The sequence below is a fragment of the Cetorhinus maximus genome, chromosome 5 (assembly GCF_964194155.1).
Source record: "Cetorhinus maximus chromosome 5, sCetMax3.hap1.1, whole genome shotgun sequence".
Classification (NCBI taxonomy): domain Eukaryota; kingdom Metazoa; phylum Chordata; class Chondrichthyes; order Lamniformes; family Cetorhinidae; genus Cetorhinus; species Cetorhinus maximus.
In genome coordinates this window covers 109,772,646-109,844,734 of record NC_135883.1, presented here as the reverse complement: position 1 = coordinate 109,844,734, position 72,089 = coordinate 109,772,646, and the positions used below count along the sequence as shown (strand labels likewise).

The following is a 72,089-nucleotide window of genomic DNA, read 5'->3' as shown; positions in this document are numbered from 1 at the left end:
AGGGAATGGTGAGCATGAGAGGGGGCAGAGGGAGCTGGAAGGGTGGGAGGCTGAGCGTGCAATGGTAGTGGTAAAAGAGATGGTGAAGGTGGTTGGTGGGGACTCGGAGGCAGACACAGACCCTGGGGGTGGGAAGGAGGAGGTTTGGGAGGTCAACGTGGATGAGGGTGGGATTATCAGGAAGGTAGGGAACGTGCATCTTCACCTGGACATACTGAAAAGAAAAGGATTCTAGTTGGTAGGTGACAGTGGGATGTTGAAAGGTGATGCCAAGAGGATCAAGAGTGATGGGGGGAAAGGGCATGGGTGACTGGGGGAGGGAAAAGGACAGGGGAGCTGAGAAAAAAACTTAATGACTACCATGCCTGTCAAAATCAAAAGTGAATAGAGCCTCGTGTTGGATGGGCAAAGGTGCTGCATGTGAGTGCAATCGGTGGGTGAGCAAAGATGCAGATCAGCTCAGATGGACAACTGAAAGAGAACCACATCAGGCCGCATTGAAAAAGCTTGGGACATTGAGATGTGTGATGGAGGAAAGCTCCATGTGCGTGGGAGAGTGTTTACAAGAGGCTCTGAAAGGCCCTGTCACACACACACACTTCTCCCTCCAGAATCACTCATGGTCTGGCTGCGTGCAGCTAAACTGCTAGTGGGTTCAATACAGGGGGAGGACTCACGAAGCCCGTAAATGAAGCTGAAAGACATTACACATTAGTCAGTGAAAGTGAATATATTTTCAGATTATAAAGTAACAATATATATTCACTCGTGCAAACCACTTGTGATCAGAAATTCTTAACTTTTCTAGGCCTACCACTTCTTCAAGATGCTACCCTGACATCCGCAGCAGGGGTGGAACAGCCTGTGCAATGGTTGACCCTGTTGCCTCTGATGACTTTGGTGTGCGTCCTCTGAAGAGCTGAGGCATTGAGGGCCCTGGGTTGCTTTGGCTGTCCTCCTGTGGACCAGCTGCTCCCTCTGCGGTGACAGAGGACGAGGTTGTGGGGCTCACAGGCAAAGGGGACTCAGAGAAAGAGGACAGCCTCTCAGATTCCTGAGTGGATGACCCAGGGGTATCCAGCTGCCGCTCCTCCCTTCGGGTGCCCAAGGGCACCCAGCCTAACTCCTTGAGGGGAAGGAGCACATGGAGGGACGCAAAGGTGTCCTGTTTCCCTCTCCCGTTGCCACTGCAGGAACTCACCTATGGCTACCGTGATGGAGTGCAGATCTGCATACATCTCCACGTTCTGCTGGACCAGGGTCTCCATGGCGTCTGCCATCCTTCCCATGGAGACCTCCATACGCACACATATGGGCACCACTTCATCAGAGAGCAGGCAGGCACACTGCTCCAACTCTCGTGCCACTCTGTTGAGGGCTTCCAACAGCTCTGCATTATATTCACCCGCCCTCTGATGACTCTCCATGATGAGTTGGAAGGCCGAATCCAGAGGCTTGTCATTTGACACAGACCTCACAGATGCCGGGGAGCTCGGTTGAACCTGCCCCATCCTGTTGCGAACACGTGTCCGTGCGGTGACCACCAGATTGTGAACCCAAGCCTCCCTCCAGATCTAGGTCCCACTGAGCTGCGTGTCTCTGCGCTGGTGGAGGGTGTGGGTAAGCGCTGTGACCGGTCTTCCAGGCTGCTTATTTCCAGCTCTTCAATGGAGGAGGTGTCCTCTTGGCTGGAGGTGAGGAGCTGGATTACACTGAGGAACTGGCTGGCTGAGGGTGTCGGTCATTGGCAGAGCTCCCTCTGAACCAAAGTAGAGATGATTAGTTCATGGCAGCACAGTCAAAAGCAGGAGAGAGATAGAGCACTCACAGTTGCGTTGAGAGAGGGATGATGTGGTGCAGGATCCTCACGTGGGTTTTCGCTGCCAACCTCACCAGTACCGCAGGCACGGTCCACGTCCTCATCAGTCAGTGCGATGCCAAGCTCCTCAAAGTGAGTGAGGAGTCTGATGTATGCCACTTCACCCCAAGTCTGGGCCCTCTCCCTGCTGCTGTGTGCCAGTTTCTCCTGCATGGAAACAGATGGAGAGAGTGTGCAGGACACTTGGCACGGCACGGAATGTTTGTGCGGTGACCGGAGCCATGGACGGGATGAGAACGCCAAATCCAGAGCACATGATTCTGATGGAGATTTGAGAGTTAATGGTGTTGTCCCTTGAGGTGTGAAATCCCTGTAGATGTGTGATGTGTTTGTGAATGTGAGTTGCGAGTGATGAGGTGGTTGACTTACCCTGTCGGAACAGATGAGAGCATTCATCCTCTTCCTGCATTAGATGGCTGACCACCTTTGTGCTCCGGTGGTGCTGACCGCTGCTGCCACTGCCTCCCAGGCCAGATTGGTGACTCTGGTGGACCTTCTGCATCAGAACAGAGGACATCGCAGCCATCTTCCACTGCATCCAGCAGGCGCCCCAGAGAGGCGTCACTAAATTTGAGGGCTGCCGTCTTCTTTGCTTTCGCAGCCACCTGTCGCCTGGAGCAGTCCTGGTCTGTAGACATGAAGTAGGCTCTGCTCTGGTCCACTTTAAATATGCCGCCTGGAGCGATGAAGTGCTGAGGTCATATTGTGGCGGGCAAATCCAAGCTCGCCTGCTGACAAGCCGGTGTGTTCCCCATGAATGCAGAATTAATGAAGCAGGACACATCAGGAATGGGACAATACAGCACGAAAAGACACCAATGCAGCCAGCAGGTAAAACATCCTTTTTCCCGCCTGCTACTGCACTTTGTGAATAGCTGGGATGATTTCGCTCTCTGTATTTCTAATTTTCCTCCCAAAGTGGATAACCTTACATTTCTTCACATTGTATTTCATCTGTCAAATTTTTGCCCACTGACTTTGCTTCTCCAACTCCCCTCGAAGCATCTTTGTATCCTCCTCACAACTCACACTTCCACCTAGTTTTGTGTCATCTGCAAATTTGGAAGTATTACATTAAAATCCACATCTAAATCATTGATATAGATTGTGATTAGCTGGGGCCCAAGCATTGACCCTTGCGGTATCCCACCAGTCACAGCCTGCCAACCTGAAAATGACCTGTTTATTCCTACTGTCTGGATGAAATCATCCCAGATTTGCACAAAGTGCAGTAGCAGACAGGAAAAAAGATGCTTTACCCGCCGGCCGCAATGGTGGGTTTTCAAGCAGTAACGTCCCATTCCTGCCACATTAATTATGAAGCCACAGAAAACACGCTGTCTCACTGGCGGACGGCCTCCAATTTGCCTGCTTGGCCGTTACCTTGCTGCTTCATCACGCAGTATGCAATATTTAAACTGCAGCGTGCACACACTTCTCAATGCTTGCAGCCCAGGACTGCTCTGGTGAAGACATGAGCCCAAAAGCCAAAAAGAGTGAAGCCACCCGATTCAGTTACACATCCCTAGGACACCTTCTGGATGCCGTGAAGTCCTGCCACGATGTCCTCTACCCCTACTCTGGCCGCAGGAGGCCCATGAGTCTCACCACTCCAGCTTTGGAGGTAGAGGAGGTCAGTGCCAATGCTGCACACAAGAGGTCAGCCATCCAGTGCAAAAAATGAATGAATGACCTCATCCATGCAGCCAGGGTAAAGCAACCATCTTACCACCCTAAACTCACACTCTCAAGCCCATCACACATTCACTGGCATCTCACTCACTGCCAGCTCAAGGGACGTCACAACTCACTCTCTCACACACACCCTCACATCTCCATCTGACCTCATCTCCTCTGGAGACTGCTTCCTCCATCCTCTGGCTATCCTGAGGCCACTTACACTGATCAACATGTGTCCCTACACACACCCTGGGATACCCCACTTCCCTAGTACAGGCCTAGCCCTGCAGCTGTTGAAAAGCCACCCACACATTATGGCTGGTCTGGGAGGGAGTAACCTGACCTTGAGCCCCCGTAAAAGCGATGTGGTCCTACCTGCTAAGCCTGGTGCTGATGACCGCGAGTGCTGTCCAAAGCATGGTAGGCAAACAAACCTCGAAGTCCCAAGCAAAGTGCAGCTCACCTGGTGCACGTACAGTCGCTTATGTACAGTTATGAAACAAGTTGGCGTGTAATCACGCAATGTGCCTGGGATCCAGCATGGGGAGGGTGATTCCGGCAAGCAAGGCTAATAATGAAATGCTAAAGTATTGAAATTATGTTCGTGATGTGCGACGGCAGGAAACAAGACTCACCATTGAAGGGTGGAGTGGACGATTGCAAATTGGTTTCATGATGGCGTGAAACCGATTTTTGGCCTTTTCGGCATATTGTTACCACCACCCCACCACCTCCCCCACCCCCCCCACCCTACCCACCATGATGCCTGATGCCGATGGGGCCAGAAAATTCCGGCCTGTTTTCTGTCCGTTAACCAGTTCTCAATCCATGCCAGTATATTCCCCCCAATCCCATATGCCCTAATTGTGTTTACTAACATCTTGTGGGACCTATCAAAAGCTTTCTGAAAATCTAAATATACCACGTCCATGGTTCCCTCTTATCTATTCTGCTAGTTACATCCTCAAAGAACTCCAACAGGTTTGCTGAAGATGATTTCCCCTTCATAAATCCACGTTGACTCTGCCCAATCCTGTCATTAGTGCCCTGTTATCACATCCTTTATTTTAGATTATTTTCCCTACTGCTGATGTCAGGCTATGGGATCTGGAGCTCTCTGTTTTCTCTCTCCCTCCTTTCTCAAATGGTGGGGTTTCACTTGTCAACTTCCAATCTGCAGGAACCATTCCAGAGTTTATGGAATTTTGATAGATGATCACCAATGCACCTACTATCTCTACAGCTGCCTCTTTCATCAGGTAGATCATCGGGTCAGGGGATTCATCTACTTTAAGTTTCATTAATTTCTCTAGTTTTTATTTACTAATATTAATATCTTGCAATTCTTCATTTATACTAGTCCTTGATTCTCCATTATTTCTGGGAGGTTTTTAGTATTTTCCTCTGTGAAGACAGAACCGAAGTATTTGTTTAGTTTCTCCACTATTTCCTTATTCCCCATCATAAATTCTCCTGACTCCACTTGTAATGGACCCACATTTGTTTTTGCTAATTTTTTCCTTTTTACTTACCTATAGAAGCTTTTACAATCCATTTTTATGTTTCTCACTAGTTTACTCTCACATTCTATTTTCCCTTTCTCAATCGTTTTCTTCGGTGCTCCTTTGCAGAATTCTAAAATGTTCCCAATTCTCAGGCTTAGTATTTTTTTGGCAGCTTTACATGCCTCTTCCTTTGATCTAATGCAATCCCTGATTTCTTTCATTAGCCATGGTTGGGTTTGTGTGCATTTAAGGAATGTATTTTTGTTGTAAACTATGTATTAATTCTTTAAATGTTAGCCATTGCCTGTCTATGTCATACCTTTTAACATAGTTTCCAAACCTACCATTGCCAATTTGGCCTGCAGAACCTCATAGTTTCCTTTGTTTGGATTTAAGACCCTAGTCTCTAATTGAACTACATGACTTTCAAATTTAATGTAAGATTCTATCATATTATGGTCACTCTTTCCTAAAGGCTCCTTTACAACAAGATTATTAATTAGCCCTTTATTATTGCACAATACTAGATCTAAAATAGCCTGTTCCCTACTGTCAGTTTCTAGCAGGGATTATTAGATTGTGATCAGAAGCAAGAACCTTGGCTGATATTCCCTTTCCCTTTTGGAAGTTTAATTCTTTATCTAACAGAGACTTCAAGTTCCTTTTGTCAGAGTAGCATGGGGTCACTCATCATCAAGGTGGATTCCCCTATTTGCCTTTTGCACCCCTACAGGCATGGGCCACCCGCCTCAATTATTACAACATCACAAAGATCTGAGATGGGGGTTAATCATTACTCCAATTATAGATGGAAATCACACCCAAACGCACTTTGAATAGAAGAAGGAGTTGCAGGGTCTGGACATATCCAACGTGGATAGGCACAGATAATGTAGACAAGGACTGAGGCACAGGGAATGGGTAACTGAACAACTCTAAAAAAAACTAGAGATTAACTCAAATAGGAGACCACCAGGAAATGTTATAATTAGGAGGATAGACAACCTGTTTTGCAATTATGATCAGGAGTCCTAATGGTGAGCAGCACCCCAGGAGTCAAGATAAGGAATATAAGGAGCAGAGAGAAAAACTTTGGTAAAGAAAGGATATGCAGTAACTGTAATTGTGGTTCACATAGGATCCAATGATATTGGAAAGAGTGAAATGGAGATCTTGCAGAGTTTGAGCAGTTAGGTTCTTGACTGAAATGCAATACCTTGGATTTGATCCTGGTGCCACAGCTAGACAAATTGAGAAACATTAAAGATAATGGTTCATTCCTGGAAAAATTGTGTTGATGAGATAGTTTAGATATAGAAATGAGTTCTGGGGGTATAGAGATGCTTTACAGATGGAGCACCCAACTTCCCCTCCTGGTCCCTATGTTAGCTGATATTGTAAATGGGTCCCCCTCTTCAGTTGTTGTTCCTATCCCCTTAAAACTGCTGTCCTCACCCCCTCAAAAAAAAATCAACCCTTGACCCCACCATCCTTGCAAACAGCTGTCCAGTCTCCAACCACCCTTCCTAAAGTCCGCTGAATGTGTTGTCACCTCCCAAATTTGTGTTCCCATCCTCCTCAGAACTCAATGTTTGAATCCCTCCTGTTAGGAAATGAAGATAGTTTAAGTAAGTTATATTGGTATTTATGGGTATTAGAAATGAGTTTTAGCTTTAATGTTTAAGTTTGATTTGTATTTCTGTCTCTGTGTGCTAAGAAAAGGTCAAATTGAGTTTTAGTTTCACTTTAAAAGGTGCCTGCATTTCTAATGAGAGTTTTACAACTGTTGTGGCTAAGTTAAATAAACAAGAATAAAGAAACTGAGCTGTTGCCTAGCAAAAGGGTGCAGAGAGGCAGATTTTTTTTCATTCATTCATGGGATGTGTGCTTCGCTGGCTGGGGCCAGCATTTATTGCCCATCCCTAGTTGCCCTTGAGAAGGTGGTGGTACTTGAACCACTGCAGTCCATGTGGTGTAGGTACACCCACGGTGCTGTTAGGAAGGGAGTTCCAGGATTTTGACCCAGTGACAGTGAAGGAATAGCGATATATTTCCAAGTCAGGATGATGAGTTACTTGGAGGGGAACTTCCAGGTGGTGGTATTCCCATCTATCTGCTGCCCTTGTCCTTCTAGGTGGTAGTGGTGATGGGTTTGGAAGGTGTTGTTGAAGGAGCCTTGGTGAATACCTACAGTGCATCTTGTAGATGGTACATACTGCTGCTTCTGTGCATCGGTGGTGGACGGAGTGAATGTTTGTGGATGTGGTGACAATCAAGTAGGCTGTTTTGTCCTGGACAATATCCAGCTTCTTCAGTGTTGTGGGAACTGCACTCATCCAGGAAATTGGGGAGTATTCCATCACACTCCTGACTTGTGCCTTGTAGATGGTGGACAGCCTTTGGGGAGTCGGGAGGTAAGTTACTTGTCGCACGATTCCTAACCTCTGACCTGCTCTCGTAGCCATAGTATTTATATGGCTAGTCCAGTTCAATTTCTGATCAATGGTAACCCCCAGGATGTTGATAGTGGAGGATTCAGTGATGGTAATGCTATTGAACATCAAGGGACGATGGTTAGATTCTCTCCCACCCACAGACAGACAAAAAAAACTGGGAATAGCTGTTTGATTTGGAAGCTATTTGAGTTCAGTTGATTTTGAAAGTAGCTGCCAGGAGAGACTGGAAAAGGGGACAGATAGCCAGTCCCAAGCTAAAAAAAAGACCCCAAAATCCAGGGGAGCGGAACAGGAGAAAGTCCCAAGTGGACCTTCCAGTCAAAGGAACTACAAGAACCTGGAACAGGTCCTGTTGAGTGAAGTTGAGAGTGAGGTGCAGAGAGAAAGACTCCAAGCTTCAGATTTAAATAAACAAAAGCTGTAGAAAGTGGATTTAAGGCGGGAACAGCTTGCAAGAGGCCTGAAGGTCCAAAGAGATGGCTGAAGGTCTGTAACTCTTTGCTATGGGCATGTGAAGCAGTGGTGTACTGTTGACGTCTGAGTCAGTGAGAGAGAGCGCGTGGAAGACAGCTTGAATGCATGTGGTGACCCAGGGGAGAGGAACATTGGAAAGAGTTTGAAACCATGGAGGTGAACCCTTGTGGAAGGTGTCTGAGAGAAAGTGTTGGTTTGGGAGAAGATTCCAAAGCAAGTTCTTGGAGAGTGGAGATTGGAAACTCTCATGTGAAAGATGGAGTTCGGTGGGACCGGTTGGCTCATGGTGTAACAAGCACCTGTGGAGGGGGGTCGAGGAGAGATCCATAGCATCTGGTTGAGGTGGCATCTGTCACTTGATTTCAGAGTGTGGTGTGCCTGACCATAAGTGCCTATTGGTTTACATGGACTGTATACTTACTGTGGACATTAGAGCATAAGATAGGTTTTGTAACTTGCATTACCCTTACAAATCTTTATATACCTGTAAAGGTATAGTTGTGGGTGAAGGAGTATTATAATATAGTTCATCTATTCTTAATAAATAAATGTTTTATTCTTTTGTTACAAGTTCATTAACTGACTTTGGTGACTCTGCTCAGTGGCCACTCTCCATGAATCTAAACAAACAAATTAAAAGTTAGGATCTATCAAGCTGGCTTCCACCCTGGGATAAGGCTTGTCCATTAATAACCTCAGCTAGGGATCATAAAACTCCAGTTAGGTTTCTGCCCCTGCCACATTACCTAAACAGTTCATAGCAAAGTCACAGATGACACCCTATGTGACTGTGAGAAAAGTAAACTTTCCCTCCTCATTCTTCTTGACCTGTCTGCAACCTTTGTTACAATTGACCACACCATCCTCCTCCAACACCTCTCCACTCTCATCCAACTGGGTGGGAGTACTCTCACCATTCTTACCTAACTAATTGTAGTCAGAGAATCACTTGCAATGGTTTCTCTTCCTGTTCCTGCACTGTTACCTCTGGGGTCCCCAAGGATCCCTCAGCAACATCATCTGAAGACATAGCAATAGTTTTCACATGTACGCTGACGACACCCAGCTCTACCTCACCGCTACCTTGCTGAACTCCTCCACAGTTGCTAAATTATCAGGCTGCTTATTTGACATTGGTACTAGATGAGCAGAAATTTTCTTCAATTAAATATTGGGAAGTCCAAAGCCATTGCTTTCAGTTCCCGCTACAAACTCTATTCCCTAGCTACCAACTCCATCCCAATCCCTGGCAACAGTCTGAGATTAAACCAATCTGTTTGCAACTTTGGCATCACATTTGATCCTGAGCTGGGCTTCCAGCATCATATTGATGCCATCACTAACACTGCCTATTTCCACCTTCGTAACATTACCTGAATTCGCCCCTGTCTCAGCTCAACTGCTGCTAAAACCCTCATTCATGCCTTTGTTACCTCTAAACTCAACTCTTCCAATGTAATCCTGGCTGCTTGCCCTTATTTTACATTCTGTCCTCTTGAGGTCATCCAAAACTCTGCTGCCCATGTCTTAACTTGCAGCAAGTCCCATTCCCCTGTCAACCCTGTGCGTGCTGTCCTATATTGGCTACTTGTCAAGCAATGTCTTGACTTTAACATTCTCTTCTTCGTTTTAAAATCCCACCATGATTTCACCCCTCTCTATCCCTGTAATCTCCAGCCCCAAAACTCTCTGAGTTGTCTGCATTCCTCTAATTCTGGCCTTCTGTGCATCCCCAATTTTAATTGCTGCACCAGTGGTGGCCATGATTTCAGTTGCCTAGGCCCCAAGCTCTGGAATACTCTCCCTACACCTCTCCATCACTCATACTTTGCTTTCCTCCTTTAGGGCATAGGAACATAGGAGCAGCAGGAGGCTATTCCCCATCAAGCCTGCTCCGCCATTCAATACGATCATAGCTGATCATCCACTTCAATGCCTTTTTCCCACACTATCCCCATATCCCTTTATGTCATTGGCATTTAGAAATCTGTCAATCTCTGCTTTAAACATACTCAATGACTGAGGTTCCACAGCCCTCTGGGGTAGAGAATTCCAAAGATTCACAACCCTCTGATTAAAAGAAATTCTCCTCACCTCGGCCCTAATTGGCTTCCCCCTTATTTTGAAATTGTGTCCCCTGTTTCTAGACTCCCCAACCAGGGGAAACATCTTACCTGCATCTACTTTGTTTATCCCTTTAAGTATTTTGTAGGTTCCAATGAGATCACCTCTCATACTTTGAAACTCTAGAGAAAACAGGCCCAGTTTCCCCTATCTCTCTTCATAGGACAGTCCTTCCATCCTGGGAACAAATCTGGTGAACCTTTGTTGCACTCCCTCTATGGCAATAATATCCTTCCTAAGGTAAGGGGGCCAAAACTGCACAAAATACTTCAGGTGCGGTCTAACCAAAGTTCTATATAATTGAGGCAAGAACTTGCTACTTCTATACTCAAAGGCATTTCTTAAAACCTACCACCTTGGCCAAGCTTTTAGACATCTAATCTAATGGACCTGAATTTTCTTGGAGTGGCAATCAGCGTCGGATTGCCACTCTGTGCCCAATTATTTACTTTAATTTTTTTCTCAGCCTGTCTCGCCCGACTTTCTGGCTCAGGCCAGGCGAGATCCAGGCAGTGCTTGGGGCCCAGCGTCATAGTGCAGCAGGGTCAAAGGGAAGGAGGCCAAGCCCCCTATTGTATGGCGCTAACTGCTGTTCTCCAAACCCACCTTCCCAAAAGCTTCCCCTGGAATAACAAAACCTATATGATACCAAAAGTCTACATGTTCCATCCTTTTACAGACGAATGTGGATGTTTTTTTTCTGTAAGATATTTCATCCCATTTTATGTTTTCCCCATATTGCAAATTGTTGCTCATCATGAAGGAGACCTGCTCCCAGAATGCAACTGAATTTTCTGTTAATGCAGCCCAGTGTTGCATTCCCTCCAATTGTCCCTCTCTTATTTATAAGAGGAGTACTTTTTTAAGTTACTTCTGGCTCCCCATGATGACTGAGAGTGGGAACTCACACATGGAAGATTGTAGCTGGGAGCCCATGTCCAACACTCAACAGTTCAATATTTTGATGTTCCAGTAAACTGTCACTCTTCATGACTAATGTTGCTATATCTTTGCCAAATTTGTAAGTAATTTGTTTTTAAATGAAAAGTTCATATGAAGGTTCCATGGCAAAGCCTTTCAGCTGCACATTACTCACCAGTCTTAGAAAGGTATTCATAACAAAACATTGTGATACATATAAGCCAACACCACAAAACAGATTAACTGGTTATTCATTTGGTTTGCTCTGTACGATATCTTGTGTGCAAATTGGTTGCGATGTTTGCTACAAAACAACAGTAACTATGGGCAGAATTTTCAGGCTGACGTGCGGGTGGTGGAGCCCGCACGTCAGCGCGTGGCATCGCAATATTTAGGTCGGCAGGCACATTATGCAGCAGGACGCGCGCCCGCCATTAATTAAAGGCCTCGTTAAGGCCCTTAACTTGCCAATTGACGAGGATTTTGAGGGGCCCGTGCAAACTTCAGCTCGGCGCACGGGCCCAACGGGCAGGCGGGTAGGTGATTTTTTATCAAAACTCATGCACGGGCAGGATATGTGGACTCAGAGGGGTTGTTCATGTTTTTCATGAAGTATTTAATGCAGAAAGTCTTTTAAACTTGCCTGTGTGATTGTTAGCAGTTCAGACTGATTTCCAAGAGCTTTTTGTGTACTTTGAAGCTTCAGCTCACCAGTCTGCAGACAGTAATCTTTATTAGGCCTTCCGGAGGCCTCCATTCAGCCTGGGTATGGGTTCTGACATCTCCACTGGAGGCAGCTCCTCTGAGGAGGAAGGGAGGGATAGAATAAGGAGGAGGCCAGGAGTGGACAATCAGTCTCCAAGGGAGCCACCTTTCGGAGGCCAGGCGCAGGCACAAGGGGCGCAGGGCCAAGAGGTTGTCCAAGGTGGAAGGGGCCGCAGAAGACGCCACTATCCTGCTGCCAGGGTATACAGGTGGCGAAGCAGCTACCTCAATATGACTGAGGTGCAGTGCCGAAGGAGGCTCCGTCTGTCATGGGAGACAGTCAACTATATCTGCCAGATGATTGGCCCTGAGTTCTCCTCTAACTGTGTGGGTGGATATCCCATACCAGCGGCTCTGAAGCTCACAGTTGCCCTCCACTTCCATGCCTCTGGCTCCTTCCAGGGCTCGGTGGGTGATCTTTGCGGTGTCTCCCAATCAGCTGTCCACACTTGTGTCAAGCAGGTTACAGACGCTCTGCTCAGATGGGCATTGACCTTCATCCACTTCCGCTGCGACCAGGCAAGTTAAATACAGCGAGCCAGAGGCTTCGCAGCCATTGCTGGCTTCCTCCGCGTCCAGGGTGCAATAGATTGTACACATGTGGCCATCAAGGGACCAGCAGGTGAGCCCGGTGCTTTCGTCAACAGGAAGGGCTTCCACTCCATGAACGTGCAGATAGTGTGTGATCACAGGATGCTGATTCTGCAAGTCTGTGCAAGGTACCCAGGCAGCTCCCATGATGCCTACATCCTCAGACACTCCCAGGTGCCGGCACTCTTCAGTGCTCCGGCTCAGCTGGATGGTTGGCTGCTGGGTGACAAGGGCTATCCCCTCCGAAGGTGGCTCATGACGCCTCTCCGCCATCCAAGAACAGAAGCTGAGCAGCGGTACAATAGGAGCCACGGCACCACAAGGGCTGTGGTGGAGAGAGCCATCGGTCTTCTCAAGATACGCTTCCATTGCCTGGACCTCTCAGGGGGCGCACTCCATAACCCCCCAGATCGCGTCCCTGTGATAGTGGTAGCATGCTGCGCTCTGCACAATCTTGCGCTGGAAAGGGGGGATGCAGTTGACAATGAAGAGCTTGTCGCAGTAGATGAGGCTGCACATGATGAATCCAGCAGTGGCTCAGAGGATGAGGAAGCACAGGGCGATGATGAGGGGCAGCACGCCGACCCGCTACTACACCAAGGAGATAGGGACACCCGGGACAATTTAATCCAGCGAACCTTCAGCTAGCTCCACACACATGGATCAGCAGGACCAGCATTGACTGGCGCTTCCACACGTGGCGCTTAGATGCTACATCTTCCACCTCATCAGCTGCATCTAAGGGCTTAGTGCAGAAACATCAATGTCCACTCAAACACTCATGAGACGTCTATGAAACATACAAATGCAGCACAAAGGTAACACCCTCAGCCATGGTCAGAAAAGTGGACTTTATTCCCACCAAAAACATGAAAAAATGTCGCTCTGACGCTGAGAATCAAAAATTCCCTAATCTAAGGCCAACACAAAATCACCAGTGACATACCCGTGGAGTGCCTAACGTGCCTCATGCTTTCGTTTACGGGTGCCACGTCTAAGTGCCGCCCCATCGCTCGGAGTAGTTGTGAGGCAGCCTGCTGACTCTGCTGTCCTGTTGGCCTTGATGACCTTGGTGGGTGTCCTCTGGCCCGTGGAGCCTGTGATGGCCCCGCCTGGGAGGGAGTGGCCAGTTCCAGAACTGGCACCTCCCCAGTTGTTGCAGCCTCAACTGATGCAACGGTTACTGGCAGAGGGGCAGAGGAGCTGCTGCCCTCATCCGGAGCGCCCTGAGTGGAGCTCGCAGCGACAACAGGCAGCTGCTGCACCGACGTGAGGTCACATTGGACCTCCCTGTTCACCGCAGATGCATGGGCACCAAGCGCCGACACTTGGTACCTAGAACATCTCCCACATTAGGAATGACCACCCATGGCTATTAGAGCTGTGAGGGCTTGCAGGACAGAGCATAACCCAATCAGAAGACTCTCCATCCAATTGAACACCTTCTCCATGAGAGTCGCCAATCTCTCAGTGGAGGAAGCCTGAAGCTCTGTCCTGAGGTTCATGCCTTCACTGACACTCTGCCTGGATTCCTCCACCACAGAGACCAACTGAAGCATACCCTCATGCAACCCTGCCAGATGCTCCCGTGATTCCTGCCGCTTGTCCCGCAGCTGCTACATTGGTGACATCTCCAGAGGCACGTCATCAGTGCCGGACTCAACATGTGCCTGGTCCCCTGCAGCCCTCTGGCTGCTGGCGCCATCGGCACTCTCTGTCCCTGCCACCTCCTCCAGCGATTGTGAAGTGCCCTCTCCACTGTGACCCGGGACACTAGCCGACGTTACATTCCCCACCGAAGTGTTTGTGGCTGCGCTGGCTGAAATGATGTGCTGCAAGTTGCATGTCTTGGTCCTCAGGTGTGGAGGGGGGGCTCCGGTCTTGTTGGCCGCAGCCATGTGGTGGTGATGCTGAAATTAACAACAAGGACACTGCATCAGTTAGCATTCAGTCAGTAACACCTTTCATCCCTTTCCCCCCCCCCCAGCCTCATTAGTCGCTCACCCTTCAAGACCCTAAGGAGACGAACATTGGTGGGGTGGAAAAGAGTCAAGAGGAGGCCCAAGAATTAGACAGACATACAGACAGGCTGGTCAGATGGCCTAAGGAATGCCACATGGAATGTTATGTGGCATTGGAGTGGGGAGAGTGCAGAGGTTCCTGACCTGGATGCATGCTGGCCTGGAGAGTTGGAGTTATGAGGAAACATTGCAAACACTTACAATGTTTGCTGTGGAGCACAGGAGATTGACAGGTCACATTATTGACCTTCATATTGTTATGAGGGGCATATAACAGGTGGGCAGAAGGCAACATTTCCCCTTGGCGCAGGGATGAGTAACGTGGTGGCATTTATTTAATTTGATTGCCATGAGGTTGACAGGTGAGGTGCTGAGGACCGTTTGGACAGAGTAATGTGGGATGCACTGGCTGAAAGGGTAGTGGATGCAAAAGATGCAAAACATCTTTGGCTGTGCAGCAGCGATGCCATGGCATGTTAGGCCATGGGGCTCGTGGTCACAAATGGGATAAGGCGACTTTGGAAGGTGCTGAAGACGCACATCCTCAAGGGACCGAGGGACCTTTGCGTATGACCCACACGTCTTACTGTATCAGTCTGTGAATGAGCAGTGTTGCAGCATTAACGATTGAAGCAACCATCAGTAGTTTGGATGGTGGGGAGACAGAGTGGATGGGACTTTGGACCTCAAATACCTGGCCGCTGCACCCCAGCCTCGCTGACACTTCCCGCCCTGGCCGCCTGCCTCCTCCCCAGCTCCATGGCCTGCTCCTCGTAGGTGGTGAGGCGCTGGAAAATGGCGTGGCCACCACTAGTCCGCTGGCACTTCCTGAGATTGTGTTCAGTTTTTGCCTGCAGAACAGAGAAGAGGATTTATTGGGGCTGATTGCTCATGTACTCTGCACGCGTATGCCACACGCCAACCACAGTGGCCCATCTGAGGCCTCCAGTGGCTCCTGTCCACACTACTGGTGATCAGTCCCCAGAAGATAGTGCGGCTGCTCATTTGGCGTCCATCACTTTGAATAACACACGGGTCTTAGCGCCCATGGCAAGGAGGCGCAACTAGGTGCAGCGCCAAGGCCAGCAGATTGGTCTTGGCGACGACACCTTGAGGCTCCCCTTCCACCATCTCATCACCATCAATAAGACATGTGTTGGGGTTCTGAGTATGTGTCTAGCTGCCTCTCCTGCAGGTCGCCCCCAGACTACTCAAATGCGACAAACACCAACATATGCTGCGGGGAGAACCCATCTCAACCACTAAGGCTGGTGTAAGCATGGTCACTATCTGTTTGCCCACCCAGTGTGTGCCAAATGCCCAATGCAGTAACGACAGTAAGACGTGGGGGGCGGTGGGGGGGTGAGGCGGGAGAGCTCAAAGGCTAAGGGCAACAAATCATTGAATCGTTTGCGGCACTGGGTGCCTGTGCGCCGCACATCGTCATGGACGCTTACTGCCTCCCCCACCTCCTGCCACGCCTGCCTGGTGACATGGGGGGCCCTCTTCCTCCCATCCTCTGGATACAAAATATCCTGACGGCTGGACACCTGTTTGAGGAGGACAGCAAGGCAGGCATCTGAGAAGCGAGGGGCACAGTGGCCCCCCGCTGGCCTATCCTGCAGCCTGCCCCCCTCCTCCTGCTCCTGCTCCTGTCCTCTGAGAGCAGCCTGTCTCTCTCTGTGAGTGGCCATGGTGCATTGCCTCAACGAGGCTGCCTGGCCACTCTTTATACAGACTGCCGGTTCCCCATTGAAACCGGCGGTCTGAACACGCCCGCCTCCGCAACGATTTTCCTGCTCTACAATGGAGTTGCTAACCCACTGGGCGGGCCTTAATTGGCCCGCCCGCACAAAATGGCGGCGTGGCCTGTTTCGGTGGAGCCATTCGGCTGCCCGCCCGCCGCTGAGTCAGTCGGGCCCACCCATCTGCCCGTCAAGGACAAAATTCTGCCCAAGTTTTTCTGTGCCGTATAGCATAAGTCAGTGTTTTCCAAACTTTTCCGGCCACGGAACCCTTTTGACCTCCAAGAAGTATTGACAGAACCCTTAAGAAACATTCTTATTATGTTGAAGAGTTAAATCACAAAAAAATTGATTGTTTTGCACAATAGTTAAAAAACATACAAAAACAATTTTATAGAAGTCTTTTCTATTTCTTATATGTATACATTTATTATAATTAAAAGCTTCCCTTATTCAACAAAGTACTTAAGTCTTACAATAAAATAAAAGCAAATTACTGGGGGAAATCTGAAATAAACCAGAAAATGCTGGAAAATATCAGCAGGTCTGGCAGCATCTGTGATGAGAGAAACAGAGATAAAGCGAAGTAGAAATGTGATGGATTTTATACTGTTTAAGAGGGGGTGGAGCAGGTGGAGCAAAATAGAAAGTCAGGGATAGGTGGGAGCTCAGGAGAGATTTGACAAAGATGTAATGGACACAAGACAAAGGGAGTATTTATGGTATTGCTAAAGACTAAAGAAGGTGCTGTTAGTGGTATAAAAGTCAGGTAGCAGAATGTGTTAGTCGCAGAATTCACTGGAATTCACCAAGGCTCCTCAGACAGGTTAAATTCGACATTTATCTCAAGGGGAAACACGTAATTGGTTACAACTGCTAGATCTCAGGAAAAGAGATGAGAATGACCTATGGTCTGTGCTGGCCTTGAAATTATCTGTTTCTTCACCGCCTAGTTATTGGAATATTATAATTGGAACATGCTTTTAAAGGAAAGGCCACATATTGCTGCATTATTTCATTAGGATAGGAATACAGTCACTAACTGTTGACCAATTGTTCACTGATTGTGTAGAATATTACACGACCACAGTTGAAATAATTTGACCAAAACAGAAATAAAACTTCCACTGGGAATTTCCTCTGGGGTTCACCTGGTTGGCCACCATAACTTTTGTGGAAACCCAGAAAAGATATGCAAATGGCAATTTCATCAAAGTTATGGCGGTCAGTTAGGAACAGCCCCAAGAAAATTTCTTGCTTACAAGTTTTTCACAAAGAACGTTTAAACCTTTCCAGTTGTCTTGCCCGTACATTCAAACTAACTGCCCTTCGGTCCTTGCTAATCCTTTCCCTCTATATAAATTCTCCCACGTGTAATCGTGCCCAATCCCTTGGATTTGCCATCTCCCATGACCCTCCACTCCTTTGGTCCTGAGTATTTAAGTTCCAATCACTTCCATGGATCCTTCAACACCTACATTGGGCTGAATTTTACGTGCCCCAGGCACGCATGTTTCTCATGGGGGTGGGCATGAAAAATGGGGTGGCACCCAACCCCCCAATACAGGAGCGGGTGGGCGCCAAAATTGGCAGCCTGACTGCCATATTTAAATCAACAATTAAGGGTCAATTAGGCTTGTTATCAAGCCAATTTGATCCTGATAATAATCTGCCCACTCCATAATATGTTTGGCGTGGGCAGCTGGGTGGGAGCGGGAAGCCTGGTCTTTTTCATGAAATGTTTAAAGTGCGGGAAGAGAAGGTGGTGGGGGGGTCGGTCTTCAGGGGCTGCTCTTTGCCGATCACGGGGCCCCTTCCTTTCTACCTGCTCCTTCACTTAAACCACCCCCCCACCCTCCTCCTCCCCTCACCCCCTCCCTAATGCACGCACACCCTCCAGGCCCAAGATACCAGACTTACCTGCTCCGGGGCTCCAAGGTCTTGGGCTCTTCTTGTCAGCACCAGTCCTGGCAGCTGCCACTGATGCCTTCCTGGTGTGGCTGGCAGCTCCAGAGGGTGGGACCCTTTTTGAGGCAGAAGTCCCACTCCAACCTCATTAGTCCGCTCCATAGCACTTTCTAACTGCGGACAGGTCAGCCTGGAGGGTTAGTTCCGTGCCAACATGGTTTTCGGTTGGGGGGTTATGCCATCTGCCCACCCCGTATTATTCTGCCCACCATCTCCCTCTCTTTTGCCTCTGCTTCCTTCTGCATTTGCTTACATTCTCTTGCCTGTTCTCTTACAATTGCTGTCTCAAATTCTGTACCAGCTAGTCTTTAGCCCTCTGTTTGTCACAATATCTCTGCAGCTGTTGATTTGCAATGCTACTCACCCATCTACACCTATGACATTTTTGTAGCCAGCAAACATTCACTCTCCCATACCAGTCATTTTCTCATCTTTGCTCCCTCAACCTTCTGAAATAGAAACTTGAGCATATCTGGTGCACAGCTGCCTTGCCCATCTATCACTAGATGTACCTGGGTACACACAAATCCCAATTGAGGCTTACCGGCCATGCCACAAATATGAGGCGCTTATGGATTTCTTTGTCCCTAAGATGGAGAAAACCCTGTCTCTGTTCCTCCATAAGTCCATCCATCCTAGGCCTGAACCATTATCACTGAGCTCCCTAAGCTTATCTCATTATTGAAACCTACTCCTTCCTGCCTCAATTCCATTGGGCCTTTGAGGTGGTGACAGATATAGTGGATGAGGGGTCATGCAGTGGATGTGGTGCACATGGACTTTCAGAAAGCCTTTAACAATGCACCCACACAGACTGAGAGGAGATTAAGGAGATATGTAATTAGGAGTATGGTAGAAAATTAGATGAAAAACTGATTGGAAGAGAGAAATAGAGAGTAATAAAAGCAAAATACTGCGGATGCTGAAGACGTACAAAAGTGCTAGAAAAACTCAGCAGGTCTGGCAGCATCTGTGGAGAGAGAAACAGAGTTAATATTTTGAGTCCAATATAACTCCTCTTTGGAACTCCAAAGTTATGTGTAGTTTTTCAGAGGATTGGAAGTGGATCAATTCTGGCGTCACCTCTGTTTGCTTATTGCCACAGAAGGCTGTGGAGGCCAGGTCATTGAGTGTATTTAAAATGGAGATAGATAGGTTCTTGATTGGTAAGGGGATCAAAGGTTATGGGGAGAAGGCGGGAGAATGGGGTCGAGAAACTTATCAGCCATGGTTGAATGGCGGAGCAGACTCGATGGGCCGAATGGCCTAATTTCTGCTCCTAGGTCTTATGGTCTTATGCTGTGCATATCATTGATTTGGATATAGACCTAGAGGGAATGTTATCGCAGATGAGACCAGGAACTTTAGTCAATTCCTTAAAAGACTAGGGGTGGAATTTTCCGTGCCCACTGGCGCAGACATATTAGCTGGCGTGAGTGGACAATATGGCGAGAAGGCCAAAAATAATTTTCACAACGTCATGAAACCAGTTTGCAATCATCCGGTCCACCCATCAATGGTGGGATGTGTTTCTTGCCGTCGAACGTAGGGAATCTCATTGTAATATATCTGCATATCATTACAAGCCCAGCCCACCGGAATCATCCCCCCCATGCTGGATCATCCGCCCACATTGGCGTGATTGCACGCCAACGTGTTTCACAACTGTACAAAGCAACATGCATCTGGTGAGCTGCACTTCACTCGGGACTTTGAGGTTTGTTTGCCCACCTTGCTTCGGGCAGCACTCATCAGCGCCAGGCTTCGCAGACAACACCACATCACTTTTAGGGAGGCTCTGAGGCCGGTCTCTACCTACCAGACCAGCCATAAGGTGGGGATGGCTTTTCAATGGCCGCAGGGCTAGGGCTTGCTTGGGAAATGGGGAGAAGGGCCTCAGGCAAGGGAAGAGGCTGCAGGGCGAGATCTATACTGGGGAAGGGGCTATGAGTGGGGGCACAAGTTGATCTGTGCAAATGGCCTCAAGATGATGAGGGCTGAGGAAGCAATCTCCAGAGGAGATCAGGCCAGATAGGAGATGCGAGGTGTGTGTGAGAGAGTGAGTGGTGATGTCCCTTGAGCTGGCAGTGGGTGAGATGCCAATGAATGTGTGATGGGCTTGAGTGTGTGAGTTTAGGGTGATGAGATGGTTGCCATACCCTGGCTGTTTGATGAAGATCATTCATCCTCTATCTACATTGGATGACCAACCACATCAGTGCAGCATTGACACTGATCACCACTGCCATCACCTATCAAGCTGGAGTGGTTATTTGCTGCCCCTCCTGTGGCCAGAGCTGGGGTAGAGGACATGATGGTGGGCCTCCACGGCATCCAAAAGGCAATCTATGGATGCGTCACTAAACTTGGGGGCTGCAGTATTCTAGCCTCTCAGGGCATGTCTTCTTTGCAGCAGTCCTGGGCTGGAAGCACTGAGAGGTGTGCATGTGGCTGCACTTTAAATGTGGTGCTCGGTGTGATGAAGCAACGAGGTGACGGCATGGCAGGTGAATGATAGCCATTTAGCCATTCGTTTCGCAGGAATGCATTATTAATGAGGTGGGATTGGGACAATATGGCGTGAAAAGCCATCATTGCAGTCCTTCTTCCTGCCCGCTGCCACACTTAGTGCAAATCTGAGATGATTCCGCCCTAGGCTACTGTCTTGTGTCAGGGAATACCTTTTTCCAAAATATATCTATCACAAAGGATTTAGCCCTATGGCCTTGCTGCAATTGTCCTCGTGATGAAAAGGGGAATGCACAAAATTACTGATGAATACACAATCATAACAAAGGGCAATGGACTGTCAGGTAACACCACAATAATCTGTGCCCCTACAGGTGCAGCACAGGACCTGGGATGTTGGAGTCTGTCTCTTCTATGTCTCAACATGGCTTTCAACTATATTTTAATGCATTCTGTATTGTGATTTATTGTTCGGAATATACTCCATTTTTTTTGTATACTTATGTACAATGGGCAAAAACTACATTTTGAAGAGTTCAAGATGAAGTATCTGAATAAAACACCTTGTAGGTTAGAGAACCTTTTGGCATAATTTTCCTCTCCTTCCAAAGTTATGAAAGTTATGCTGAACCTTTATAAAGCTCTGGTTAGGCCCCAACTAGTGTATTTCACCAGTTCCAGGGAAAATATTTTTTTACTTCGGTCGGCACGCATGCGCCCAACCCACTCGAGCATAAAATGACGTGTGTTGACGTTGGGCAAGCGTCCTGGCTTCAACGCGCAGTCGCGTGATATTTTGGTTGGCGGGCACGCCGGAGTCAGAAGCGCGCCCGCCAACAATTAAAAGGCCTATTAGAATCATTAACAAGGTAAATAAAATAAATTTTTCACTGCCTGTCCAACCTTACAGTCGGCGGGCAGGAGAAAAGGCCAAGCAGCCTTTGCACTTTTTAGGAAACCTCATCCATGAGTGGGATAAGGTTTCCTAAAGCAAATAAAAATAAAATAAAAATGTTAAAATTTAATTAATGACATGTCTCTGCTCACGTGACAGAGTCACATGAGAGTCATGTTTTATAACTCTTCATCTCCCTGAGGCAGATTTATTGTTCGGAATAAACAATTTTTTTTTGGGAGATGATCAAGCGCGCACTCGAGCACATGTGCAAAATTCACACTCGCCCCGCTCACCCTCCTCACCCCCCCCACCGCCCGCACAGGCAGCACTGAGCGCTGCCGCTCGTGTTTCTCGCTGGGCAGGCCTTAATTGGCCCGCCAGCGTGAAATCGCTCTCCAGCCTCGATCATGGGCAGCAGTCAGCTTCCAGACCGGCCCCACCCAGCCCGCCTAACAAGGGCAAAACTCTGCCCCTGGTCACCACACTTTAGGAAAGACGTGAATGTTCTTGATAGGGTCTTGAGGAGACTAACCAGAATGGTTCCAGGGATGGGAGATTTTTGTTAGAGTTGTTTCCCTTGGAGCAAAGGCCAGCGAAGGGAGATTTGATAGAGATGTACAAGGTTATGGAAGGATTAGATAAGGTACACAAGGAAAAACTCTTCCCAACAGCTAATGGCACAAGGACCACAGTACATGGATTTAAGATTTTGGACAAAAGATGCAGAGGGACTTTGAGGATGAACTTTTTATGCAGCGAGTAGCAATGACTTGGAATTCACTGCCCACAAGGGTGGTGGAAGCGGAAACAATAATGATTTCAAAAGGAAATTGGATAGGCACTTGCAGGAAATAAACTTACAGGGCTACGGGGAGAGTGGGACTGATTGGATTACTCTACAAGGTGCCAGCATGGACTCAGTGGGCAATTGGCCTCCTCCTGTATTCTAAATGACATACATATGTACGAAGATACATACGAATTAGGAGCAGGATTTGGCCACTCGGCCCCTTGAGCCTGCTCTGTTGTTCAATAAGATCATGACTGATCTGATTGTAACCTCAGCTCCACATTCCTGCCTACCCTGATAGCCTTTCATCCCCTTGTTGATCAAGAATTTATCTAGCTCAGCCTTAAAAATATTCAGAGACCCTGTTTCCACCACCTTTTGAGGAAGAGAGTTCCAAAGACTCACAACCCTCTGAGAGAAAAAAATTCTCCTCATCTCTGTCTTAAATGAGCGACACCTTATTTTTAAAGTGACCCCTAGTTCTAGATTCTCCAACAAGAGGGAACATCCTCTCCACATTCACCCTGTTAACACACCTCAAGATCTTAAAGGTTTCAATTGAGTCGTCTCTTACTCTTCTAAATTCCAGTGGATGCCTATCATGTCCACCTTTCCTCGTAAGCCAACCCTCCTATTCCTGGTATTAGTCTAGTAAACCTTCTCTGAACTGCTTCTAACGCATTTACATCTTTCTTTAAATAAGGAGACCAGTACTGTACACAATACTTCAGATGTGGTCTTACCAATGCCCTGTACAACTAAAGCATAACCTCCCTACTTTTGTAATCAATTCCCCTCAAATAAATTATAACTTTCTATTAGTTTTCCTAGTTACCTGCTGTACCTGCATAATAACCTTCTGTGATTCATGCACCAGGACACCCAGGTCCCTTTGAATTTCACAGTTCTGCAATCTCTCACCATTTAGATAATTAACTTCTTTTTTGTTCTTCCTGCCAAATTGAACGATTTCACATTTGCCCACATTATACTCCATCTGCCAGATCTTTGCCCACTCACTTAACCTATCTATGTCACTTTGCAGCCTCCTTACATCCTCTTCACAATTTACTTTCCTACCTATCTTTGCGTCATCAGCAAAGTTAGCCACCATCCCTTCATCGAAGTCATTTATATAAATTGTAAAAAGTTGAGGCCCCAACTCATCCCTGTGGCACACCACTTATCACATCCTGCCAACCAGAAAAAGACCCATTATGCCAACTCTCTGCTTCTTGTTAGCTAGCCAATTTTATATCCATGCCAATATGTTACCCCCACACCATGAGGTTTTATTTTCTGCAATAAACTTTGATGTGACACTTTATCAAATGCCTTCTGGAAATCTAAGCACAGTACATCCACTGGTTTCTCTTTATCCAAGGCACATGTGACTCCTTCAAAGAACTCCAATAAATTGATTAAACATGATTTCTCTTTTACGAAACCATGTTGACTCTGTTTGATTACTTTGAATTTTTCTAAGTGCCCTGTTATATCATCTTTAATAATAGCATCTAACATTTTCCCTGTAACAAATGTTAGGCTAACTGGCCTATAGTTTCCTGCTTTCTGTCTCCCTCCCTTTTTGAATAAAGGAGCTATATTTGCTATTTCCAATCTAATGGAACCTTCCCCAAATCTAGGCAATTTTGGAAAATCAAAACCAGTGCATCAACTATCTCACTAGCCACTTCTTTCAAGACCTTAGGGTGAAATCCATCTGGACCTGAGGATTTGTCAGCCTGCAGCCCCAACAATTTGCTCAATACCACTTCCCTGGTGATGGTAATTTTCCCGAATTCCTCCCTCCCATTTTCTGATTTACAGCTATTTCCGGGATGTTACTTGTGTCCTCTTATAGTGAAGACCAAAGCAAAATACTTGTTTAATTCATCCGCCATCTCCCTACTTTCTATTATAAATTCTCCTGACGCACCCTCTAGAGGGCCAACGCTCACTTTGTTAACTCTTTTCTTATTTAAATATCTATAGAAACTCTTACTGTCCATCTTTATATTACTAGCTAGCTTTCTCTCATACTCTAATTTTTCCCTCGTTATTAAACCTTTTGTCATTCTTTGCTGTTCTTTATATTTTTTTCCAATCTTCTGACCTGCCACCTGTCTTTGCGTAATTATATGCTTTTTCTTTCAGTTTGATACTGTCTTTAACTTTTTTAGTTAACCATGGATGGTGGGCCCTCCGCTTGGAGTTTTTCTTTCTCATTGGAATATATATTTTCTGTGTATTATGAAATATCCCTTTAAATGTCTGCCACAAACTTCTACTGACATATCCCTTAATCTCATCTGCCAATTCACTTTAGCTAGCTCTGGTTTCATGCCCTCATAATTGCCCTTATTTAAGTTTAAAATACTGTTCTTGGGCGCAGTTGTTTTTCCCTCAAAATGAATGTAAAATTCAATCATGTTATGATCTCTGCTACCTAGGGGTGCCTTCACTATGAGGTTATCAAATAATCCTATCTCATTGCTCAATACCAGGACTAGTGTAGCCTGCTCTCTGGTTGGCTCCAGAATGTGCTGTTCTAAGAAACTAACCTGAAAACACTCAATGAACTCTTCGTCCACACTACCTTTGGCCATCCCATCTGATTTTTCCAGTCTATATGTAGATTAAAATCCCTATTATTATTGCTGTACTTTTCTGGCAAGCTCCCATTATCTTTTCTTTTATACTCTGTCCTACTGTGTAGTTAAAATTAGGGGTACACCACTCCCACAAGTGACTTCTTGCCTTTATTATTCCTCATCTCAACCCAAACCACTTCTACATCCTGGTTTCCTGAACTTAGGTCATCCATCTGTAATGTGCTAAAACCATCCACCCCTCCACCTTTTCCTAATTTCCTGTCCCTCCTAAATGTCACATATATTTCAATATTCAGGTCCCAATCTATGTCACCTTGTAGCCATGTCTCTGTAATGGCTATCGGATCATACTTCTTTATTTCTATTTGTGCAATCAGTTCATCTGTTTTGTTTTGAATGCTATGTGTGTTTAGATGCAGAGCCTTTAGTTTTGTCCTTTTATTATTTTTATAGCGTTTAGCCTTATCTGCTGATTTATTCTTAGATTTGTACTCTCTGTCCCTTCCTGTCACAGTCTGTTTATCATTTCCCATATTAATCGCTGTCTATCTTGCCTTGTCTCTACTCTTTTGCTTACCACATCTTCCCAAATTTGATCCCTTGCCTCCACTATTCAGTTTAAAAACCTCTCTACTTCTCTAGTTAGACAGCTTGCGAGGGCACCAGCCCCAACACGGTTCAGGTGTAGATCATCCCAACGGTACAGATCCCACTCTCCCCAATGCTGGTAGAAGTACCACATGAACTGGAATCCACTTTCCCCAAGCCAGTCTTTGAGCCATGACTCCATGACTCTATAAATGGTATTGACACCTTTGCTGAGGTATGGTTGTATGCGTAACAGGCAGTGTTGATATCTCACCCTGATGCCCATTGTTCATTTAATATCAGCAATTTAGTTGACCATTAGAAGCATCACAGCCATGTCCCGAACCTATTCAATCCAGATCTATGAATAGTTAAATTGGAGGGAATTTTCAAGCATTGCTTTATGGGTCTGAAAACATTTGATGGCAAATAAGCTTAGCTCTGAACAACTTGTTCTGAAAACTCTTTCTGCTACAGTGTGAGCTTTTGTAATGCAGCTTTCATTTTTATGATATTTTGTATTTCAACTGTCTATAAATAACATATTTAGTTACAATGCCTTCATTGCATTTTCCTGTTTACAAGCTTTAAGTGCAACTGTTTAGAGAAGTTTGGGGAAAGATGAGAATACTTATGAAAAAATATCGGAAGTTTCACTCTATGAGGCAAGCTCTTTATTTCTCTTGAATGCCTTTCCTTCATTAGAGGAGAGTGATAAATAATTGTTTGCTGACACATTGTGCTGGAGGCATATGTAGTTTGAAGATTGGCTCATGGAGGATAAAAACTGGGATAAACCATTTGGTCTGAATGGCCTTTTTCTGTGCTGCGGATATATAATACAGATCTTGAAATGATTTTTATTTATGGGATGAAAGGTGGAGAATTTCAAGAGACTATTCCAGACAGTAGGACCAAGGAGGCTAGAGACTCTGCCACCAGTGGTGGGATTAAGAGAGAGTGATGCCTAAAAGATAGACTCAGAGGAACTAAGAGAGGAGGATGTAGAAAGTGGGTGTTTCAGGAGTCAGAGTGGGGTGAGGCCATGGTGGGATTAAAGATGAGAATTTGAATTTTAAACTTGGGGCATTGGGGGAACAATATAGACTAGCAACAACTGGGGTGATGAGTGAGAGGACTTGTGGGATCGCATATTTGCAACAGAGTTTTTGACAAGGTGGAGCTTATAGAAAACAGGAGGCCAGCAAAGAGAAGGTTAGAGGAGTCAAGTTTGGAGGTAACAAGATATAGATAAGGTAATGCATTTGGCAGCCTAGGGGATGGAATGGGACAGGTGTAACAAATGTTATGGAGGTGGAAGTAAGGAGTCTTTGAAATGGAAAGGATATGGGGTCTACAACTCCGTTTGGAATGAAGGGCTGTACTTAGGCTGATTAAGCCTGAGACTATGGTCAAGGCATGTAATGGAGCTAATGGCGATGAAGTGAAGTTTGTAGTGGGGCTTTGGTCTTTCCAATGTTGAGTTGGAAAAGTTTGGAAAACCCCCATGCTTAATTTTCTCAAGAAAAACCTTACTGTACGTATATTGTGTGTAGAGTATAAATTTGTTATTGCATCAAGAATGTATCATTTGTATTATTCGAAATGACCTTCAGATTAGAAAACCATGACTACCTGCTGCCCCAACTGACAGTGAAGTCTCAGGGTGAAACAGGCTCAGTGATGGTACTCATTCCAGATACAAGCAATATCTGATGAAATATATAAAAGGTGTTTTAAATATGAGACACTTTAGCTTGAGACCTACTGATGGATTTTAATGTTTATAAATATACAGTAATACCTACTGGAACAAGAAACACCTGCAATGATTTTTTTTTTAGGAAAAAAATAATTATGGACAGATCAGGAGTGTAACCTGTAGTTGGATCAGTTAAAAGCCAACACTTAGATGAAAACAAAATACTGCAGATGCTGGAAATCTAGAACAAAAACAAAAATACCTGGAAAAACTCAGCAGGTCTGACAGCATCTGCGGAGATGGATACAGTTGACGTTTCTAGTCCGTATGACCCTTCACCAGAACTAAGACATATAGAATTGAGATGAAATATAAACTGGTAGAAGAGGGCGGCACAGGAGAGCTCGATAGGGGGCCAGTGATAGGTGGAGGCCAAGAAGAGACTGCCAAAGATGTCATAGACAAAAGGACAAAGGGGTGTTAACGGCGATGATATTATCTAAAGGGTGTGCTAATGGGAACATTAAGGGAAGCAAGCTAGTGGCAGATGGTCCTACTGCAGCTGGGGTGGAGGAAGCCAACACTTATTTATTCAATTTCCGAGCATTAGTACACAGGTTCTATTTTGCATTTGGGCAATGGACAAGAATGTGTCCTATATTCCAATTGGGTAAGCAAACTCAACTTCAACAGAAGTGCTTCCTTTTGGAAGAGACACCACTAGGGTTAAGCCAACAGAAAATTGTCAGGTCCACGTGGTAATTGTCACAGCTTCTTCTAGAAGACATCTAGTGAGTCTGTATGCGTTATATGTTGGTATTCAAATGTCACTTAAGCTCAAAACAACAAAATGAATTCTAAGATTTATTGGGATAAAAACTCCCCACCACCGCATAATATGATGGAGTGGAAATCACAAAGCCTCCATTTCCACTAGTCGGGGCCCTATTAAGCGGTCGGGGGCCAGCAGTTTATAACCATCATGTGACGAAGCCTCCAGAAATAGATCCAACCAGAGTTGCCAACCCTATCTGGATACTGGGGAAGGGAAGGGAGGTTAAAAATAAAAAGGTGGGAGCGCAGCAGGGTGAATTCCACTGAAGGTAAAGTCTAGAACTCTAGACATTATTAGTTTGTAGTTGGGGGAATTTGTCTATTGGCCAACTCAAAACCCATCTTTGACGCCAATTTACTTTCTGCTGATAACCCAAAGTGAGCAGCATGAAGCTAGAGAGTTGAGATTATGCGTGAACTTGTAAAGCAATGTATTTCGTCGGGACACAGTTGTATGTTTTGTGAGCTGCGTTTGCTGCCTGAGCCCCTCCCCCATCACCTCGGCTCCTGTTTGTTCCCCCGGGGAGGGGAGGAGAGCTCGGGACTATCGCGAGATGAGCGGGTTCGAGTAGAAGGCGCTCGCACTGTGCATTCTAACGGCGCGCGAGCGTTCGAGTGACGGTGGCCGGACAGGGACAGTGTCGTCTGCCCCGCTCCTGCCAGCAACGCCGCAACCTTCAACCTCTCCGGGCCGGACTAGACCGGGTGGGCCGGCTGGCCGGGAGGAGGAGGAGGGGTGGTGGTGGTGCCTGCTCTTTGTTTCCGGGTCAGGGGTGACGGCGCCATATTGTTGGGCTCGGAGCGAGCGAGCGAGCGAGCGGGAGGCCGGGCGGGCGGCAGCGGGAGGTGAGTGAAAAGAATCCGATTGAGCCGGGGGAGGGGGCCCCGCCGAGGTCCCCGAGCTCGGACTGCGGCCCCTCGGGCTCCGCGGCAGAAGGCCCCGAGCTTCCACGCCGGGTGAATATGGCGTCGGAATCCGCGGGGGAGGTGGGGCCTCGCCTGCTCCCTCCGGGGGAGGTGGGGAAATGGTGCCCGGAGGTGACCCGGGCCGACGGGGATCGGGCACTCGGTATCGGTCGGTTGCAATTATTTTAAATCTTGGGGATCTCGGGAAGGTGGTGGCCGGGCCTGGACTCGGGAATCCGGGCGGTGTCGGCCTGGCTCGGCCTTCGCCCAGGGCAGAAATCAGAAACGCGGCTCCTGCTTAAAAATATCTCCCTCTCCCCCGGGGAAGAGCCTGTTATAAAAATGTTCTTTTTACAGATAAATCCGCCCCTTTTATCCATGGTGTCGATTTTAGGATTACTCTTGGGAATATGATCTCGCTTTGTGATATTAGATCGGGAATTGAGTTTATTAAATGCAATTCCGTTATTTTTATCTGTTGAAAGAAGTACCTAAACGTCGCCATTTATTCCAGAAGTGCATCGTGTTTGACGAGAAAACGATCGTTTTAATAAATGGGGCGATTGTTGGGAAATTGTGAATTGTTGAAACATTTATTTTTGAAAAAGGATCCCGTCTTTAGATAGATCTGTTACACCTCTACGTCATTTGGTAATCGTACATAACGATTCTGTTGGCTGCAAATGTATTTTACCGCATTTAAAATTATTAAAATATATCACATTGATTTTTGCACCTTAGTGTGTGGCCTTTTTTGGTCAGCTCAAGTGTCTGATTTGTGGAAAACCATCACCTTGGGTGTCTCCTTTATCCAGTTTCTGAAAGTGTACGTGGAGGTTTTTTCCAAGTGTGGTCCAAAAGGTTGCTAAAACAGGCTTATTTCATACGGCAGCTAATAAATTGCTTTTGCAAGGAATCTGGCCAATAGATTCACACCCCTCATATCTCAGTTCATAGATTTTACCTTGCACATTATGCACGTCCTGCAAAAATCCAACAGTGGAAGACCACTGAGTGAAACCTTAGCAAATGCAGCTACTTCTATAACCATAGGTTGAGCAGGTGTCCAAGTTTAGATATCCTCAAGTATAAGGCAGGACTCCTGTTGGAGTTTAAGGAGCAGTTTACCTGCACTGCTCTTGTATATTTGACTGTTCAGAATCACCTGTCTGTAAAGGTGTTGACTTGCAGGGTTATTTAGAGCTGTTTGGAAAGAATTCAAAGTTCTAGTGATGGGTTTAAACTTCCAAACCTCATTATTAAACTTGGCAGGTATGCCCGGCTCTGCCATTTGCTTAAAGGTTCACCATGCAAGGGTGATTGTTCCAATTCTATGTCACTTTGGGGCCATCTTAACTTGCAAGACTCTGCACTCTAGTTCCCTGTTTACCACAAATCTTTCTTGCACCCTGGCCCTGGGTGCTCCACATGGGACAAAACAGGCCCTTATACAATATGTCACAGCTTTAAACTTAATTGCAGTTTTGCTTTTGAAGAAAAAAAACACTATAGCATCTGCTGCACCAATCTCAACTTATTGATATGGCATCTACAAGAGTTTTCAGGAGTTAATGTGAATCAACAATTGCAATACAGATCTCTTCTGTTTCCCCATGAATACCCTTTGAGATCCACTCTTGAGCTGCGCAACACCTTTGGAGCCACCCAGCATTATATCTCAAATCAGTATCAACAGGAAAAAAAGTGACTGAACCACCCCTCCCCCCACCCCCCAACTCAACGCCATCCAATACATCATTGAGGACATTAAATCTATAATATAAATCATATGTTTATAAACTCCAAAGCTTGTTTTGCTATTAATAACTTGAATGTAAGCAAGGTCTACAACAAGAGTGCACTCATCCTGGGACCCATTTGGATGTAGATTGAGTCCTGTTGCTCGAAAATGAAGTGGCTGTCACCCGAGTAATATTTATTGGTTCCCTTGCAGCAAATACATTTAAAATTGAATATAAGATGCAAAGTGCTTAAATTTATATATGTGCCTCCTTTCATTCACTTCATTTTGCTGCCTTTTAATCTGCTTCTGCAGGTTAAGGCAGGGTGTGGGGCAATATATTAGAAGGTTTTTTTTTGAATGGGGTGCCTCTTCCACATGGTAGTGACCCATAGTCTACGTGTAAAATAAGAGGAATAACATCCAATCTTTATAGTGAGTTATAGATTCAGAGTTTAGCTATAATGTTTAACAAAAATTCAAACTATATGGCGTTCACTAAAGATGCTCATGCTTAACATTGTGAGATATTTGATGCAGCCTCTACTTGATATTTGTACACGCACAAGTAGTTTCCATCAACTTCACTTTGCCTTTGGTTAGACTACACCATTATGTGCAGTTTTGAACATGTATGTTGCCTTTTGATTCTTAGGTTGTTACTTGAAAGGTTTCTCTGTACTCACAAGAAGGAATCCGCTTTAGTCCCAAGGAGCTTTAGATTTCCTTCACTACATTTTATCATGAAGTACTTTTTGTTCTCTAATAGGCAACTTTTGCAATAAAGTAGGAACCGAAATTTGAAAATAAAATATGGTTCCAAAATTATTCAAAACTTGTTAACATTGAGATGTAAACTCTTTGGGGATTCCCTTTGACACTGAAACATGTCTCTTGATTTTATGATATTTGAGTAACTGAAATGTAAATGCAACTTAGAGTTATTAAAGCCCTCCTATTCGAGATGCTGACCAGATGGTGATACTTGTGCTTAAAACCTCTGTTGCTGGAAAACATTATTGAATCTGGTTGTAATAAATGGATTAATACAGCTCAAATTAACTTGTTCTCCTAAATGAAATTTTAGCTGGTAGAGGATTCCACAATTTTTTTCAACTTTTTGTCTTTAAACAGTTAAAACAGAAAAAGTTGAAAAGATAGGCCAGTTAGTATCACTTTCTGGTTTGGGTTTGTTTTCCTTCACAAATGGAAAATTAAAACACTAATAGGATTTTTAAAAAAAAAATATTTTTAAACACATGAGAATGAATGGCCCATGATGTTACAAATCATCTCGGTCAAGTAACAAACATACTTTTGGAGGTAAATGTCATCAAAGAAACAACAGATGTGTGAATAACTAAGACAGAGAAACTTGTGGAAAATATGAGAAAATTGGAGGGATGCGAAATCTAGAAAACTTGGGGGCCAGGTTTGAAATCAGTCTCCTGCATTTTCTTCTTGGGCACTTAGCAACTCATCCCACACCACTAGCAACCTTTGCTGTTTTTGTAAAAAGGGAGCTCTGAAATTACTGAAGTTGCTGTTCAAACAAAGAGGCTGCAGCTTGTGAAGGAAAAAGATGAGACATTCTTGAAACTTGAACTTTGGAGTTGAAGCTAAGAATAGATCACATGGAATGGAAGAGTGAGATAAATTGTGGGTCACAAAACTTCAGCTATGTACTTAATTTCCTTTACAGTAATGTGGTGGATGGGCCTGTCATTCTCTGCAGGTGTAGGGAAATGGATTGGTGTTTTTTGTCAGGAGTGAGATGTTTTTTCAGAATACTGAGCTGATGGAAAAGGAGGAAACTTGCCTTCCAAGTCACTTTATTTTTGGAGCTGGTGAGCCCAACTATACTTTACCAGCACCTTCAGTTTAAACTTCAAAGCTGATACCCAGATTTTCTAATTTTTGCAATTCTCATTTTCTTATATTTTCCTTGGGCCTCTCACTTATCCTAGCTAGTCATATATCATCATTTGTTTCTTATAATGCTTTATTTCTTTAATGCTTCTATTACATAACAGAAATTATTTGTTAAACCAACCTGTCGATACTTGTTTTTGCATTTCTCCCCCCCCCCATCCATTTTTTCTGATCATGATGGGCCCATTTCTTACTTTCCATTGCCGAACAAAGGCACAGACCTGAAACATTCTGCTATCACTATTTGTGTGATAACACACATAGTGCTTTTACCACAATGTCCAGGTGTTAATTGATGTGTGTGCTTTAGCTTTTGTATTAGTTTGTAGCACTTTGTTTTTTGAATTCCTAAATCCACACTTGTGATGGGATAAGATCAAAGGCCGAGTATTTTGCAGCCTGTGTGATTATAAAGAATTTGGGCCGTGATGCCTATTTTGTTCCCCAGCTCTGCTATTGGTGACTTCTGCCTTTATTCCATGCAACAGGTGTTCTTAAAACTGCTGTATGCTGAAGATTCATTCTTAGCCCACAGCAGAATTTTCTGTTTCCAACACTCAAATGTTATGAAATTTTGCATGTTGTTTTGAATATTAAGAGGGGTCAGGTAGTAGAAACACCGACAACTATTGACTACAGCAGGGTTAAGGCAGTGGGAAACTAAGTGGCAGATTGAGTATAATGTGGGGAAGTGTGAGGTTATTCACTTGGGTAATGAGAATAGAAAAGCAGAATATTTTTTAAAAGACGTGAAACTTTTACATGTTGATATTCAGAGACTTGGGTGTATTTGTGTGACAACACATAGTGTTTTTATACAGTGTCCAGGAATGTGGAGATTATGGAGATGGGGAGAGATGAGGCCAGGAATTTGAAAACAAGGATGAGAATCCTAAAATCAAGATGTTGCTTGATCAAGACTCGATGTAGATCAGCGAGCCCAGGGGGTGGTAGGTGAACAGGATTCGGTGTGAGTTAAGACAGTGGCAGCTGAGCTTTAGATGACCATAAGTTGGCGGAGGGTAGAAGGTGGGAGGTCAGAAAGGAATGCAATAGAATAGACAAGTTTAGAGGTAGACGAGGCATGAATAAGTACTCCAGCAACAGACGAGCTGACAAGGGAAAATTTGAGCAATGTTACAGAGGGAGAAATATGTGGTGTTAGTGATGGCGCAAATATGTGATCAGAAACTCATCTTGGGGCCAAATATGACATGGAGTTTGCGAACAGTCTGGTTTAGTCTCAGACTGTTGGCGGGAGAGGGATGAGGGAATGGAGTTTGGAGCAGGAACTGAAAACCCTAGTTTCTGTCTTGGAAACTTTTGCACATTCGGTACTGGGTGTCAGATGAGCAACAGTTGAGAGAGGTGGTGGTGAGGTAGAGCAAGTAATACAAAGTTAGCTTACAGGTACAGCAAGTAATTAGGAAGGAAAATGACCTGCTGTGATTTATTGCAAGGCAACTGGAGTACAAGAACAGCTGTACAGGGCTTTGGTGAGGCCACACCTGGAGTATTTTGTGCAGTTTTGGTCTCCATGTCTAATGAAGGATAATGTCTTTGGAGGTAGTATAGAGAAGATCCGTTAGATTGGTTCTTGCAATGAGGGGTTTGTCCTATGATCGGCCCAATTTGCTCAACCTATATTCTCTGGAGTTTAGAGAATGAGATGATCTCAGTGAAACCTACAAGATTGTAAAGAGGTTTGACAGAGTAGACGCTGAGAGGTTGTTTCCCTTGACTGGGGAATTCTGTAATATGGGACCAACAGTGGCATGGTGGAGGGGGTGGTGTGCTGGTATTGTCACTGGACTGGTAATCCAGAGACCCAGAGTAATGCTCTGGGGACCGGGGTTCAAATCCCATCACAGCAGATGGAATTCAATTGCATTCAATAAATATCTAGAATTAAAAGTCTAATGATGACCATGAAACCATTGCCAATTGTCGTAAAACCCACCTAGTTCACTAATGACCTTAAGGGGAGGAAATCTGCTGTCCTCACCTGGTCTGGCCTACATGTGACTCCAGACCCACAGCAATGTGGTTGACTCTTTAAATTTGCCCTCTGAACAAGGGCAATTAGGGATGGGCAATAAATGCTGGCCTAGCCAGCAACGCCCACATCCCACAAACGAATAAAAAAAGCCCGTCAAAATACTTGGGTGATCATTTGGTACTGAGATGAGAATTTCTTTCACTGAGGGTTTTGAATCTTTGGAATTCTTTACCCCAGAGGGTGTGGATGCTCCATTGTTGAGCATATTTAAGGTTGGAATAGATAGATTCTTAATCTCTCAGAAAATCGACCGATATGGGCGAAATGGAGTTGAGCAGAAGATCACCCATGATGGTATTGAGTGGCAGAACAGACTGAAGGGGCTGTGTATGGTCTACTGCATCTTATGTTCTAATGAAACTAGAACTCTAAAATATTTTCCATAAATATTAATCCTGCCTTGATTGTACAGGTAAATCTTGTACTTGCATATACTGCCTCTCCTGTCCTGAGGATGTCCTAAAGTACTACAGCCAATCAGTTGTTTTTGAAATGCAGGAACTGTTGCTTCAGAACTACGTTTTAGAATGAAACCACATTCTATCCAAAAAGGAGAGACTAAATTTGTATTTGTAGTAGAGTTTTGTGAAAGCATTGTAAGCTTAATGTAGATATTGTGGTTTTCCTTCAAGGAAAATATGTTTACAACAGATTCATATTCGATTTTGCACGCACGGGTACATAGGGAGTAAATATTGCCATATTTCTTGCAATTCTGAAAAAATAAATCTTGGAATGCGAATCAATCATTTGATTGTTTTAAAACTATTCTCCCTGGAGATTGTGTACAATTCAAAGCATGAACTTTTGCCAATTTATTTAATTTATTGAAAGTTGTGTAGTTGCTTCCTGCTCCCCAGAGGAAAGTTCATTATAACCTTCAGTATATCACATCCTTATAACCTCCATTACAAATCTTTCAATCATAAGAATGGTGTTGATTTGTGCTTTTTGTGACGACAGGTATGAAATCACTGACTACAATCCCTAAACTACCACTAAAACACCAATAATAAAAATGGAATTTGATTTATTCAGCCAAATTAAAACTGAGCCCTCATAATGTGCTGAATAACAAAAGAAGTAAATAACAACTAACTGCTAGAAACCATGTGCAATCTACCTCACTGGAGACACAAACCCACCTGCATATTTCTTCTCTTCTCCATGATTAAATGGAGCTAAATTGCAGAGAGCATCCTTCTGATTTTTAACTCTGGTCTGGTGCCTTTGTGGACAACCACGGGAGGGGAAAAGTTGAATTATCCTTTTTTCAAAATAGATTTCAGATTCCAGGATTATTTTGGTGATCATATTCTATAATCATCCCATTTCTCTGTGGAAAAACACACATTAGTGGCTTTGTCTCCAGTTCTTCATCTTGGCCAATTCTTACCCCAGAAATTTGCAATTCTGTTCTCAACCAGGTATTGAAGAGTTAATTGGCACAGCGTCACTGTTTTGCCTGGAATCTAATACCATAATCCATTATTTTGTTCAAAAAAGTTCCTAATTCTTTGCCTTCCTTTTGATTTGCCCATTTTAGACGTTTATCCCCAAGATCTGAATTCATAAGGCAAAGTAGCCTTTTTAAATCTACATCACCATCTGCCTCTGTAAATTGGAGACCTGAATAATGTCCTCCCTCCCTTCACTTTTTTTATAATTCATTCATGTGATGTGGGCTTCGCTGGCTGGGTCAGCATTTATTGCCCATTTCAGTAGTGGCATTATAATTTAGAGCCCAGTACCTAGCAAACACCTTGTTGTACTTTTCTGAATCCCCTCCAATACACCGACCATTATGCAAGTTGGGTATCCATGATTGAATGTAGTATTCCAAATGTAGCTTCAACAGTTACTCATTAAGATCACAATTTCTTTTGCATTTACATCAAATTCCCAAAATGTATCCTAGTATTTAATCAGTTTGAATAAAGTCTTCATTGTGTTGAAGTTTTGTGAGTTTTCAAATTGCACCATAGAAAAATGGCATCGCCATTTTTGATAATATGTAAGAAACAGTTGGGCTTTGAAGTAAGGATCATCCTGTCCTCTTGGACTCCACCAGCCAATCTCTGCCCCAGAATCATTTTGCTCCAGAATGTTTGTTCGGTCACAAACAATGCCTTGCCATGCACAATCTAATTGTGGGTAATTGCACTGATCTCTTGTCTTTGGCTGAAACTTGGCTTATAGGTAGTTAAACCTCACCATCCATTATAACCTCCTTGCCAACCCCAACATAACCTACAATATTGCCAAACTACCACAAGATGTCAGTGTATAAGTTGACCTTTGAAGCCTCGAAAAATCCCTCCAAAAACAGAGGTCAGCTTATAAAAGTGAACTGCTGGTGTGGGTGGTTGCCATTTTGAAATGTCACCGGCATCCAACGCAAAGAATGGGCTTGCCTTAAACACTTGTGCCCTTCAACACAGCCCTTATTGCCTGCTTCATCGCTTGCACTCGACTATTAGGTACCGGTAAGTAAAACATGCATTTGTGAGGTGAAAAATTGAGGCAGGCTACTAATGAGTATAGCATGTCGTGGCTGAAAAGGGGGATTGGCTTATACGCCAAGTATATTTTGTGGAGGGAGTGGAAATGGGGCCACCTTATACATCATAATTGACATTACACCTCATTCTCTTTCCCCAACTCATGTCACTTTCGCATCCTGCAGGCATTTCACTCTTTTTCATCTTGATTCCTTTTAAAATCCTTATTTATTGTCCTCCCCTTCCCATCAGCCAAGTTTCTCCCTGAGGTATCTTACATCAGCTTCTGCAGGGAGCAAGTCCTTGACCTAAATACTTTCAGCCTCAATTTCTGCTCCCTTTACCCTCTTTGAAATTCCCTAAACCTTTCTTTCCATATAAACTCTTCCCCATATTTGTCTTTGCCATGGCATTTCTAGTCCATGATCTCAATCATTTAGTCCATGATCTCAATCATTGAGGCCATCTCGAGCCACCCCACTGCATCCCATACCATCCACTTGTCTACCCCAAGTTGCTTACAACTGTGCTTCAAAGTTCCCAATTGCCTAGCCTTAAAAATATCTGCTGGACAGCTGGGTTAGGCATACACCATCAGATCTGTCTGGATTATGTCCCGTCTTACAAGGTCCCTGCTAAAGCCACTGCGCTCTTATCATCCTGAAGGGCAAAGAGAACAACCAGCTCTTTTCCACTATCAGTCATTTCCTTAAACCACTTCCCACTGCTCTCTAACAATTACTGCAAGAAGCTTACGGATTTCTTTTCTCACCACATACATTCAGTTGCTTCCTTGCAAAATAATTGGAAAGCCCAGTCTCTCATTTTTCTTCCATCTCATCTCCTACCACTAAGTTTATCTCATCAGAACTGATGAAGGGTCATATACTTGAAATGCCTACTCTGTTTCTCTCTTCACAGATGCTGGCTGACCTGCTGAGTATTTCCAGCATTTTCTGCTTCTATTTTATCTCTACCAAATTCCCTGTTTGAATTGTTTAAGTTTCCACCTCTCCCATAACATTAATATGAGCCTAACCAAAGTCAGGGCATTGTCTGTGGCCCCGATGCATTTTCACTCCTTGTTCTTGATCTCTTTACCCGTTGACATAGTTGATCACTCCATTCTTCAGTGCTTCCTCAGCTAAGTGCAGTGCCTTCGCTTACTTTCAGCCTTCTGCCTAACTGTCGTCGCCAGATAATCTCTAACAATTTGTTTCTCCATTTAACCATTCATACACTTCAAGAGCTCAAGAGTATAACCTTGACCCCCACCTCTTTTTATCTGCATGCAGCCCTTGGTGAAATCATCAACAAACATGGGGGCAGCTCACATGTATGCGCTGTTGAAACCCAACTCTTAACTCTCCACCACCTCTCTTGACCTCTCCATTGCTTGTTCAACATGTAGTCTTAGATGAATCTCAAATGCCTGCAGCTAATTGTTAGGGTGACTGAAGCCACTGCCTTTAACCCCAACACAAATGAGTACACCTGTCATTATCTCCATCTTTGTTCTCAGCAAATATCTTTGAACCAGACTGTTTGTAACCTCAGCGCCTAATTTGACACTGAGCCAAATTCTGACCCTATACCTAAACACCCTTCAATACAAAGACCGTCTGTTTCCACCTGGTGAATTTCTCCAACTTCCTCCATCCACTCCCCCACCACCACCACATTGCTGAAACCTTCGTTGGTGCCTTTGTCAACTTCAAACTTGACTCTTGGCCTACCTTCCACCTTCAGCCTCTAAACTCAAAACACAGCAGCTCATATCATATCCCAATGGCCCCTCACCTCTGTTGTCACTAACCAGCATTGGTTTCCAGTTCCCCAAAACCATAAATTTTAAATTCTCGCCCTCCCCTCCCCTTTTAAAAATATCCCCATAATCTAGAACTTCCTATCTTTGTAACCTTTTCCAATGCTGCAACACCCTCACCTCTCTAGTCCTTTGTTTTCAGCCTTTTTTTTGCATTCCTTCACCCCATCATGGCAGCTGTGTCTTCAGTGCCTTAGGCTATAGAATTCCTTCCCTGTCCCCTCCATCTGTCCACCTCCCTATTTTCCTTTAAAATGACTTGAAACACACCTCTTTGACCACGCTTTTGATCATCACTTCAAATGTCTCCTCTTTTGGTTTGATGTGCATTGTTTTCCCAAGTACTCTGAAGTTCTTTTTTGGGTATTTTCCACATTAAAGCATCATAGAATACAAGTTATTGTTGAAATTGATGGTCACAGTGAGTTGTCTTCACAATTGTTTTATGAAGATGTTAAAATAAATCTTTACTGCTGCTGAACAATACTTCATTTGTTATTTTAACCCCTTGTCAGTGTGTTAAAATCCCCTTTAGCAGTTTAGTCATTGAAAACACAAAAACACTAATTGTACCTATTTATATTGTAGGTTACACTGTTATGCAGTTGCTCATTTGTTGAGACATTGTGGAAAAAATATTTTGGACATTTGTTCAACATTTGCAGTTCAATAGTTGATAATGTGGGATCAAGGTGGTCAACCTTGGCAGCAGTGGCCTTTAAGCCAACAACAGTGGATGCAGTCATTTCAGCAGCAACAAGATCCAAGTAAGTTTCCATAAATTAAATTAGCCTAATATTTATTTTTTACAAATTGGATATTATTTAAGTGATTAGATATTAACTGAAGTAGCATTGCCAAAAACAAATACATTTTAAGCATACTTTAAAGTCCTGCCACTATCATAATTTGTCACCTGTTGCTAGGCAGTGCTTCAGGATACTTTATTGAAATCCTAGTGACAACATTAAGAAAATACCAATCTTAAACATTCCTTGTGAAGTTAAAGTGCACATTGCTTAGCAAATGTGATGAATATTGATTTAAACAGTAAAATTCATTCCTGGTTTGTGGGCACCGCTGGACCTAATTGTCCTTGAGAAAGTAGTGTTGAGCCATCGCTTTGAATGCAGCCGAGTGGTTTATTAGGCCAGTATAGTCCGTTAGCTACTGGTAGTCCGCAAGCTGGCCCAGAATGCAAGTCGCTGATGCACAATGCCACAACCAAGGCCATGTGAGAGAATAGGCCAGAAACCTCATCTTCACCACTCGCACCACCAGACAGGCTCCCATGTGTTTAGCACAAGTCGTCATAACCTCGAACAACAACAGTGTATTTTTATAAGCAAGATTTACATTACTGCTGATTGTTTGATTATTACACAAGTGAGGTAATATCAGTTGCGCAGAAGAAGGTTATTGTGGTTTTTATAGCACTGTTTCAAACGTTATTTTGTAGTAATGTTTGTAATAGGAACATTTCTATACTTTCGTATATGGCATGAATTAATTTATATCTAATGAGATGCACAGCACAAATTTATTACATGTAGCAGTGAAAAATGAGTGAAATGTTTCCATAAGTTCCCACTAATCCTGAGTTTTTCTTTGCAATGGCAAGGGAAAGCAGGTGGGCTAGGGCAACCGGTAGGGTGGTTCACGGGGTCTTTCGCCCTGCCTTAGTGGTCCGCAGATGAAAAAGTTTGAGAACACTGTACTAGGCTGTTTAAGATGGCAGTTAAGAATCAACCATATTGCTATGAATCTGGAATCACACATAGGCCAGATAAGGTAAGGACAGCAGATTTCCTTCCCTTAAAGGACACTAGTGAACCAGATGGGTTTTTATGACAGTTTGGTAGGTACATAGCCAGCCACCATTTCTGAGACTAGCTTCTTATTCCTAATTTATTTAATTTCGCCAGCTGCCATTGTAGGATTTGAATTGGTATCTCACGATCATTTAGTCCAGACATCTGGATTTCTAGTCCAGTAACATAACTACTATGTTACCATAACCATGAATTGTGATGTTACATGAAAAATGACAGCAAGTTCTGCATGCCAATATAACATTACACATGTGACAGATGTATTGAATTGTATTTGGATTGAAAACTCTTTTTCAGGTCAGATTGACTGGGCAGCATTAGCACAGGCATGGATTGCACAAAGAGAGGCCTCCGAGGAATCTGTAACAGCACAACAGCCAATCATAATACCCAATGGGCAGACAGTACATAACATTGAAAATAGTCAAGACAATCATGGAAATTTTCCAGGAGATCCTAATTTCAACAGGATGTGGGAACCGGGTTTGTATTTATCACTTTGCATAGATATTTTTGTTTACTTGGAGTCAGTTAGATATATAATTGCAAATAGGGGCATTTGAAGAACTTTCTTGTTCACTGATGATTATGGAAATAGATAATGATGTATTCCTATGTTGTCACATGATTTAGCTTGATGTAATGTACCACCAATAAGAAATTTCAGTGTTTTACTAATGCATAGAATTAGATTCTTCCCCTATAAATCAAAACATAGAGTATGGAATGAGAATAAGCATATTGAGCTTAAACCATTTCTTTCCACAGACCATTCAGTGTCTGTCCTTTCTTGGCTTTAAACCATTTATTATCCTGGGAAGATTCTGCAGGTTTTTGTTTTTTTTCCCCAGGGAAAGAGTGGGAGCAACTCAAATGCATCGAATCCTACCTTTTCCATTATTTATCTAAATATCTACCATCTGTGATATGATACTCTTCTTGTCCCAGCAGGCCAGAAGCCTGATGTGTCATACATTATTCCATAAATGTACTTACAAACCTCAATCCAGTTCCTAAATAGATGTTTATCCAGATTTTTTTTTTAAAAGATGGATTCGGAACCTCTATGAAAAACATTGTGGTCATATCCCAGGGCTGTGAGAAATGGGCAGAAAATGGTGGCAAAAAACCTGGGTGTTTTTCCTTGTTTCTTGTGAAGAAATGGGCAAGTTATTGTGGATAATACATATGTATTTTCTTTTAGCAAATTTGTATTGTTTTATTGTAAATTAAATACCTTTTAAGATTATTTAGTTAAATTTAACACTTTCTTTACCCCCCTTCCCCCACCCAATTTCTTGGTGAGATTAACATTTTTTATTCCCCACTACCAGTTCTTCCCTTAAAATGTAAGCCTTGCTCAGTGGTGACACTGCAGCTTGTATTCTATGCTTCATCCCCCTCCTTTCCCAGTTTACATCAGCACTTCTCTCTCTCCTTTTCCCCCACCATTCCAAGTCAAGCTGGCAGTACTCCCTCTCCCACCCCAATTCATGGAACCAGTCTTCCTGCTCGCTGAGCAATACCTTTTAAGATCTACTAACACCCACTTCCTACACTTCCAGGGTTACGATAACTTTCTCCCATCACGCTGTTTCACTGTAATTGTTTATCCTAAAAATTATTTTATTTACACCTGGCTCATCCCAGCTCTGGAGTTGTGTGGTCCCGAGTGCTATAAATATTAGCCTCAAGAGTTGAGTTTACATTTTCTTTTCAATCAGCCTTCTGCCCTTGCCCAGCCATCATACGTAGTTCCCAGTTGTGAGAAGTTTTAAGTCTTTAAATATCACCTGTCACTGCCTGCTTCCAGGTTTCTAGCCAAGAGCCAGGAATAATATAGATCCTCTGGTTTTATCATTGACCATCAAAGGGCCTGTTTACATTCCCCAAGGCAGAGGTTTAAAAGTTACATTGTTCCCAGGTTATGGCCAGGAACACAAGGAGAGGCATGTTTTACCAGCTCTAAGCTCAGCATTCCATGGTTAGTAAAAATATGCAGAAGATAGAAAAAATATAATGCATTCCCAAAATTGCTTTTTTTAAAAAAAAAAATCAATTTTCAAATCTGAAATTAAGATTATAACAAAATCTATAAAGTGCTTGACTTAGAGGAGTGTACTGGGGAGCAGTACATTTTAATATTTGCCAATCAGCATCCAGATAAAAATTCAAAATAACAAACCTATGACCACACATTCAACATTTTTAAGTCCATCTTTTGAAGATTTTGAAAATTGTGCTGAATTTCAATTTGTATGTTTACTAGACTGGGGAATGCAACACCATAGACCACCTCCCCCACCACCAGACCAGCAGCAGTGGATACCAACCCCAGCCCCCATGGACATAGTCCCTCCATCAGAGGACAGTAGCCAGGACAGTGGTGAGTTTGCACCAGACTCTAGACGTATGTTCAATCAAGTCAATAACAACAATTTTGGAGGAGCACCAGAAAACTTTGGAATGGGATCTGTGCCGGTCAGCCAGTTTGATTATCAGGTAAATTTGTTTAATGCAGTTTCATTTTTGGTGTCTATTTTGTAAGCACTACTATTGCAGCTGCAATAATGCTGCATTATATTGGAGAGAGCATTAAAAATCACAGGAAGTTTAATTTTTTCATGAGTATATTTAGCTTCACAGTTAGGCACATCACTCTAAAACAATGAAAAGCCTCATCCGCTGCATGGTGTATTTGATTCCCAGCTCACTATGCACTTTGGGGTTTTTCCTTTTTTTCTGTAAAAGTGGAAGGTGACTGGGTAGTATATTATGCTAACATTAACCATTAAGGTAAATGTGTCTCAGAACTAGAATTAAGGTGGTAACCTAGGTGTCTTCAAGTTTAAGTTGAGTTCTTTGAATATTAATCAGGATACAGAAGCTTGGTTCTATGTGCTAGTTACATTATTGGTCCTTTAAAGAGCAATAAATATATTGTTTGTAGATTCTAAACCATACCAATCAGATGGAAATCAATTTTGATGATTTCAGTTGCCAGCAAATATTAAAGTATTTGTAGAATTAATTAGATGATAAATGGCCAAAGCATAAAGAGGCTTTTGCTATGGAAGAGTTCAAAACATGCATTTAAAGCATCAAGTCCTGAGGAACAGCTGACTTACTAATAGGAAGGAATGCAGACATCTATCTGCAATCAAAGCGCACAGATTTAAGATAATTGATGAAAAGGCCAGAGGGGAAAACATGATTTTTTTCAACATATTATCTGGAATGCACTGTCTAAAAGGATGGTACAAGCAGATATAATAATGATGTCAAGAGGGAATTGGGTATATACTTGAAAAGAAGAAATTTGCATGGCTATGGGGAATGGGACTAATAGCTCTTCAAAGAGCTAACAGTTGGCTGAATGGCCTTTGTTGTATCATTCTTATATATGACAGCAGTTTGTTTACATAGCACTTTTAAGATAGTTAATCCACCCCCCCAAAACAAAATCTGACATCTGACACAGTCATGTAAGGAGATATTAGGACAGATGAACCAAAGTTTGGTCAAATGGGTAGGTTTTAAGGAGCGTCTTAAAGGAGAAGAGAGGGGCAGAGAGCTTTTGGGAGGGAATTCCGGAGTTTAGCACCTAGGCAGCTGAAGGCACAGCCGCCAGTGGTGGAGCATTAAAATTGGGGATGTGCAAGAGGCCACAATTGGAGGAGCGCAGAGATCCCAAAGGGTTGTAGGAGGAAGTTACAAAGATAGGGAGGGACAAGGCCATGAAGGGATTTGAAAACATGGATGCAAATTTTAAAGTTTAGTTACTGGGCCAGGAGCCAATGTTGGTCATGTGAGCACATAGGTGAACAGAATTTTGTATAAGTTAGGGTATGGAATTTTGGATGAGCTCAAGTTTATTTAGGGTGGAAGCTGGGAAGCCAGCGAGTAGGGCATTGGAATAATGAAGTCTGGAAGTAACAAAGGCATGGATGAGGATTTCAACAGCAGATGAACTGAGACAAGGGTGGAATTGGGCAATGTTACTGAGGCAGAAGTAAGCAGTCTTTATGATAATAAGGATAATATATGTGGTCAGAAGCTCCTTTCAAGATCAAATACAACATCAGGTTACTTGTTAGTCTTGTTTTGCCTTAGGCCAAGGAATGGAGTTGGTGACTAGAGAATGAAGTTTGTGGTGGGGACCCAGGACAATGGTTTCTGTCTTCCAATATTTGGAAGAAATTTCTGCTCATATGGTGTTGGATATCAGACAAGTGATATGACGGGAGGGTTGAAGGGTTGAAAGAGGTGCTGGTAAGGTAGAGCTGAGTGACATCAGCGTACACTATATGAGGAATCTCACTTTGTGTAGCATCCTGTCATTGAGCATTCTTGATTGGCAGCTCTTTATTCTGAGGCTCTTTCATCCAGGATATACACTGCAGACTTATTTTAGCTTAGGTTCAGTTACTAGAATTCACATTAGGATTGGTCAACTTAGAAGTCATCCATGTACAATATTGAAATTCTGCGAAAGTTTGTTTCATCCACAGTCTTAATATATGTCTATAAAAGTACATTTTAATCTTTGGCTGATTTTGTTATTTTTTTAACTTTAATGGCCTCAAGTTCCACAGGCGTTCTCGTGAATACCTGCCATAAGTTCAACAGGTGTCTACTGGCATTAGTCCGGCAGCAAGTACATTAGGTCTCAGCCTTGCAGCCAACTTTCCAGATGGCCTTTTTCAGAAGCAGGATTTGAACAGCAAATCAGAATTCCAATGTCTGAGCTTTTCCAATTGTTAAGACCAGATGTACTGCTGAAACATTGGTGGTGGTGGGGCCCATCTGGGTATTCAGGCCAGGATTGAGGTTTGGACACCAAACAATCCAGCACTTTTTTTTTGCAGGTATATTCTCAACCCATCACACTTTGGTTGGGTTAGCTGTGTAAGAAAGTTGGTATATTCACTGAGAAATTGAGATGCATGAATAAGCTCATGAGACAAGTACTTAATATTTTACACTTACAGCATGGAGCAGCTTTTGGCCCTCCTGGAGGATTTCATCCACCTTATTGGCAACCTGGGCCACCACCTAATCGTAGAGACAGGCCCTCTTACAGAGACCGCCCACGCTCACCCATATCAGTAAAACAAGACCCTCCTGCACTCGGTGAGTTTTGTTTTCTGCCAGTTTGAACTTTTGTATGAAGCATTTGTCTCTTTTTTTTTTACTTAAGTAGGGGTAATTTAGTAATTCATTTTTGTTACTATTGAAATTAACTAATTATATTTTCAGTTTCTACAAAGCTTCCTTTGACTATATTGTAATCTTGTTACAGGCATTCATACATGATTAAAGGAAACTACAAAACATCGGGATTGTGGGATACTGGTGCTGATTTTTTTTGGTCTCTGATTTTGCAGCATGATGGATTGTGGGGATTGTAGTCTGGTACCTTTTTGATCATTTAGCAGGCAGTGTTCTCCCCCTGAAAAGCTTCATGAATTAAGCCTCAGGCTTTTCTAATAGACTTTTCTAAGAGACTCCAAAGGCTTTCAACAGGAAACATTAGTAGAGATATTGCAATCACAAAAAACAATTACTGTTTAGTAATTTTAATCTTTTTGTGTGTTTGATGTTACAAATCTTATTAGCAGTATTAAGTTGATCAGCATAGTGAGACACTAGCATACCGATCAAAAATACTCCATTGGCTCCTCTTCTGCTCCTTGTTATTGGTAGCTGTTCTCTCACTGCCCACCTTCTGTAGCTTTGGAACTTCATGGTTGGTAATGTATGTTCTTGAAACCTCTTCACAGTTGGGAGGTTTGAACCAATTAACTGCAAGTGTAGCACAACTTGCTTAACAAGTGCATTGAAAAAAACACCCTCCCCTCCAGGATTGTTCTAAAGTCTCCAGGAATTGAGATTAATTTTCTTTCTACTGCTGCAAGCAACCCAGGCGGAAAAAAATCGGGGGCATTTAAGAAAAATTGTCAGCTTCCATTTTCTTTGAACATTTCTGTTGATTAGTTATAAAAATATTAGATTTGGTGGGGTGTGGGTAAAGCTATTAGACTGGTCAGGGTTGGAAGCAGGAGGTCTTGTGATGAAAATGTCCATGAATATGTCCAACCTGTTTTATATAGAATCTATAGCAAAGAAACACTGTTTGGTCAAACTGGTCTTTGTGCTTATATACCGTACCAGCCTTCTCCACCTTTAACTGCCTCTTGCTACTCCCATGTGTCTCTATTCCCTACTCTTGTATGCACCAAGCCTCAAATATATCACTTTTAGTATGCTTCAGCTAGTTCATGTTGCAGTGAGTTCCACATTCTTGTGATTCTCTATATAAAGAAGATTCTCTATATAAAGACATTTCCCCTAATTTCATTTATTTGATCTTTTGGTGGCTATCCTATATTTAAGCTCTTCAACCCTTTCTGGACTAGTTTACAAGTAGAAATTGCTCCTCCACACTCTCCCTATCAAACCCCTTTCTAACTTAAACGACATTTATCAAGCCTACTCTTACTCTTTCTCTTTTCAGGGAGAAAAGACCCAACTCACTTCATGCCTGAGTGCATCCTTTCACTTATTATCTACCTATATATCCCCTCCTAATAGCTGTCTTAAAATTGTTTATATTTATAATATATATATATTGCTGAAAAAGGCATACTGTTAAAACTTTTCATCTTGCACTCATCAGGACTGACACAAAAATGCCGAATTTCAGAGGGAACAACAATTTATATTGCACGAGAAACGGGATGCTGATTTATTGGCAAGTTGGCTCTGATTGGTCGAGATGTTGCCATGGCAAATGCATCAGGGTGCTTTGCCCACCGTACTCTTGTTTGTTCAAAAACGGTGCAATGTCTGGACATATTACTTTTGCCTGCAGAGGACAGGGTCCTGCATATGAATATACGTAGCTTGTAGCAGGACTAAGTGAGAAACATTGCGAGCCAGATTGATGATCTTAAATTGGTTGCTAGTGTAATTCTTAACACACTCTGGATTGTTCACCAAATGCTGTCCAATTGTAGAATCATCACATCTAATGTTAGACATTGTTCTGAGTGATGTTCTAAACCACTGCATAGTAGCAGCATGAAATAGCTAGCTTCACCTATTGTTCAAATTTTTTAGATACTTTACCCTTGCAGGGTAATTTGAAGTAGACTGGGCACTTTTCATGTCCGAAAGTGGCAAGTGTATTCCACTAACAGGATGCTGCCGTCAAGCCAAAAAGATGTTCTGCCTACCACCCAAATGAGTAATGTGTATGAATTTCAGTGCCAGTGCGATGCCAGATATGTAGACCATACGTCCCAATGACTGGCAGATCATATCAAACAACACATCCCTTTAGCTGTTCACAATAGGCAGAATACTGACCATATTCAACCAATCTATGCTTACGTTCGTTAAACATTACATTGCAATCCCATGATTGGTTTGCATTTGCTGAACAATCCCAAGTCTGCTAAGAATTACATTAATAACCAATTTAAGATTATCACTTGGGCTTACTTATACCTGCTAGAAGCTACAAATATTCATATGCAGAGACCTGTTAACTACAGGCAAAGGACTATGTACAGACATTGCACCTTTTTTGAATAAACAAAAACATGGGGGACAAGAGCTCTCTGCATTCACCATGGCAACATCTCGACCAATCAAAGGCAATTTGCCAACCAATCAGCATTCCTTTTCTCATGCAGTATAAATTGTTGTTCCCTTTAAAATTTGTCAATCTTACATCTGTCCTGATAAGTGCAAGACGAAAGCTTCTACAGCATGTCTCTTTCTTTCAACAATACTCAAGTTCTGCACTATCAAGCAACTATAACTAAAGACTACAAGTCAGGTATTGCACATTTTAAATATAATGACCACTGACATTTTTTCATTCTCTCCCATCTTCCCAAAACATACACAACCTCGAGAGCATTTTAATCTGTAGCATTTACACACCCCAAACGAGCTATACTTCTGACTACTGGGTGAAACTAGTATTCGTTCTGCATTTCATGTAGCTTTGTGCTGCGAATTTGCACACAGTAAACTGGGTTGAGAGTACCCTAAACTAACTTAACTTAGGCCCTTAAAGGTGGTAACAACGATGCTGTTTCATCCACAAACAGTTTATTAGCTCCCAAGATAGAAATTAGTAATCGACTTCCCAGATTTCAGCCATCCCTGCTCTTTAATTCGTAGCTATGAAACAAAATAGTGTTTATTGTTGTAGTGTTCCTTCAGTTGCTCTCACTTACTGTGGGGAAATAACTAAACTACATATTACACTTCTTCCTTACAGCAATCTCAATGGCATTGAATTACTGTTTTATGATATTGTAATTAAAATCAGCTTAATATGATAGACTTCTCAGTTTGCTATTGCTGAATGCTGATAATGTTATTAAAATAGACAGTGGAATGCAATAAAGTTATTAACCTTTAAAGGCATTAATAGAGTATAAGATTATGCTGTGAATTGTTTTCATTTATAATCTGTGGAAAATAATATTCTAATTGTTCATAGTTTTGTAATGAAAGCTATAATGAGTACCTGAGATCGACTGTGAAGCTTTGGATCAAGATTGTATAAATTGTTAAATATTCCTCTCTCTCTATATATATAATATCTGACGTTGCAGATGCTGTGAAACGTAGAACCTTGCCAGCCTGGATTCGTGAGGGACTGGAGAAGATGGAGCGGGAAAAGCAGAAAAAGCTTGAGAAAGAAAGGTTAGAAAAAGAGCGAGCTCAATCATCAAAACGCAAAAAAGATCCAGAAGAGGTTCCTGAAGAAACTGATGGACCACGATTGCCTCACAAAAGCAAATTTGTAAGTGCGTGCACAACGGCATATCTCAAGGTGCAGTAACTAATGTGCTCTTAGCCACGTTTTTCATTTGAGAATGTTTACAGGTTTTCAGAAAAATCTGTCCAATAAGATTGACTACTACTAACATCTGCTAGTGATTTACAGTTCTGTGTGTAAAATCTGTATGGCAAAAGGGATGATGGCTTAGCAGTTAATGTGCTTTTTTGCAGCTTGACATTTTTATCCTTTCCAGAAGAACTTAAACCAGATACCGTTGTTTGTAGAACATACTGATACATTTTTTTTTGAGTATTCAGCTGTTTATGTAGTCTGGTAGTTACATTTAGGGAAATTGAGATGTGTGTACTTGTGTTTGTTCAGATAATATATTACACTAAGCGCAAAGTACATACTTGTTTTGAACCTGTTGGTTTTCATGTTCAGCTGCCTGATTTGGTGAGTATGTATTTAGAGAATATACCTCTGGAAGGGATTGTGAATGTTTAAAAATTGAACAAAGTAGTTAATTGGATTTTTGTTGAACTCTGTTTTGAAATTTGGCGGTTGATATTATTCTGGTTTGTGGTGTTTTAGGACAGTGATGATGAAGATGAGGAATATGAAACCACTGAAACAAAAATTAGCGACAAACCAAGCAGGAGCCCCTCACCAGTTGCTCAGGAAGAACAGAGCGAACCAGAAATGACTGAAGAAGAAAAAGAATTTCAGATGGCATGTCAATCTGTTGACTTGTTGCACTTTGGGTTTGAAATTAAAACTTTCAATTAGGAAATAAAATTAATTGGAAATATATGAATTGTGTATTTGCAAAATTCTGGCAAGTATTAAGGAACATTGCAAGTACAAAGAACTCTAATTTGAATTTGAGGCTTATGCAAATGTAGTTTTAAATAAATTGATTTTGTTGACCAAGGAAAGATAACTTAGACATAATTAAGGAACGGATGCATTACCATGCAATAGCTGTAAATTCTTCAAATGCTGCTGATATTTCACATGCAAATACCTGCATCAATTGTTAGACTTTCTGCAATATCGGTCATGCTTTTCCTGTCATTGCTATTGCATTTCTTTTGATTTTACTTGCCTCTGATCAAGTCTTCAAAATAGGTGACACTATTGCCTACTTATCTTTAATATCCAATGTAAGTGGCAGTGTGAGCAGCCATTCGTGATATCTCTCTTCATAACTGTTATTTCTGATCCCTGGTATCACACTAGTGAAGCTATGCTGCACCTTTTCCATTTTTATATCCTCCTGTGATGGGTTGCCCAAAACTGTCCACAGTACTCCAGCTATTGCCTTTCTGTGGCCTTATACAAGATTAACATTACCTCCTTGCTTTTCCATGCCTCAAGATACAAATTCAAAGATTTAAATTCATTTTTTATGGCTTTGTCTATTTGTGCTGCTCTCTTAATATTTTGTGCATCCAATTGTGCATTTCTAAGCTCTTTTTGTAACTCCTGTATTTAAATTGGTTCTAGCTTTCGTTTTTGTTGTTCCCTATTCATCTATAGGCGTTTACAGCACAGATAGGCAGCTTTTGGTCCATTATGTCTATGCCTTCAAAGTCTATTAAATCGTTAAACTTTCTCTACCCCTGTAAAATAGTCTCAGTAATTTTGCATCCCTGGCAACATTTTTGTGAATCCACGCTGTATACAATCTATGACTTTTAATGGTGTTTCTCGAGTAGAATATCCAAAGCTATGAACCTAAATCTTAATTGGCTTACCAATGTTTTGCACATGGACCTTCAACCTCACATACAACTTTTTTTCCTTAAATAGACCTAGTTGATTTGAGCCTTCTCAATCTCCTGTTTAAATATCTACTATTCTCAGTGTATCAATTTTGATTAGTTTTTCCTTCCTCTCTTTATCTGACCATATGTTTCTTAGTCAAGTATCCTGCTCTCGACTTTTTTTAAACTATACCTTTATGTTTTGATCACTGCTTCCAACATGTTTCCTTGCTTTTCCGTCAAGTGATTGCTATATTTCATTATCCATAACCAAGTCAAGTAATGCATCTTCTTATTTGATAAACAGCATATTGATTTAAGAATTGTCTGAATATATTGTATGTCTCCTTCCAGCCCTTGCCACAATCATTTTCCCTAAAATTAATTATCTTGCGTAATTAAAACTTCAGTTATAGCTATTAATGCATCCCTTTTTAAAATTCATCTTTAGTTTCTAAGGATAATAATATAAATAGTCATTTGGTGATAATATCCTGTGCGGTAGGGAAGGCATGGCTGAAGTTGGGATTGATGAAGATTATTGGGCAGATTAGAGGACATCCTATTCCACTAGTGGCTTTGTCATATTTAAAATGGGAATGTCTGTTGAAGGTGGGTGCCAGAATGTTCCATTTCTCTGCACTGAAACAGTCATGTTAATGAACATAAAAATGTAAATCTAAATACCATAATTGGCAAAAACAATGTTTAAGCTTGAAGGAGTTTGTAGTACAGAAACTTTTAAAATTAATCTATTTACAAAGTCAAAACAAGAAAAAAAAATGATCAGAGTAAGCAACTTTTTTATGGCTATTCTGACCTTATATGTGGTTTAAAGAACAGGTGACTTGTCAGTCACTGTCAGTGAAGTTAACAATTAAAGTAGAAATGGATTCCAGGTGCATTTGTAGACTTGGAAAAAAAACCTACTGTGATGACTGGTCAAGGCTGTAAAAGTGGTTGTTGACTTTATGCACGTAAATTCCATTATAATCTCCCTTTTTTCATGTGGTGATCAGCTAACGCTAACATTAAAATGTTTGCTGTTCTGTTGATCACAGATGATAATGATGAAGATGCTGCTTACAGAAGTTCTTTTGGAAGTAACAAATGAAGAGATCTATTATGTTGCCAGAGAAGTTCACCGTAAAGCCACTAAAGGTACAAAAAAGTTTCCTTGTTAATAAATAATTGGTAGAATATAACTAAAATTGAAAAAGCTGAAAAAATGGCCTAAGTTTTTAATTCCTTCAGACTCGACATATTTTGGAATTTCTGATATATTAAAATGCTTGACAGTAAATTTAAAATGTCTATACATTCATAAAGAAAATTGCATTTATTCCTAAGGAGAAATGGATAAGTAAGCTACTCTTGAATTTAATATTTCACTCATTGCACACTCTACAGAGAGGTTTTACACTCCTTGAGAGAAAAATAATTAAGCAGATAGTACAGTAAAACCTCATTAAATCAAATGTTTGTGGGATATGGAAGTAAATCAAACAGATTAGGTGAATGAGTTTTACTATACAGTAGCTGTGACCAGCTATCACAGACATAAAACAACTTATTTTCATTTGGGGAGCAGTTGTAATTAAGAGACCTATAGAATATGTCAGGCGAGATATTCAGTAAAGTGAGGAGAAATGAGCCTGCAGGTTAGTTGATGAATCAGCTTAATCTTGCTGACTAGGCGCAGAGGGAGATTGTAGCCAAGTGTATTGCTGTTTTTTTTTTGCTCAACTGTCCGTCTTTCTTTAGAGATAAGTGTTTACAACAAAGAAACACCAGGGTAATGGACCATTTTGTCCCAACCGTTCTATGCCGTCGTTTATGCTTCTCACAAGCCGCCTCCCACCTTAATTCACCCCATATATCCTTGTATTCCTTTCTCCCTCATACCTATCTAGCTCTCTTAGAGATTAACGACTAGCTCTCTTCGAGATTAACAACTAGTATTAAATAGTTTTACCATTTGACAAAGGTAATCAATTCAAAATATAGCTGAAATATAAGAGCTTATGTCTGAAATTCATTGGGGGAGGGGGTGAGTGTGCTTGTGTAATGTTTTAAATTGTAGCTCTTCAATTATCTTTTGAATGTGACCTACATGGCTGATAAATGTTTGCCCTGTAGTTGGTCATCAGTAATTAAAGAGCTTCAGTTGAGAACTGGTGGACAATGGATTCAAATACAGCTTAGACTGATGGGGTGAAATCTCTTCACTCTGCTGACTAAGGGTCTTGTATGAAATGTGTTTGGCAGTCTCATTCTAGTTCCTGGTGCATGTGGGGCTACAACACACAATTGTCCCTAATTTAGCATTAATTGGTAAATAAACTTAGACACCCCTAAAGATGGTTGCTTTGAGAAATGTAAAAATATAATGTATGTGTTCTGAGATTAGGACAGAATAGAGAGAGAACTTTGTTCTACGTCTGTCTGTGCTGTACCTATTCCTGGGAATGTTCTGTACTGAGCCTGGTTACCTCAAATTGAAAGTGCTTTATTGATAAGAAAACAGAACTAAGGTTTGAATTTACACCCATGCCAGTGTGCTATAACTTTTTTTAAAAATCAGCTTAGTTATTTGGGATTGACCAGTGGTCTGTCTTCAGTTGGCACAAAAGATAGCCCAACTTTCAAGGCCTATATTAGTCAAACAAGATTTGTTGATGATCTGTTGTAGGATAATTGTCTCCCTTTTGGTTAATTGAGAGTTTTGAGAGGGATTTGGTTGAATGGGATTTTACTGTATGTGAAACTAAAATGAAGTGTATTTCAGTCAAGAAAGCTTTGATTTATTTTCTCCCACAAGATTTCAAATTTTTTTAAAAATCCAAAAATTTCATGATACTTTCTAAATCATCACTGACATTTTTTCTCCAAAATGGAAGTGACTTCCAACTGGAAAATTCTGGAAATTATATCCACAGAAAGAAGATATGGGACCGTTGACATTTATGACAATTATTGGGGTAGCCACAGTAAAAAATAAATAAATAAATGAGCACGGATGTGTTTTAAATCCTTTAGTAAATGTCTAGTCAGGAGCTTTATTTTAATATGTAACACTAATCCAGGTAGCTAGAAAGGTAGCTCAGGAATTAATGCAATTTCTTCTTATCATACTTTTTTCATAGTTGCTATAAGGAAATGAGGGTTACATAATTCCCTATACTTGCAAATTTAACAGATTTAGGAGTGCAGCTTTAATATCCATTAATAATAGGTTGGTTTCAGTCAGTACAATCATTAACATGGACTTGTGCTAGCAGTGATCTGCAGTAGTGTATTGCATTTATTGTGTACTGTCTCTAGAACAGCAATTCAATTTGTAGCCTCCTATCTGCAGCAGACTCCGAACTCTGTGTGTTCCTTGGATTATAAATGCAGTATACTTTATTTGGCTATGCATACTTAATATCTGAAATTAAGAACTAAGAATTAAAAATTGGGATAATTTTGGTTTAACGTGAATTCTGAAATCGATCAGATGAAGCCTGCCTTTTCAGATTTTGCATTTGCTGCCAAGCCAGTATTAATATTTCCTGTTGAATGCATACTGAGATGTATCACCAGTTGTTAAAAAATATATCAGCATTTCACTATTTTCAGGTTTTGTTATTATAAACATAGGAACATTATCAAGATTTTTTTTTTTTAAAAGCTTGACTGCATCTCCCTACTATATATAAAAAAAGTATATGAAACCCAAATCCTTTGCTCCTTCTTCATTGATCGTGTATTATTAGAGAAGATGCAAGCTGATTTTGCTTTAGGTGATATAAAGTTGTAAACAAAATATGCCTGTTATGTGAAGCACTGTGCTCTTGAATGGATCTTTTTGTTTATAATGTTTCTTCTCTCCCTTGCAAAGCAGCTGTAGTAGTACAGTTTTGCAATGCCATAGCAACTCATGACTTTGAAAAAGTGTTAACATGTTGTTCCTGTTGTTGATGTGATACAAAGCTCCTGCAAAGCAGCTGGCACAGTCCAGTGCACTGGCTTCTCTAACTGGACTTGGTAAGTAGCATCCTTTAAGAAAAAAGGGTAATGGGAGAAAGGGGATTTGTCCAAAATTTAAGTTTGTACGTGTGCTGTACCTATGTACTTTTTAATCGTCACCATGTACTTCTTAACAGTCAGCATGTACTTTTTAACAGTCAACATGTACTTTACAACCATCAACAGATGATAATTATGTACTTTCAACTCTCACTTTGTTTTCTCATCCAGTTATAGATTACTACATAAAGTTATGGAAAGCATTGCTTGTATAGTACTAGTGGCCAAGCTGTCTTGCTGACATTGCAGAGCTTCATCCTTTCCTAGCCTGAACTTTTACCTCTCTGCACAGTGCAACCTGTTTTCAAAAGTATTTGTTATAGTGATATAATAATGCCCATTTTAATGTCGTCAATTTTCTGTTCCCAACTGGAAACTGGTCAAAGAAAATGACATCAGTGGGAACCCACTAATTCAAAACTCATTGTCACTAAATCAGATTCAAGCAAATAAACCTATTGCAGTTGGCAGTTTGGAGCTAGTAAGCTTTACCTTGATTGGTACATTTGTTTATTCTTTCAGTAGCTGTGCCATTTTAATCATAAATGCAGTGGCACTAATACTACTTCCACACTTGCTTTCTAAAACAAAATCATTGAGACTACTCAGTCTATGCTTTGTGGTTATAGTGTTAAGTATTTGTTAAAGCCAAAAAACCATTACTAAAGAACTAAAGTGTTTTAAGCCCCAAAAAGTGAGTCCAGAATCTATTCCCGGAATAAACCTTGTGTGCTCCATAGCTAGAGATAATGAACAGTTGCTATACACAGTCTCCATTATGTTAATTATGTTTTGTGATGGTTTATCTTGCTTGTAAAAAAAAAATTGTCACTTCCTACAAATAATTTATTTTGTTTTTTAATCTATACTGTTATAGTGATTCTTGTCTGCAATTTCTTAGCAAATACTAAGTGTGTTGACAAGACAGTTTCAGGTTGCAGTAACTTTGCAGCATTGCAAAGTGTGATGTCTTATGTTTTGCTGCATGGTTGTTTGTATTTGCTTTTTCCCCTCTGATTACCAGCTATTGTTCACCTCAAACTACTTTCACCAATTACTTACACCAATAAAACACAGGCTGGACTTCATATCAGAAAATTAATAAATACTGCAATAACAGTTTTGAACCTATTCATCTAAATTTAAGTACAAAGTCTTAAAAGACCATCTCATGTTTTAAGATAATTTGCTTAACTAAACCTATTTCCTACCGAAATTGGTAATCCCCAAAAAACCACCACGCACAATAAACTTAAAGAATCCTCAACTTCACAAAGGATTATCCAAGCTGTGAAGAAAAGCATTAAAATCATTTAAACTGGGAAATTGAGGTAGAACATGATTGTATTAAAAGGAAATTAAAATGTTGCTTTGTGGTTGCTGCTGGTAGTGTTTTTTTTCCGTTGTCTACCCTCAGGCTAGTGATTAGCACCTGGGTGCAATTCCACAGGGACTGGCAGCCCCTTCTGTATGTTGCCCACTTTACTATTAAAATGGATCCAAACAATCGTTTGACAGTACAGAACTTGAATATTGCTGAAAAGAGAGATGCTTTACCGAAGTTTTTCATCTTGCACATATCAAGACAAATGCAAGAATACCAAATTTCAAACAATCTCAACAGTTTATACTACAGGAGAAATGGGTGCTGATTGGTTGGAAAGTCACCTTTGGCTGAGACATTGCCATGGAGAAAGCAATGGGAAATGATAGGCTCCTCAAGCTCCTTGATAATTCAAAAAAGCACAAGGCTTGAACATATTCCTTTTGTTTGCAGAGAACAGGTCCCTTTCAGCAAGCGTAAATGAGCCACGTTACAAGCTTGACGGATTATCTTAAATTGATTGGTAGTGCAGCTGTTAACACATTCCGGATTGTTCTGCAAGTGCTGCCCAATCGCGGAATCACATCTAACAGTAGATATTTTATTTTAGGTTTTGCAAGCACAGGCTTGTTGAAGCATTTGTTGAATAATCCTGAATGTGCTAATAGCTGCGCTAACAGCCAATTTAAGATAATCAGCCAAGCTCGTTATGTGGCTTATTTATGCTTGCTACATGTGACATACACTCATACGCAGGGACCTGTTCTCTGCAAACAAAAGGACATGTTGAAATCTTGTGCCCTCTTTGAATTACCTGAGAGTTTAGGGTGCCTGTAGTTCACTCGCTGAGGCGTTCCCATGGAGAAAATCAGCGTCGATTTCCCAACCAATCAGCACCCTTTTCTCCTGTAGAATAAATTGTTGTGATCGTTTGAAGTTTGGTATCGTTGCATTTGTTCTGATGAGTGCAAGATAAAAAGGTTCGGCAACATGTCTCTCTTTTCAGCAATGTAAAATGGATCCATAAGACTGACCTTAAACTCACTTAATGTCCATGTGTATTTTTTCAGAAGAGTTATGGGTCATGATGACAAGTAAATATCTAAGCAAATTTTTTTCCTTCCCACTACCTACCACAAAATATTTTCCAGGGACCACTGCTGCAGCTTAGATCAGCAAAGTGTATACAGACTAAGGATTGAGACTGACCTTCCTGGTCTGTATGGCTCAGAACCAGCTGTTGGTGAATTTCCCTATCAAGCTATTAGCAGGGTTCCACATTAGCATATTTAAATGTCATGAACTAAGTCAATAAAAATACAAGAGTTTCTCAATGTCAGAACTTGATGTGCTCACAAATACATCACTGTGCTTTAGCTTGCCCTCCAAGTCATATTGGGTTGATATTGAGAAATCATGTGTGAAATTGTCTTCAATTTAAGCTTTGATAGCACATATTTAAATTGCTGTTAATAGCTTAGCACTGAAAGTTTTGTCTTCTTAAATCTTATCTGGATAACCCTACAGAAAGTATTTTAAAATTGGTATTAAAATGTTTGATATTCAAATATGCAAATAATTTCAGTAATTCAGCAATGAATTTGGACAAATGAAAGCCAGCAAACATAATGAACTAAATTAAAAATCTGCTAGAAAGTATGTTCTTTCCACTGTGAAAGAAACTGGGGTTTTTATGTGCAGGTGGACTGGGCGGGTACGGCTCTGACAGTGAAGATGAGAGGAGTGAGAGAGCCTCTGAATCCTCTGACACCGATGATGAAGAACTACACCGTAGAATCAGACAAAAACAGGATGCCTTTAGACGCAAAGAAAGGGAATTGCAGCTGCTGCTACAACAGCAGCAGGAGAAACAAATGGAAGGTATGATTGCTGTTTGAGGGGAGGTGTTTTATTTTCTACTCAAACTTGTCGGTGTGGTGTTCTCCAATATTTACCTATATCCATTCTCTAGCTATTTCTTCTCCTCTCCTGGGGTGTTTACCAATATTGGTCCATGGGTACATTATCCAGTACCTGACTGCTGTAGTTGTTCTTCTTGACCCATGAGCTTCCGGACAATGAAGGCAGTTGCAGTACCACTGCTGCTTACCTGGTTGAGATCCAGCTAACTCAGAGCCAAGGTTTTCATCTTACCAAGATTGAGCTTCTCTAATATCATTAATGGATATTCTATAGAACCCATGGGAAATGTTTCATAATATATTCACTACATACTTGGGTAGCAAATTTAGTGGACTCTGTGAAGCAAAATTCATCGTATTTCATACTCAGTTAATTGTTATCATACAAATTATTTGAAAATCTGTAGATTACAAATTGTGTGCTTTTTACATACTGTTATGCGTGCGTGAATTAATAAATGTTCATAATCTTCTCAATCCATATATTATAGTACCTGTCACATTTTAACATTCTCCATTTGCGAGCATATGTCTCCAAAGCCTTGCTTTTGTGACATTTTGACATTTTTTGTCAACTTAAAATTGCCTATGTGAACTTGTTACACTTATGTAGCTATATCAGCTTGCCAGTGGTAGAATTATATTTTCTAAGTTTTATCTCTCCCAGCTTCTCGAACTGTACTGCACAGATACTCCTGTTCTCCAACGAACTCTAATTCTGTTTCTCAAAGTTTTGTGATTTAACTCTTTAAAAAAAATATATATATATTAAATAAAAATAAAGACAACACATTTGATTTAATATAAGGGCAGAATTATGTTTGCATGCCATGATCCAGCTATCTCCCTGCCTTCTTGCTTTTCACCCTTGATCACTTCTTGTATGTACACTGCCTTCAGAGGTCAACTAACTAATTAAAAATATTGTGTGTTGCACACATCACCTCTTCTATATTTTAACCTTCTCTGATCAGAATTTTTGTGTACACGTGTATTGTCATTATTAAAGTAGCAATGTAACGAAGAAATAGGAGCAGGGGTAGACCATACAGTGCCTCGAATCTGCTCCATCATTCAACAAGATTATGGCTGATATTTTACATCAGTTCCACTTTCCCATCTTATCTCCATGTTCCTTGGTTTCCTTAGTGACTGAGCATCTGCAGCCCTCTGGGGTAGAAAATTCCAAAAATTCAGAATTAACTTCAATGGCTGATCCCATACCTTGAGACTATGACCCCTTGTTCTTGAATCTCCAGTTAGGGGAAACAGCCTCAAACGCTCTTAAGAGTTTTATACATTTCAATTAAATCATCTTTCATTCCTCTAAATCCCAGAGAATGTAAGCCCATTCTACTTAAGCTCTCCTCATAGGACACTCCTCTCATCCCAGCAATGAATTTAGTGAACCTTTGTTGCACAGCCTTTAAGGCAAATATTTGCTTCCTTAGATAAAGAGACCAAAAATGGTGCATGTTACTCCATGTGGTGTTTCACCAAAGCCCCACATTTTGCGGCAGACTTCCTTATTCTTTTACTCCAACCCCCTTGCAATAAAGATTAATGTATTATTTGGCTGAATTGCTCGTTGTGCCTACATTTTAATTCTGTGATTTGGATACAAGAACAGCTAAATCCCTCCGAATACCATCTGTCAATATTTCCCAGTATCAAAATATGCCTGTCCTGTTGTACCTGTTGTATTATAAAGCCTTGTGGGCCATTGACCACAAGCTGGCGCTGTTGAGCTATCCTGTCATGTTTGCCTGCCATTTTGTTTCATTTTCTGTTTTTTGATTCCATTCTTACTGGGGTTTGGCACAGTTGCTGAAACTGCATTGTCAGGTTCCGAACAGCCTCTCATCCTGTCCAACTCATTCTTTAATTTTATGCCAGAACCTACCACTCTATCCACTTGGATCCTTGTGGGATGACTCACCCAACACATTTATATTTTAGAACCTCTCCCAAATTAGGGCTGATGGTGCCTCAAGTCTTCCATGTCAGACCTAACAACTTTGTGTCACCAACTTAATCTTCAACCCTTTTTGGTAACTGAACCTCCTGTTCTCTCTTCCTTCTGGATTCCCATCATTGAACTGATAAAGACAAAATCGTCACAAAGGCTTTGGGTTTACTTTGGCTTTGGACAAATATAAAGAATTGGCTCTTTTTAATGCCTTCCCAATTAAAAGTCTCTCTTCAGTTAAGTACTCCTAAGCATGTAGTTCTTAAAAATTGTTTACTTTTACGGGTCTGTAATGTTTTCATCAACGTGTTTTTTTATTATATTTGCCAACAGCTTAGTAAATCAGGGTATTGCTGGATTAGACACAATGTTATCAAAAACATCTGCCTTGGATCCCTCAGTTTGACAAAACTTCTGGTCTAAGTGATGGGCTAACAATCATTTTTTTAAAGTGCTACTGGCGTCATCTACAGAACCAATAAGCTCGCATCCCAGTAATGAATGAGTTAATCCACATAAAGTCCTAGTAGCTGTCACAGTGAGTAACTGCGTAGCAAGTTCAAGCACAGCCCTGGCAACTGCACGTATCTGAGATGGGCTAATCCGACAAATCTGTTAATTTAGCAAACAAACAAAAGCAAATTGGGTTAGATCAACATTTCAGATCCAATCCCACTTTCATTATAGTGATTCCAAGATATTAACCTAACCTTTTTTCAATTCTTCACAAATGCTACCTGTCTGCAGAGTGGTTTCTGTTTTATTCAGCAAATTAATACCTCTCTTAAACTAACTTTTATGTGTAGTGAGTATTTTAAATCTCTCTCACTTTAACAATACTTCGGTGCATCCTCTCTGCAGATCCAGCTCCAGTCAATTCACAGTAATGTAACAAGTCTTTTTTTATGTAGTTTTACTTTGTTTCTAATATCAATCAAATATTTAAATTACTATAACAAACTGACAAAAGTTAACTTAATCTACAAAACAAAAATAACACTCTATTTAAATTAAAATACTGATAGTCGAAAGTTATCAATGATATATTTATCTAGAACAAAAATGGTATGTCACAACTAGACATCCCCCTCTTAACAGAAATTTTAACACCTTTCCATAAGCAATGCTCTGCCATTGTTGCAAGACTGTGGAGTATTTATGCCTCGTAAGTTTAAAAGATCCCACACCTTCACTTTACTACCAAAGTAATATATTCCATTATGTTCCTATCCTTACAAAACAGCAAATCCTCTGACATACATAGTGTGATTGGTGATTAGCTGGAGTATAATAAAACATAAGAGATGCATGCTTTTTAAATATAATGTCCATGAGCAACATCATGGTAGATTAAAGTACCTATAATAAGAGCAGAAATGTTGAAGCATTATTGTCAATAGGCATCTCCACTAGATCTATGCAGGTGAGACAGAGAACAACAATGAGCAAGGATCTGGGCAGGCAAAGTAAGTAATTTTTTTAACCTATGAGAGAACCTGAGATTTACAACCATCTGCCAATCTGCAGAGAAACAATAGGGCTGAGCTTTATAATGTTATGCTCCTAGTGAACCAGAGTCTTGTAGTAGGTTCTGAATCCAGAATTTAGATCTTATTCCCTTCAGTTAATGCCCCTCACCATCATCTCCTGAAAGCGTAGTCTTGGGCTGAGCTTTGAGTGCCTGCAATCGCCCTCTGTCTCTCTCCTCTCTCTCCCCCCCCCCCCCCCCCCCCCACCCCCACCCCACACCGGGATGAAAGATTTTGTTTAAAACAGGATGTCCTTGGAGTAGAGATGGTTAAGGGGAAGATTTGACAGAGGCATTCAGAATCATTGAGTTTTGATAGAGTAAATAAGGAGAAATTGTGTCCAGTATCAGAAGGGTCAGTAACCAGAGGATGCCAGTTTAAGGTAAATGACAAAAGAACTACAGGCAACATGAAAAAAACATTTCTTTAGTCGGTGAGCTATGATGAACTGGAATGCATTGCCTTAAAGATGGAAGCAGATTCAATAATAACTTTCAAAAGGGAAGTGGATGCTTCAAGGGTAAAAATTTGTAGGGGATTGAGGCTAATTGGATAGCTCTTTCAAAGAGTTAGTATAGGCGCGATGGGTCAATTGTCACCCTATGTTGTATCATTCTATGATTTTATTTAATGCATTTAAATGACCAGATTTCTTTAGTGAGTCTAAAAATTGAATGTTGGTAGTCTTTTTAGTAAGCCTTATCTGTTTCAATTAGATGCATATTTTGAACCAAGAATCGGCATAGCAAATGGGAGCAAGACTTTTGAATTTTGTCATGAGACATTGAAAAAAATGTGCTGATTCAGGTCAAGTACTCTCCATTGTATCACTGTCCCAGCTAAAGGCACACTTACCAACTGAATGTTTGCTTGGAGGACTTTTTAGCCCCTGCCAAACCATCCAACTATAGCATGTTTTTTAAAGAAGAAAAAAAGAGTAGGCATGCTTTCAAGATTATGCCTTTATTTTCAATTGATGTTTTCTAGATAAATCAGAAATGTCAGTTAATAGCTTGTGCGCCTGCAGGCTGAATACCTGAATTTAAATTTCATCACCTAAAGACTCTAAATTGATCAATGCATTAGACAGCATCTTACCATGTGAATGGTCTAGATGGGAAAGAAGGAAAGCTTTGCAATGGAATATTTTGAGAAGGCGCTGTGCTGACTAACACACTCAAAATGTACTCTCAGTTTATAGTAATTTTCTTTATGCAAATGCACTTTATTAATTTAGTTTAAATCCCTTTAATTTTCCCTTAACCCAGGGGTGTCCAAACTGTGGCTCAGGCAACTTTGTCCCAATTGTACTTGTTTCACAATTTGCCAGTTTATCCCGTTTGAATTTTGTGGGGCTGAAAACTTGAAAAGGGCTTTTTTTTTTGCATGGTTGCCTCGTTGGATAAATCCTAAACACAGAAGGTCAAGATTTGTTTCTGCCTGTCTTAGTCTTCCATGTTCATTCTTAATCTTACATTGTGTTTTTACATAACTGAGCTATAAACCTCTCATCGAAACTTGTAATGTCTCAAAATCATTTTCGGTTCATTTTTATTTTTGTTTTCCAGATGCAAAACATCAGGAGGGCAAATTTTTCAGGGAGGTGGATATTAAAGAACAGAGTAAAGAGCATGGTGGCAGTGCAGTAAAACAGGAAGGGAAAGAAAAAGAGTGTGATACTGCTACTGAAAAGAAAAGAACTCAGAGTGAAACTGAACCCAACTCAGAAATGAGTAAAAGTTCTAGTGAGAAAAATTCAAAGGAAAAAGTTTCAAGAAACAGAAGTTCCTCCAGCAGTAGTAGTGGGAGTAGCAGCACCAGTGACACCACCAGCAGCAGCAGTAGGTCCAGGAGCTCGACTTCCAGCAGCAGCACAGAAAGTAGTAGTAGCTCTTCCTATTCTTTTTCTCCTAAGAGAAAGAAAAAATGGAGCCGGAGCAGATCTCCTTCCCGTAAAACTAGACGTAGTAGCAGAAGCCAGAGTTACTCCCGCAGGCACCGAAGGGAGAGGAGTAGAAGCCGGGATAGACTTAGGAGAAACAGCAGAAATGGAAGTTGGGAAAGGGAAAGGCGTAGACATCGCAGTGGGTCTCGAAACAGGAGAAGCGGAGATAGGCAAAGAAGTAGAAGCAAGAGTGACGTCAAGCATGTCAGTCGCAGTAGGAGCAAGGAAAGACGTAGGAGTCCTGAAAGGCGTAGGAGCCATAGCAGAGGTAGAATAAGACAAAGGGGGAATAGTAAAGACAGGGACAGGAAAAAAATTAGGAGTGGAAGTGCTGAGCGAGTTAAAAAGAGAGAGGAAAAGAAAAGGGACAAAGAAAAGGATCAGGACAAAAAGAAAGACAAACAGAGAAAGGATAAGCAAAAGGAGGATAAAGACAGCAGTAAGTCCAGCAGTCAGGATGAGAGTAAGCTGAAGCGAAAAAGGGAATCAGAGCGGACTTACTCACGTAATAGCTCCAGTAAACTGCCTCAGCAATATTCCAGGCAAGATAGCAAGTCCAGCAAGAAAGGATCTACAAAAGATGGTAAAAAGCATTCAGACACAGAATCTAGTGCAAGGAGCAGCTCACGTTCTCCAGATAGCAGCAGAGACAAGAAGGCAAAGAAATCGAAACGTAGTCGCTCAAGATCAGTGGAAAAATCTCAAAGGTCTGGTAAGAAGGCAAGCCGCAAACACAAGTCTAAGTCACGATCAAGGTAGTACACATTTTATACAATTTCTCTTTGTTTATGTAAAGTTATAAGACCAGTAATGTTAAATGATGCCAACATATTGGTCTCCAGCGTTTTTTACCTATATGATTAATCTCTTAATTTGAAATACTATATTTTCAATTAATTTAGCTAGTGATTAGAGTGCAGTCTTGCATGTTATTAATTTGCTTTGTTTTCTCCTTTCTTCTGCAGGTCGAGGACACCCAATAATCGTAAGCATTAAAGGGGAAAATATGTGGCATCCTTGCCATGATCAGAAATTCCATGAGTTTTGGAGGCTTGTCTCATTATAGAGGCATACATGACAACTGTGTAGGTGTTTATATGTATATAGGTGTAAATTTTTTCCAAGTGCTGTCTATAGTTCAGTACTTAAAGGTTTTATTTGTATTGCATTCTTCTGAGATTATTCACTGTAAAAACAGTTTGCTTTCAGTTGTAACATTTTAACATAAAACTTACACTAACTGTAGTTTGCTGTCAATAAACTTTTCAAATTGGTTTTGTTAAACATTTCCTATTGTTTACTGCTGATATTTATTAGCGAATAAGGTTATGGGTATGAACAATAGGAAGGATCAACATCTGGAGAGCAGTGAATCAATAACATTTGATTATAAAGCAGGAATGTTTACTTGAAAGGTCTGGTTTACATAAAACACAGGAACAAATCTTAAAGGTAATCCAGACTCTTCAGTTATTACCTCTAATTATATACTACTTGTAGTCATCTGTGCATATTTGCTTAACACCTACATATGGAATTTCTCCAGATGTTCTCATTTTAAAAGTAATTTGAGGGAGTAACTACATGAGGCTAAGATTTACTGAGGAAATGTTTCAAAATTATAGGTGTACATTTTGGAGGTCCGGTTTGCCCTGCAAATTTAATTTGATCACTGATTAGTACAGTACCGTTTTTATTTAAGCAAATTCAGACTCTCTCCACTTTTAAGTTCAGCTTTATTTCAAACAATTTCCACTTACCAGTAGAATTAAATTCTATTACAACTCTGAAAGATGCAGTGTGAAACCACCTGGAAGACAAAGTCTTACCCCAAGGGCTTGTACTGTATGAAGTGCAATTCAGTTTCCTGTCAAAATTTATTCAAAAAAAGAGGGCCCTTTAGGTTCCAAGGCACCTAGCTACCTGTACATGATTTAAATGTTTAGACAGTACACACGCTGTGCTCACATGATCATTTAAATTTTAAACATGCATGAAGAGGAATATCAGGTGGAGTCAAGCAATATATACAAGATGTGGACTGGTTAAAATTGGTAGCAGCAGGATAAATGCATGAATAGAGGATGTTCTATCTGTTATTTACATTACAGTATTATGGTAGCTTAATGTAAAAGTGATACATATGAAAGAAAAAGGATAAATTCTAGAACTTACTCATTTCATTGAACTTGAAATTATTTCATCATATTTCAGAGATGTAAGGTTGAAAGAAAGTTATCTTCATTTAACACTCTTACCATAGAAGAAAACTACATTTCTGAAATTTCACCTATTTTTTTCCTAAAACTCATGGCTATCCTGTAAAATTTGCCATTACCTCCTGACATATTACGCCTTATCACTTCCTCTTCTTAATACCCATGCCTCCCTACCTGGCACAACCATTTCCCTCTTCTGCCCCCCAAACAAAACACTACCCTCTTTCTCAGGAGAGGAGAGAACACCTCTTGCGCTTAGGAGAGGGATGAAAAAAAAATACACACCCATACCTCTCTTTTCTTCCCCCTCCAATCACAACATCTTCCCTTCCATCAACTTTCTCTTCCTTTGGCACTCCAGTCAACATCTTAACACCTTCTGAGCTTCCTTGCTTCTGTTTCCAATTTTTTCATCTCCAAATCTCTGAGATCGTCTACAACACCCACCTCCACATCCACATTTTCAAATCCAAGGGCCATCGACTACCCTGGCAGTCATCTGATAATATTTGTCCCTGCAGGAACAAAAATGTTATGGAATTGCTGATTGGTCAATATTTGAAAGTGAAAGATAGCTAAATGTTTCAGGCTGGATCGTAAATCAGAACATTTTAAACGTAGCACTTGTTAGAAATTACGAAATGTAAATCTGATTGTTCAGCTAATGGAGTTATGAGATATTATTGGTTCTTTAGAAGTAGGTATTTCTCATCGCTGTGAAGACAGACCCTTTCCATCAAAGCTATTTCAAAGATACAAACCGTAAATCATTTACTAAACATGTAGATCTTTTGAGTTGTCCAGCCCTCTTAGGACATTGCAGGTAGGTGGTTCTAAATTTATGCTTTTGAGAAAACATTTTTTGCATACACTTGATAGGAATAATACCCAAATATTCTGAAAAGGGGTAACATCTGCCATCCCTGAAATCATAAACTTCAGTCATATCTTGCTTCCAAAACTTTTCAAAATGCCAAACACAAAATAGTATATTCCACTATAAAGAAGGTAGATCCCCTGAGGTATTGCTCATGGTGAGTCAAAAGATAGACTGACTTTTAATAATATGCTATTTTAAAGTAGAAGCAGCCGAAGAAGAATTATTAATACATCTAGCCCAGTACTCAGCTAAAATCTGGGGAACAGGAATACTGACCAATGCCTTGAATTTAAGTGGTGAATTTAAATTATGAATAACATTAGATCCTCTAGGGACCTGAATAAACATTTACTTTGTGCATAGCATTTGTGTATATGCTAATTTAACTGGTCATACAGTAATCTTGCAGCTATTAGTTTGTATTTTCCATATGAAAATGGACAGAATTGCAAATGCAATTCATAAAGTGTGGAATCTGTTGCAATGAAAAAGAAAATAATTTATTCAGTTATTGTGGACCTGTAAGCATTAACCATTTAAAGGCACTAAGTTTTTTATGACACACATGCTAAAAGATCTGCAATTCATAAAAGGGTTTTGTGAGGTTGTATTCTTTTAAGCAGAGTTTCAACAGATGGCTGGGTATGTTACAAAGGTTTCAAATAGCATTAAAGATCATGAATATTGGTTTATGAACATCATCCAAATTAACAAATTCTGTCTTTGCTTCATTATAGTTCACAATTTCCATTTAATTTTTCCATGTACTTCCTCCTCAATTTTGGCTTCTGACCCTTTGCATCACATGAATGGGAGCTATTTATCAAGGCTGCAATTAAAATACAATCAGTTAACCAGTTTTATTTTTGGATAATATATTGGTTTGTCTTGTATATTTTATATATTGCAGCTTAGACTAAAATATTTGTTGGTAGTTGGGATAGAAAACTTGATATTCTGTCCATGTAGTATAATAAAAATGTGCTGCATGATGATTACTTGCAAGAATACATTGAATAGAAGAAAGCTCTTCTTTAAAGAGAGTGACCGTATAAGGTTGGTTACAAGAAGGCATGTAAATGTTTGTGAGAACCTCTCCCTTTAACTTTTCCTTTTTGTTAAACCATGACTCTATGGGAAAGGGTGTGGTACTAAAATCAGCCTGACCGGCATGGAGGAAATCCAAAATGTATCACCCTAGTGCCAAGCAATGACTATCTCCAATAAGAGAGAATCTAACCATTCCCCTTGATGTTCAATGGCATTACCGTCGCTGAATCCCTCACTACCAACATCCTGGAGGTTACCATTGAACTGAAACAGAACTAAACACACAAATACTGTTGCTACAAGAGCAGATCAGGCCAGGAATCCTGCGACAAGTAACTCTCCTCCTGACTCCCCAGTTTGTCCACAAGGCACAGGTCAGGAATGCGATGGAATATTCTCCACTTGCCTGGATGAGTGCAGCTCCAACAATATTAAAGAAGCTTGATACCATCCAGGACAAAGTAGCCTGCTTAATTGGTACCCCATCCACAACATTCACTTCCTCCTCCTCTACCACCAACGCAGTGGCAGCAATGTGTACTTTCTACAAGATGCACTGCAGGAACTCACCAAGGTTCCTTAGCACCTTCCAAACCCATGACCACTACCATTTAGAAGGTCAGGGCAGCAGACACATGGGAACACCACGACCTGGAAGTTCCCCTCCAAGCCACTCACCACCCTGACTTGGAAATATATCGCCATTACTTCACTGTAGCTGGGTCAAAATCCTGGAACACTCCCTAACAGCACTGTGGGTGTACATACATTGAATGGGCCGCAGCGGTTCAAGAAGGCAGCTCACCATCACCACCTTAAGGGCAATTAGGGGTGGGCAATAAATGCTGGCGTAGCCAGCAGCACCCACATCCCGTAAATCAATTTTTTAAAAAAAACCTGGAAGTTAATCTCAAAGCTAATCGAAAGATGATCATAAATTGGTTTTCCTGTGTTATGTGAAGGATCAGGTCATCTGTCCCAACTGCAGAATGAAAATAACCTGATGGAGTGATCTATCAATTACAAAAGTAATTAGTCAATTTTCAATAATTTTACATGTATGGCTGCATATGTAGCATTAGTATTCCTGTATTAGGTTATGGAAATGGATTATAAAATGGTGAATCTTCATGTAAATTTGACATATTAATCGACTTGATACACAATCGTTTTGATTAACCTATCTTATTTACACTATATGTATGTGCTACACCTATTGAAAGCTTACATACTCGGGTGATTGCCTAAGATTTCATCGTGTGAAGTTTTCATTATTCCCTGTTCATGACCTATGTGGTGGGCTCTGCCATCATTGAGGATGGGGATGTTTGTGGCGCGTCCTCTTCATGTTAGTTTTTAAATTGTCTCATTCAGAACTGGATGCTGCAGGACTGCAAATCTTTAATCTGATCTTTTGGCAATGGTATCACATAGCATGTTCTAAAACATGCTCTTTCTGCTATTTAGCACGTATGTAATCATGTCATGGCTAAGGGGAACATTTTTTTATTCGTTCATGGGATGTGGGCATTGCTAGCTAGGCCAGCATTTATTGCCCATCTCTAATTGTGCTTGAGAAAGCGGTGGTGAGCTGCTTTCATGAACCACTGCAGTCCATGTGCTGTGGGTAACCCACAGTGCTGTTAAGGAGAGAGTTACAGGATTTTGACCCTGCGTCAGTGAAGGGACGGAGATATATTTCCAAGTCAGGATGGTGAGTGACTTGGAGGGGAACGTCCAGGTGGTGGTGTCCCCATCTGTCTGCTGCCCTTGCCCTTCTAGATGATAGTGGTCATGGGTTTGGAAGGTGCTGTCTTAGGAGCCTTGGTGAGTTCCTGCAGTGCACTTTGTAGATGGTACACACTGCTCTCAGTGTCTGTCAGTGGTGGAGGGGGTGAATGTGGATGGGGTGCCAATCAAACGGGCTGCTTTGTCCTGGATGGTATCAAGCTTCTTGAATGTTAGAGCTGCACTCATCCAGGCAAGTGAAGAGTATTCCATCACACTGCTGACCTGTGTCTTGTAGACTTTGGGGAGTTAGGAGGTGAGTTAATCGCCGCAGGATTCCTGGCCACTGACCTGCTCTTGTAGCTTCAGTATTTATGTGGCTAGTCCAATTCAGTTTCTGGTCAATGATAACTCCCAGGATGTTGTTGGGGGATTCAGTGATGGCAATGCCATTGAATGTCATGGGGCAATGGAGTTGGAGATGGTATTTGCCTGGCACTTCTGTGGCATGAATGCTACTTGCCACTGGTCAGCCCAAGCCTGGATATTGTCCAGGTTTGGTGCACTTGGACGTGGACTGCTTCACTATCTGAGGAATCGTGAATGGTGCTGAACATTATATAATCATCAGTAAACATCCCCACTCCTGTCCTTATGATGGAAGGAAGGTCATTGATGAAGCAGCTGAAGATGGCCGGGCCAAGGACACTACCCTGAAGAACTCCTGCAGTGATGTCCTGGAGCTGAGATGATTTACCTCCAACAACCACAACTATCTTGCTTTGTGCTAGGTATGACTCCAACCAGTGGAGAGTTGTACCCGCAGGTGCCCCCCTCCCCACGATTCCCATTGGCTCCTTGACGTCACACTTGGTCAAATGCTGCTTTGATATCAAGGGCAGTCGCTCTCACCTCACTTCGAGTTCAGCTCTTTTATCCATGTTTGAACCAAGGCTGTAATGAAGTCAGGAGTTGAGTGACCCCGGCGGAACCCAAACTGAGCATCAGTGAGCAGGTTATTGTTAAGCAAGTGCCGCTTGATAGCATTGCTGATGACCCCTTCCAACACTTTACTGATGATCGAGAGTAGACTTATGGGGTGGTAAGTGGCCAGGTTGGATTTATCCTGCTTTTTTTGTACAGGACATACCTGGGCAATTTTCCACATTGCTGGGTAGATGCCAGCATTGTAGCGAAACTGGAACATCTTGGCTAGGGGTGGGGCAAGTTCTAGAGCACAAGTCTTCAGTACTATTGCAGGAATATTGTCAGGGCCCATAGCCTTTGCACTACTCAGTGCCTTCAGCTGTTCATGATATCACATGGAGTAAATCGAATTGACTGAAGACTGGCACCTGTGATGTTGGGGACCTCCAGAGGAGGCCGATATGGATCATCCGCATGGCACTTCTGGCTGAAGATTGTTGCAAATGCTTCAGCCTTTTGCACTGATGTGCTGGGCTCCACAATCATTGAGGATGGGGATATTTGTGGAACCACCACCTCCTCCAGTGAATTGTTTAATTGTCCACCACCATTCACAACAAGATGTGGCAGGACTGCAGAGCTTTGATCTGATCCATTAATTGTGGGATCGCTTATCTCTGTCTATCCCCTGCTGCTTATGCTGTTTGGCATGCAAGTAGTCCTGTGTTGTAGCTTCACCAGGTTGATATCTCATTTTTAGGTGTGCCTGGTGCTGTTCCTGGCATGCCCCCCTGCATTCTTCAATGAACCAGGGTTGATCTCCTGACTTGTTGATAATGGTAGAGTGGGGGATATGCTGGGCCATAAGGTTACAGATTGTGGCTGATGGCCTAGAGTGCTTCATAGTTGAGTTGTTAGGCCTGTTCAAAATCTATCTCATTTAGCATGGTGGCAGTGCACAGCACGATGGAGGGTGTCATCAATGTGAAGTCAGGACTTTCTCTCCACAAGGATTGTGTGGTGCTCACTCCTACCGATACTGTCATGGACAGATACATCTGCAGCAGGCAGGTTGGTGGGGATGAGATCAAGTATGTTTTTCCCTCTTGTTGGTTCCCTTACCACCTGT

General features: G+C 41.8%; 1 protein-coding gene across 3 annotated transcripts; it reads left to right on the top strand.

Annotated features, from left to right (window-relative positions):
* Nucleotides 1–27,915: 27,915 nt before the first annotated feature.
* On the top strand, nt 27,916–65,444 carry pnisr (PNN-interacting serine/arginine-rich protein). Of its 3 annotated transcripts, none has more exons than XM_078542296.1 (12): nt 27,916–27,982; nt 39,578–39,756; nt 41,119–41,304; nt 43,091–43,323; nt 45,813–45,954; nt 49,458–49,648; nt 50,222–50,359; nt 52,458–52,557; nt 55,372–55,425; nt 58,493–58,672; nt 63,780–64,911; nt 65,122–65,444. In XM_078542296.1, exons 2-12 carry the CDS (start codon nt 39,669–39,671, stop codon nt 65,150–65,152), a joined length of 2,475 nt encoding a protein of 824 aa, XP_078398422.1. In that variant the 5' UTR covers nt 27,916–27,982; nt 39,578–39,668; the 3' UTR covers nt 65,153–65,444. The 3 variants fall into 3 exon arrangements, 2 of the variants coding, with proteins under 2 accessions (XP_078398422.1, XP_078398421.1); XR_013576633.1 differs by lacking the exon at nt 27,916–27,982 and adding an exon at nt 28,555–28,871 and having other exon boundaries at nt 55,283–55,425; XM_078542295.1 differs by lacking the exon at nt 27,916–27,982 and adding an exon at nt 28,555–28,871.
* The last annotated feature ends 6,645 nt before the right edge of the window (nt 65,445–72,089 follow it).

Bases quoted from the DNA above. Each gene is read 5' to 3' on its own strand.
- pnisr (XM_078542296.1), top strand. From the start codon at position 39,669: ATGTGGGATCAAGGTGGTCAACCTTGGCAGCAGTGGCCTTTAAGCCAA. The intron at 41,305-43,090 runs GTTTGTATTTAT...TATGTTTACTAG, and splicing joins CAACAGGATGTGGGAACCGG to ACTGGGGAATGCAACACCAT. The intron at 64,912-65,121 runs GTAGTACACATT...TTTCTTCTGCAG, and splicing joins AAGTCTAAGTCACGATCAAG to GTCGAGGACACCCAATAATC.